Source organism: Triticum urartu, chromosome 1, assembly GCF_003073215.2.
Source record: "Triticum urartu cultivar G1812 chromosome 1, Tu2.1, whole genome shotgun sequence".
Classification (NCBI taxonomy): domain Eukaryota; kingdom Viridiplantae; phylum Streptophyta; class Magnoliopsida; order Poales; family Poaceae; genus Triticum; species Triticum urartu.
This window is the reverse complement of record NC_053022.1, coordinates 347,447,176-347,518,707: the sequence shown is the minus strand read 5'-3', so window position 1 is coordinate 347,518,707 and position 71,532 is coordinate 347,447,176. Positions and strand designations below refer to the sequence as shown.

The 71,532-nt window shown below is 45.2% G+C and overlaps 3 protein-coding genes across 5 annotated transcripts; 1 reads left to right on the top strand and 2 right to left on the bottom strand.

Moving 5' to 3' along the window:
• Window positions 1-19,678: 19,678 nt before the first annotated feature.
• Window positions 19,679-23,945, top strand: LOC125511246 (probable ADP-ribosylation factor GTPase-activating protein AGD8). Its single transcript, XM_048676576.1, has 7 exons — window positions 19,679-19,942; window positions 20,107-20,225; window positions 20,923-21,358; window positions 21,605-21,865; window positions 22,570-22,692; window positions 23,378-23,479; window positions 23,562-23,945. The coding sequence occupies exons 1-7, from the start codon at window positions 19,871-19,873 to the stop codon at window positions 23,664-23,666; spliced, it is 1,218 nt and encodes a 405-aa protein (XP_048532533.1). The 5' UTR covers window positions 19,679-19,870; the 3' UTR covers window positions 23,667-23,945.
• Window positions 23,946-24,081: 136 nt separating this feature from the next.
• On the bottom strand, window positions 24,082-29,350 carry LOC125511229 (ubiquitin carboxyl-terminal hydrolase 36-like). 2 transcript variants are annotated; one of them, XM_048676565.1, is made up of 12 exons: window positions 29,004-29,350; window positions 28,091-28,402; window positions 27,612-27,881; window positions 27,349-27,429; window positions 27,130-27,253; window positions 26,908-27,018; window positions 26,437-26,597; window positions 26,021-26,341; window positions 25,823-25,942; window positions 25,106-25,748; window positions 24,822-24,913; window positions 24,082-24,394 (listed from the first exon to the last, which is right to left on the bottom strand). In XM_048676565.1, the coding sequence occupies exons 1-12, from the start codon at window positions 29,298-29,300 to the stop codon at window positions 24,359-24,361; spliced, it is 2,568 nt and encodes an 855-aa protein (XP_048532522.1). In that variant the 5' UTR covers window positions 29,301-29,350; the 3' UTR covers window positions 24,082-24,358. The 2 variants fall into 2 exon arrangements, with proteins under 2 accessions (XP_048532522.1, XP_048532514.1); XM_048676557.1 differs by lacking the exon at window positions 24,082-24,394 and having other exon boundaries at window positions 24,430-24,913.
• Window positions 29,351-42,656: 13,306 nt separating this feature from the next.
• Window positions 42,657-49,418, bottom strand: LOC125533333 (ubiquitin carboxyl-terminal hydrolase 21-like). Of its 2 annotated transcripts, XM_048696972.1 has the most exons (13): window positions 49,240-49,418; window positions 47,880-47,942; window positions 47,093-47,185; window positions 46,825-46,890; window positions 46,590-46,713; window positions 46,375-46,485; window positions 46,030-46,193; window positions 45,619-45,939; window positions 45,422-45,541; window positions 45,121-45,313; window positions 44,777-44,947; window positions 44,345-44,602; window positions 42,657-42,988 (listed from the first exon to the last, which is right to left on the bottom strand). In XM_048696972.1, the coding sequence occupies exons 1-13, from the start codon at window positions 49,348-49,350 to the stop codon at window positions 42,846-42,848; spliced, it is 1,938 nt and encodes a 645-aa protein (XP_048552929.1). In that variant the 5' UTR covers window positions 49,351-49,418; the 3' UTR covers window positions 42,657-42,845. The 2 variants fall into 2 exon arrangements, with proteins under 2 accessions (XP_048552929.1, XP_048552930.1); XM_048696973.1 differs by lacking the exon at window positions 44,345-44,602.
• Between the last annotated feature and the right edge of the window lie 22,114 nt (window positions 49,419-71,532).

The following is a 71,532-nucleotide window of genomic DNA, read 5'->3' as shown; positions in this document are numbered from 1 at the left end:
GCTTTATTAATGAAGGTGGGGTTCTGTGACGTCTTGGTCTGGTCGTTGGACACAAACGAAGGACGCGAAGTTGCAGCTATGGCGAACTTTTAGTCTAAACAAAACCCAAAGTCTAAACGATGCCCTAAGGGCTGTATATATGGAGGAGAGGAGGGGAATTTCGTGGCCCTTGGTGGAGGGGTCCGAAACCAACCCTAACTCTTGTTTCCCCACACATACGGACTCTAAAAACAACCTATACTTAAGTACTTCAAAAATACATGGGCCTGGCCCAATAATAAGGTGACGCAGCACCTAGAATAGCCTCTGGGCGAAATTTATGAAGTGGCATCTTGTATATTTCGTCCCATGCTTCATGCACTCATTATGGTGGCTTTAGAGTCCTGGAATCATCACTTGTAACTACTTCTTGTTCCCCTTGCGCATGCCATCATCTCCATGCTTGAACTTGCTCCAAGGTTCATCTTTCTTGTCCAAGCTAGGCCCTTCATTTGTAAGCAAAACAAATGTATCCAATTTAGGCAGCATCATATTCTCATGAACATTAGAATCGTTACCAAGAAACGAAAGTACCTGATAATTCAATTGGCGTGCGCGAGCTCTAGTAATTGGTCCAGTATGTATAGCAGCAGGGGCTGTGGGTGTAACAATGGTATTGATGTCCTCATCATCCTCCCCTTCTTGAAATGAAGTCGTCCTCGACGAAAGTTCATCGTCCTCACCCAAATAAGGCTTCAAATCTGCAATGTTAAAAGTGGGACTAACCCCTAAATCTGCAGGCAGCTCAAGTTTATATGCATTATCATTTATTTTCTCTAACACCTTAAAAGGACCATCAACACGTGGCATTAGCTTTGATTTGCGCAAATTAGGAAACCTATCCTTACGCAAATGTAACCAAACAAGATCTCCAGGTGCAAACACAACATGTTTTCTACCCTTATCTCCAACAAGTTTATATTTAGCATTCATACGCTCAATGTTTTCCTTAGTTAACTCATGCATTTTTAAAATCAATTCAGCACGTTCTTTAGCATCAAAATTAACCTTCTCCGAAGATGGAAGAGGCAACAAATCAATAGGTGCACGAGGTAGGAAACCATACACAATTTCAAAAGGGCACATCTTAGTAGTAGAATGCAATGAACGATTATAAGCAAATTCAATATGAGGCAAGCATTCTTCCCACATTTTCTTGTTATTCTTCAAAACAGCCCTAAGCATAGTAGACAATGTTCTATTGACTACTTCAGTTTGTCCATTAGTTTGGGGGTGACAAGTAGTACTAAAAAGCAGTTTAGTCCCCAACTTAGCCCATAAACATCTCCAAAAGTGGCTAAGAAATTTAGTATCACGATCTGAAACAATAGTATTTGGCACACCATGCAAGCGAATAATTTCACGAAAAAACAAATCAGCAACATTAACAGCATCATCGCTTTTATGACATGGTATAAAGTGTGCCATTTTCAAGAACCTATCCACGACAACAAATATGCTATCCCTCCCCTTCTTTGTTCGAGGTAAACCTAAAAAAAAGTCCATAGATATATCCTCCCAAGGAACACTAGGTACAGGCAAAGGCATATATAAACCATGAGGATTGAGTCGTGACTTAGTTTTTTGACATGTAGTGCAGCGAGCAACAAAACGCTTAACATCCTGTCTCATCTTTGGCCAAAAGAAATGTGTAGCAAGTACGTCCTCCGTCTTCTTCATGCCAAAGTGTCCCATTAGTCCTCCTCCATGCGCCTCCTGCAACAACAAAAGACGAACGGAGCCAGCTGGAATGCATAGCTTGTTAGCACGAAACACAAATCCATCGTTAAGAACGAACTTGTTCCAAGTTCTCCCTTCCTTACAATTCTGCAATACATCTTTAAATTCAGCATCATGCACATATTGATCTTTGATGGTCTCCAAACCAAATATTTTAAAGTCAAGTTGTGAAAGCATAGTATAACGACGAGACAATGCATCAACAATAACATTTTCTTTACCCTTCTTGTGTTTAATGACATAAGGGAAAGTCTCAATGAATTCAACCCATTTAGCATGTCTACGGTTCAGTTTTGCTTGACTTTTAATGTGTTTCAAAGATTTATGATCAGAATGTATAACAAATTCCTTTGGCCATAAATAATGTTGCCATGTTTCTAAGGTCCGAACAAGAGCATATAATTCTTTATCACAAGTAGAATAGTTCAGACTAGGCCCACTCAATTTTTCAGAAAAGTATGCAACAGGTTTGCCATCTTGTAATAACACACCTCCTAATCCAATTCCACTAGCATCACATTCAAGCTCAAAAGTCTTATTGAAATCAGGAAGTTGGAGTAAAGGAGCATGTGTCAACTTATCTTTCAATACCGTGAAGGCTTCTTCTTGTGCGGTACCCCAAACAAAAGGCACACCCTTCTTTGTAAGCTCGTTGAGAGGTGCAGCAATGGTGCTGAAATCTCTCACAAAACGCCTATAGAAACCAACGAGGCCAAGGAAACTCCTCACTTGTGTGACCATTTTGGGCTGCGGCCAACTCTCAACAGCTTCAATCTTGGCTTTATCAACTTCAATTCCCTATGGAGTAACAACATAGCCAAGAAAAGATACTCAGTCGGTGCAAAAGGTGCACTTTCCAAGGTTACCAAACAAACGTGCATCACGTAGAGCAATAAAAACAGCACATAATGTTCCAAATGTTCCTCCAAAGATTTGCTATAAATTAGTATATCATCAAAATAGACTACCACAAATCGTCCAATGAAAGCACGTAAAACTTCGTTCATTAGTCTCATGAAAGTAATAGGTGCATTAGTTAACCCAAAAGGCATGACTAACCACTCATATAAACCAAACTTAGTTTTAAATGTTGTTTTCCATTCATCTCCCAATTTCATATGAATTTGATGGTATCCACTACGCAAATCAACTTTGGAGAATATTGTAGAGCCACTCAATTCATCAAGCATGTCGTCTAGCCTAGGAATAGGATGACGATAACGAATAGTAATATTATTAATGCCTCTACAATCAACACACATACGCGACGTACCATCCTTTTTCGGCACTAAAATGATAGGAACAGCACAAGGACTAAGGGATTCACGTATATAACCTTTGTCGAGCAGTTCTTGTACTTGACGCATAATGTCCTTCATCTCCTCTGGATTGGTACGGTATGGTGCACGGTCAGGTAATGATGCACCGGGAATTAAGTCAATTTGATGCTCAATCCCTCGAATAGGTGGTAATCCCGGTGGCATGTCTTGTGGAAAGACGTCAGCGAACTCCTGCAAAATGTTAGTGACAGCAGGAGGCAAAGAGGAAGGCACGTCCTCGAATGAAAATAATGCCTCTTTGCACACAAAAGCATAGCAAACATATTTGCTAAAATCTAAATCATCAATATTAGATTTGGTGGCAAGTAGACATGCACTTTTCAATTTAATTTCAGAAGCAACACTAGATGGTTTATTATTAGGCTGCATTTGTTGCTCAAATTCTTTTGCCACAATCTGATTTTCACTTTTATTTTTCTCCTGTTTTGCTTTATTAGCTCTATTAATATCATCTTTCAAAATGGAATCAGGAGTCATAGGAAGCAAAGTAATATTTTTATCCTTATGAACAAGAGTATACTGATTGTTTCTTCCATGGTGTACAGAATTTTTATCAAATTGCCATGGTCTACCAAGTAATAAGGAACATGCTTGCATAGGTACCACATCACAATCAACATAATCAGCATATGTAGAGATACTAAAATGCACACGAACAGTATGTGTTACCTTAACCTTGCCACTGTTGTTGAACCTTTGGATGTAGTAAGGATGTGGATGTGGTCTTGTGGTGAGAGATAGCTTCTCCACCATCTCCATGCTAGCCAAGTTATTGCAGCTCCCTCCATCGATGATGACGCGAACAGAATGTTCCTTCACGACTCCCTTTGTATGGAACAGATTATGCCTCTGATTTTGCTCATCTTGTGCAACCTGCACACTCAAAACACGTTGAGCAACTAAATATTCATACCTATCAGCATCTTCAGCAGCCATGTATTGCGTTTCATGATCAGAATCCTCTCCACAGTGTTCTTCATGTGTAATAAGTGCCAAAGTCTCCTCATCATAGTCACTAGCGGACTCATACCCACCATCCTCAGTAGCAATCATCACACACTGAGATTGGCATTCTCTCGCAAAATGTCCTCTTCCCTTACAACGACGACAAATAATATCACTTGTGTGCCATGTTGATGCCATGGAAGAAGAAGAGCTCTGTGCAGGTCCGGCAGGTGTGCTCTTGGCAGATAGTGGTGGTTGTGCCTGCTTTCTTGTATCACGGCTGGAGGTGGCACCTGATGGAGGTGCTAGTGGAGTGGAAGTAGAGGATGCACGTAGTGTCCATGATGACGATCGACCTACAGAAAAGTTAGTTCGCGCCAATGCCTGTCGATCCTGCACTTCACGTTCAGCTTTACAAGCAAGATGGAATAAACGAGTGATATTAGTGTACTCCTTATACTCTAGAATGGTCTGAATCTCTCTATTTAATCCACCCATAAAACGTGCAAGCATAGCTTCATTCTTCTCAACAATACCACATCTAATCATGCCAGTTTGTAATTCCTGATAATATTCTTCTACAGAATTTTTTCCTTGTCTTAAACGCTGCAATTTTTGAAGTAATTCACGTTGATAATATGGTGGAACCCAACGAGTACGCATGGCAGTTTTCAAAGCAGCCCAAGTAGCTGGAATAGGATATAATCTACAATGTTCAGACCACCAAACACATGCAAAGCTAGTGAAAGCACAAACAGCAGCAGGAACACGTCTCTCCTCAGGATATTGTAAACATGTAAATCGTTGTTCAGTTTCTAACTCCCAAGTAAGATATATATCAGGAACATATCTACCCTCAAATGGTGAAATATTCAATTTTAGTTCAGGAAGATGGTCATGTACCTCAGGTGGTGGTGCAACCCTACCGTTGCGATGATATGCATGAGGACGACCTGGTGGTGGTGGTGCTGGTGGTTGCACGTAGTTCTGATTTTGGTCAACCTCATCCTCGTAATGGTCCTCCACCTCTGCAGTAGCAGCAGGAGCGGCAGAAGCATCAACAGCGGCACCAGAATTTTGCCCAAGGTCAATGGGAATGCGCTGTGCTCGTCCCACTTGATTTGGAAAGCGACGTTGTTGTTCTTGTTGTTGTTGTTGTAGAGGTGCGTTAGGGGCAGCCGTTGGTGGTGGTGGAAGATGCGCGAGCAATTCATTAAACCTGTTATTGAGCTTTGTTTCGAATGTCTTCTCCATGCCATCTATCTTCTCCATGGCCTCCTCAAATCTGTTTAGCACATCTTGCACCTGTCCACTCATCATTTGCTGAAACTTATCATGCAACTCCTTATTCGTCAGGTTCTCCCAGTCAGTCTCGTCGGCTTGTGATCCTGCCATGGTTAGCAGCAATAGAAACACACAAGAATATGATCCTACAGACTGCTAACAAGAGGTGGTGGTGGATGTCACAAATCCGTCAAGCAAATCTCAAATTCTTACTAGTTCTTACCCAGCAGCAGGCGGTGATCGGCAACCGTCGTAGTCAAAACTCTCAAAGCTTGGATAGAGCGATTACCAAGGAGAGTCAAACGCACGAGTAGATGTATGTGGAGCTGGGAAAGCTTATAATATGGTAGAAAAAAGGGTCAGCAATAATCAATTCAGAGATGCAAAGTTGAACAAACGCTCAACGACGGTACTGTGCTGGTCCTAGGCTAGACCGTGCTAGAGACGCGAGCCTAGAAGACTAACAAAATCACGGCGCTGCACGTAAACAAGGGAAAAGCACACTCTGGAACTTTTTTTTGCTCTTTTTTTGCGCTCCTCTTTTTTTTGCGAAAAATCACTATAATGGCGAGTGTCTCAAAACTCTTCCCTCGTCAAACTGAGAGGATGGGCATGAAAAAAAATTCACTTTTTTCGAAAATCAGGGCAGCGGCGACGAAAAAGTGCGACAAAAAATCACTATGATGGCACGTGGCTCAAAAGACTCAGAAAACCCTAAAAATAGGATAGGGAAAAAATATTTTTGCCTGTGAAAATTTTGGCCTAAAAACTGCCCGGGGGTCTCCAGACTCTTTTTTTCGAGACCTACTCAGGCAAGGAAACACGAATCGGAAATTAGATGGACCTCGAAAACAAACCTAATATGAAAGGAACTCAAATTGGTAGTGGATATATGATGGTAGGATATGGCAGTGGTGGTGGTATATAGATACGGATTGGTGGTGGTATATGGATACGGATTGGTGATGGTATATGGAGACAGATTGGTGGTGGTATATGGATACGGATCGATGGCGGATAAGCGGTGGTGGTAGATGGCAGGAGCGATGATGATGGTGCGGCGGCGGCGTGACAACTTATGACCAGAACTTGAAACTCTAAAAGACTAGACTCTAAGACCAGCAACTAGACACGACGATGCAACCGCAAATTCAACAAAGCAAAATACTGAAAAGACTATGCAAAGGCTCAGATTGGTTCGGATATGATGAACTAACCCTAATTTGTTTTTTGGCTTTTTTTGTGGACTGTAGGTATGAAGAACAGACTCGATCTAAACTATGAAAAACTGGAAAATCTCACCGAGCAACCTGAAACTCTGATACCACTTGATAGAGGCAAAGGTGTCCTGATGTTTCGATGAGATAGGTATCGTTTTCGGTGGGAGTCGACTTTGACGATCCGACTACGAACGTGCGAAGACGTCGCGCCTTAGCAATAGCTAAACCAACTTCCGAGGGTTATTGACCACGCCGGAGCACGATCAACCTGACCACGAGGGTCTATTTCCTGCGAGCAAACGAAGAACAAGCAAGAAACTGAGATTGCAATATGGATATTGCGAATAAAAGAGGAAAGCTTTATTAATGAAGGTGGGGTTCTGTGACGTCTTGGTCTGGTCGTTGGACACAAACGAAGGACGCGAAGTTGCAGCTATGGTGAACTTTTAGTATAAACAAAACCCAAAGTCTAAACGATGCCCTAAGGGCTGTATATATGGAGGAGAGGGGGGATTTCGTGGCCCTTGGTGGAGGGGTCCGAAACCAACCCTAACTCTTGTTTCCCCACACATACGGACTCTAAAAACAGCCTATACTTAAGTACTTCGAAAATACATGGGCCTGGCCCAATAATAAGGTGACGCAGCACCTAGAATAGCCTTTGGACGAAATTTATGAATTGGCATCTTGTATATTTCGTCCCATGCTTCATGCACTCATTATGGTGGCTTCAGAGTCCTGGAATCATCACTTGTAACTCCGTTCTTGTTCCCCTTGCGCATGCCATCATCTCCATGCTTGAACTTGCTCCAAGGTTCATCTTTCTTGTCCAAGCTAGGCCCTTCATTTGTAAGCAAAACAAATGTATCCAATTTAGGCAGCATCATATTCTCATGAACATTAGAATCGTTACCAAGAAACGAAAGTACCTGATAATTCGATTGGCGTGCGCGAGCTCTAGTAATTGGTCTAGTATGTATAGCAGCAGGGGCTGTGGGTGTAACAATGGTATTGATGTCCTCATCAAGGATCCGGGCAAGGACATCGACATCAGAGGTGTGGTGCTGGTCGCAGGGGAAGGAGAGGCCGACGTGGGGTCTCCTGCGTGTGGGGTCATGCGAGAGGAGGAAGGAGATCAGGAAGAGGAGGTTGGCGGCGCTGGGAGATCGAAGAAAGAGGAGGGGGATCGAGCAAGTCCTCCTGGCTCGATGCGTGCGTTGAGTGTGGCGGCGCGCACAGGGAACCGAGGGAGAGGGGGTCGAGCGAGGCTAGGGTTGGTAGGAGGCTGTACTGGGCTAGGGATTAGGTGGGCCTGTGGGGGAGATGGACCTTGGGCCGGCCGGCCTGAGGCTGCAGCTGGGCTTAAATGGATTTCCCCCTCCATTCTCTACTAGCTCCCTTTAACAAATTTTCCAAGCAGAAAAAATAGCAAGTAAAGCCCAGGGAGATAGGAGAGGAGTATTTTGGATCATCCGATCAAAATTGGACGGTCGGAGATGAATGGGTTAGGGAGTCCAAACAAGGAAATAGTGATGTTTTGTAGATGTTTGGGGATGATCCGGATCCAACGGTGATGACTGCCCGATTCGGGTTCGGGTGAGTTTCGGACACGCGCGAGGGGTCGATGCACTGAGCAAAGAGGGGTTTCGGACCGTGCGATCGCATCGGACGGCTCCGGACGCAAAGAGGGGTAGGTGGATGGACTAGGTGGGCTGTGGCGAGGCTGAGAGGAGAGAAGAGAGAGAGAGGGCCCGGCAGCAGTTTTCGGACACCGAAAACGTCCGATGATAGACCGGCTACTATTGCCGCTATAGTTATCCGTTGGGGCGTCAAACGGACTCCGAATGCAATGAAACTTGGCAGGCGGCCTATCTACACTATAATAAGACCACACGCCAACTTTCAACCCATTCCGAGAACATTTTCCGGCCACTTATAAAATACTAATTCGGACATGCCACGGGCGCGTGCAAGTGTGACTGGGCTCAGAACGGACAACGGAAGGAACGAGGAGACCGGGACGGATGCAAGTTTTGAAAACATGATGATGCAATGCACCTGATGACATGCTAAGATGCGACATGCAAGCAAATGACAAGGCAACAACCACGAATAACTGGAAGACACCTGGCGCATCGGTCTCGGGGCGTCACACTAGTGATCGACTAGAGGGGGGTGAATAGGCGATTTTTATGAAAGTCTTCAAAACATGGAAGTTTCGAAGACAAACGACAGAAATAAACCTATTACCATGCAGCGGAAGGTAGACTACACTAGGCAAACCATAGTCAAGTATTCAATGAAATGAAAGCACAAAGACTAATAGCAGCTAGGCAGTATAGATCAGGATGGAAGATACTATGAAGCCAATCAGAACACGCAGTCACTCACTGAAGACAAAAGATAATGCAAACATGCAATGACTTCACAAGGACCAACTGTAAATAAAGAGATGGAAAGGATAGAACCAGTTGCTCGTTGAAGACAATGGTTTGTTGGACTAGTTCCAGTTGCTGTGACAACTGTACGTCTGGTTAGGAAGGCTGAGGTTTAACTCAGAAGACCGTGTCTTCACCTTATTCCCCTTGAGCTAAGGACACCCAGTCCTCGCCCCATCACTCTGGTAAGTCTTCAAGGTAGACTTCCAAACCTTCACAGACTTCGTTCACCGGCGATCCACAATGACTCTTGGATGCTCAGAACGCGACACCTAACCGGCTGGAGGATTCACAGTCCTCAAGTGTAATAAGTCTTCAGATCACACAGACAAGAAGACTTAAGTGATGCCTAACACTCTTTGGCTCTGGGTGTTTAGGGCTTTGTCCTCGCAAAGATTTCTCTCTCAAAGGATTCGAGGTGGGTTGCTCTCAAATGATAAAAGCCGTGCACTAACTCTGAGCAGCCAACCAATTTATGGTGTAAGGGGTGGGCTATTTATAGCCACTAGGCAACCCGACCTGATTTGTCCGAAATGACCCTGGGTCACTAAGGAACTGACACATGTTCCAACGGTCAGATTTCAAACACACACGACAACTTTACTTGAGCTACAAGCAAAGCTGACTTATCCAGCTCTGGATAAGATTTGCTCTATTTTCTTCGCTCGAAGACATAGGATTTTGGTTAAGCATCACTTTAGTCATTCTGACTGGTTCACTTGGACCCCACTTAACAGTACGGTGGTTCCTATGACTCAACAAAGAAGAAAACGAAACAACGAAACAACTAAGTCTTCGCGCTCCATAGTCTGCACACAATGTCTTCTCTTGTCATAGTCTTCAATGTGAATACCTTCACATACCACCTTTGTCTTCAATGTCTTCATACATTTTTAGGGGTCATCTCTGGTGGGTAAACCGAATTAGTGAGGGACTTCTACCTGTGTTATCCTGCAATTCTCACAAACACATTAGTCCCTCAACCAGGTTTGTCGTCAATACTCCAAAACCAACTAGGGGTGGCACTAGATGCACTTACAGATATGCATTCTGTTATCCCTTCACTGCATAGACCCATGTGCATATAGATGTCATGCAGTCTAACATGGAGTGTCTCCAGGAATCTTGGCACCCACACAATACACAACTGTTGGAACTTGGAAGTGGCCATATGCCGATGATGCAGCAGGTCGGATGAGGGTAGGGATTGACGTGCCAATCATCGTACGAAGATTTTTAGCTTGGAAGGGACAAAGAGTTTCCATAGTTTCGCCCAGGCCTTGCCACTAGTTGGTGATGTCTACTACACAACCTTCTTCTTGTAGACGTTGTTGGGCCTCCAAGTGCAGAGGTTTGTAGGATAGTAGCAAATTTCCCTCAAGTGGATGACCTAAGGTTTATCAATCCATAGGAGGCGTAGGATGAAGATGGTCTCTCTCGAGCAACCCTGCAACCAAATAACAAAGAGTCTCTTGTGTCCCCAACACACCCAATACAATGGTAAATTGTATAGGTGCACTAGTTCGGCGAAGAGATGGTGATACAAGTGCAATATGGATAGTAGATAATAGTTTTTGTAATATGAAAATATAAAAACATCAAGGTAACTAATGATAAAAGTGAGCGTAAACGGTATTGCAATGCTAGGAAACAAGGCCTAGGGTTCATACTTTCACTAGTGCAAGTTCCCTCAACAATAATAGCATAATTGGATCACATAACTATCCCTCAACATGCAACAAAGAGTCACTCCAAAGTCACTAATAGCGGAGAACAAACGAAGAGATTATGGTAGGGTACGAAACCACCTCAAAGTTATTCTTTCCAATCAATCCGTTGGGCTATTCCTATAAGTGTCACAAACAGCCCTGGAGTTCGTACTAGAATAACACCTTAAGACACAAATCAACCAAAACCCTAATGTCACCTAGATACTCCAATGTCACCTCAAGTATCCGTGGGTATGATTATACGATATGCATCACACAATCTCAGATTCATCTATTCAACCAACACATAGAACCTCAAAGAGTGCCCCAAAGTTCCTACCGGAGAATCACGACGAAAACGTGTGCCAACCCCTATGCATAGGTTCATGGGCGGAACCCTCAAGTTGATCACCAAAACATACATCAAGTGAATCATGTGGTATCCCATTGTCACCACAGATATGCACGGCAAGACATACATCAAGTGTTCTCAAATCTTTAAAGACTCAATCCGATACGATAACTTCAAAGGGGAAACTCAATTCATTACAAGAGAGTAGAGGGGGGAGAAAACATCATAGGATCCAACTATAATAGCAAACCTCGCGATACATCAAGATCATACCACCTCAAGAACATGAGAGAGAGAGAGAGATCAAACACATAGCTACTGGTACATATCCTCAGCCCTGAGGGAGAACTACTCCCTCCTCGTCATGGAGAGCACCGGCATGATGAAGATGGCCACCGGAGAGGGATTGCCCCTCCGGCAGGGTGCCGGAACGGGTCTAGATTGGCTTTCGGTTGCTACAGAGGCTTCTGGCGGCGGAACTCCCGATCTAATCTCTGTTCTAGAAGTTTTAGGGTACGTGAGTATATATGGGTGCAGGAACTACATCGGTGGAGCTTTACGGGCCCCACGAGGCAGGGGGCGCGCCCTAGGGGGGCGCCCCCCACCCTCATGAGCACCTCCCTTGGCTCCTGATGTGGGGTCCAAGTCCATCTGGTAGCTTTCCTTCCAAAAATAACTTCTCCGGTTGATTTTGTTCCGTTTCGACTCTGTTTGATATTCCTTTTCTTCGAAACACTGAAATAGGCAAAAAAAACAGCAATTATGGGATGGGCCTCCGGTTAATAGGTTATTCCCAAAAATAATATAAAAGTGGACAATAAAGCCCAGTATTGCCCAAAACAGTAGATAGCATAGCATGGAGCAATCAAAAATTATAGATACGTTGGAGACGTATCAGTTGGCTGTTTGGCGATTCGGGGATTCCATGAAGCTAGTTCTCCCTTCGAGTCTGTGTGTCAATGAGCATTCGATAGGATGGACTGACGATGAAGTAGCCCTTTTATTCGAAATACCAGGCCCAAAAATCACTAACTCCACCAGTGCAAAAGGGGAATACTCAGTATGGCCTCAACGTCCATGGGCAAGAACACTTGTCGAATAAGATTTGAATTCCAAGTCGCCTCTGAATGGTTTATTATTTCGCGTACCATTGTAGGAGGGTTTGCCACAAAGCGGAATAAGTGGTCTAAGGAGAGGTTCCCTAGGAATCCAGTTACAACCCCAAATTTCAGTTGAGTGTCCATCTCCAATCCTGCGAATCAGGCCCTGTTTTAGTACTTCTCTACCATCCAAGATTGCTCTCCAGATTTGTGAAGGATTAGATCCCAGCTCGGCTTCTAGTATGGACGTGGCCGGGTAGTAAACTGCCTTTAGAATGCAGACACTCAGAGACATGGACTCCTGCAGCAACCACCAAGATTGTTTCGCAAGAAGTGCCAAGTTAAAGAGTTCTAGGTCGCGGAAACCCAGTCTTCCCAGGAACTTGGGTGAAGTCATTACCTACCAGGATACCAAATGTGATTTTCTTTTTCCTTCTCTGCTACCCCACCAGAAGCCCCTGGTCAAGGAATTAATGTGTTCACACAAGCTTCGAGGTAGCCTAAAGCATGCCATGAAATATACCGGGAGTGCCTGTGCCACAGATTTGATTAGAACTTTTCCCCCTGCTGACAAAATGGAAAACCAGCTTCATTTGCCTCAATTACAAAACACGCCTCATAGTTATTACGTGCAAGCCTTTGACGCACTGGATAGCAGCGCGAACATGAGCTGCTTCTCCCCATTTTCTTTTCCTTTTTCATTCAAGTGCGAGAACATGGGCCGGCCAATTACTTAACGCCCTTCAGCGAGAGTTCGCGCGAAATCACTAGTTGAGGAGTACTTATTGCAAACATCACTCCAATTTCCCAGGTTGTGACAAGTGGCGCACATGCAATGCGCCACTTGTCGCAACCTGGGAGTTTTCCCTTTTTCGTAGATCTGTTTATTCAACATGTTTTATCTCTCAACCCGTGCGTCCAAATCTCAAACCGTTTTCACCATTGGATTCCTCGCGTCGAGATCTTCAAAATTAGATCCCATGTTGATAGGTTTTGGCGAACTTTTTTTTCACGAAAAAACCGAACTGGGAGCACGGGTTTTCTCCCTTTCCGAAACAGGCACACCCGTGCCTCTCATGAAATCACAACCGTGCTCTCGCGGAAGCAAAACCGTGACTCTCGTGGAAGGAAAAAAGAAAACACGTTTTTTCCGTTTTTGAGGAGGCACGGACGTGACTCTCGCGAAAGCACACCCATGCCTCTCGCGGAAGCAAAACCGTGACTCTCGCGAAAGGAAAAAAACAGCGCGTTTTTTTGTTTTCGAAAGGCACGGCCGTGACTCGCGAAAGCACAACCGTGCCTCTCGCGGAAGCAAAACCATGACTCTCGCGAAAGGAAAAAAAATAGAAAACGTGTTTTTTTCGTTTTCGAGAGGCACGGCCGTGACTCTCACGAAAGCACAACCGTGCCTCTCGCGGAAGCAAAACCATGACTCTCGCAAAAGAAAAAAAAACAGAAAACGCGTTTTTTTCGTTTCTGAGAGGCACGGCCGTGACTCTCGTGAAAGCAAAACGACTCTCGTGAAAGGGAAAAAACACATTTTTCGCATATTTTTTCGATTTTTTTGTCGAAAAGCTAAGGAAGACCGATGGAAAACCAAAACGTTGAAAATACAAAAAAAACTGTTTAAATAGCCGAAAACGCGTGCGGAAAAATAAAAAAATAAAATTCGAAGGGAGCGCCTAGAACACGACACGTGACAAATGACTGAGAGCGCGTCAAGTGACGTTGATTGTTGCGAGGCTCCCGAAAGAGCGGCCGTTAACTAGTGGCTTCCGAGTTCACGCACGGCTTGCTTTTTTGAGGGGTAAGGCACACTTTATTGATCATAAACCACAGTTTGTGGGATACAATTTGCATGGGGATGAACAAGCCAAATATGGCGCCCCTGCTGAAGAGAAAGAGAAGATCTAGCTATATTATGAGCATCGCTATTCGACGCTCGGCCTTCGAAAACGAGAGTACAATTAAAAGCAGAAGCTCGTAAGCTTATTTCTAATATGATCACTCCATACTTGCCCTTATAACCCTTGTTAATATCATTGATCACCTGCTTGGGTCTGATGCTATGACAAAATCTCGTATGTGCAAGTCTTTAGCCAAAGACAGCGCCTCCCGACACGCAATAGCTTCCAGTGTTGCTGCATCCACAGCCCCTGGGATCACCAATGATGTGCTGCCCAAGTAGTTTCCTTCACCATCTGTACATATAGCTGCTGCTGAACCACCCCTGTTGAAACGCGCCACACCGACATCAACATGAATCTTGGCAAAGCCCGCCGACGGCGCCTTCGGCCGGGCTCTAGGTGCAGCGTTGGGTTGCCTAGTTACCGCTGTGTTGCCTATCGGCTTGCGGGCTTCCAAACTCTGAAGCTCAATTATAAATCTCTGAACAAAATCATGGGTGGAGTAAGGGCTTTGGAATATTCCCTCATGGATAGCTTGTCGTCGAGCCCACCAAAAAGCCCATAGGGTTACTGACAGTTTGACAAAAGATACATGCGATAACAGCTCCATCATGGTAAACAGGCAAAGTTTGGCGTTAGGCTCAGTCAAAACACTTAGGTGTTCAGCTATCTCTTCCTCTGCTAAGGCCCAGACACATCTCGCTGAGGTGCACTCTAACAATGAGTGTCTCCAAGAATCCGGCGCACCACACAAGCCACATGTGGAAGTTGTAGACATATTTCAGTGAGATCAAATATCCTCAGTGGGCAAAGACTGCCTATCGAGTCGCCACAAGAACATCCGGACTTTGCCCGGTACCTTGACCTTCCACAAATACTTCTAGGATGTCCCCTCCGCGTGATCACTTGACGATCCGACGGTTTCCTCCAACCAAGCCTCTCTCCGCTGCCTAGTCGAGACGAGCATGGCGTAAGCAGAATGGACTGTAAAGACTCCTGTTTTCTCATAGTGCCAAGACCAGAAGTCCGCAACATTCCTTGTACAAAGAGGAATACCCAGCACTATTGGGACATCCATTGGCATAAACACTTGTCCAACTCTCTCTCCGTCCCATGCAGTAGCGGTAGAATCAATCAATTCTGAGACATGTGCAGGAGGGTTCGCTACCCTACTCCCATATGGCCGCATCATTTCAGTGCATGGTAGCCAATTATCGTTCCAGATGTTAGTGGTTTCTCCATTGCCGATCCATTTCACCAGCCCCTGCTTCAGCACTCCTTTACCTTCTATGACAGCCCGCCAGATTTGGCTAGGATGGTTTCCCAGAGAAGCCTCCAACAAGGACATTGTGGGGAAGTAAACACTTCTCAGGATACGGGCACTGAGGGACTCTGGGTTTTGCAAGATCCTCCATGCTTGCTTGGCTAGCATCGCCATGTTGAAAAGTTCAAAATCTTTAAAACCCAATCCCTCCATGTTTTTTGGTTGTGTCATTGCCTTCCATGATACCCAGCTCGGTTTTCGTTGTCCATTCTTTCTACCCCACCAAAATTTCTGGATCAACATATTCAAGTGCTCACACAATCCTCTTGGCAGTTTAAAACATGACATTGAATATACTGGGACAGCTTGTGCTACTGCCTTGACCAACACCTCCTTTCCTGCCATAGACAAGTTTTTCTCTATCCACCCTTGTACTTTGCTCCATAGTCTATCTTTCAAATATTTTAAAGCACCATTCTTTGAAGAACCAATCTCACTGGGCATACCAAGATATTTCTCATTCAATGTTTCATTGGGCACATGGAGTATACCTTTGATTTGCTGGCGTACATCATCAGAAACTCCCTTGCTGAAAAAGATTGAAGACTTGTCATAGTTTATGCGTTGTCCAGAATCTTGACAGTAAATATCCAAGACTTGGAGCACCTCCGTAGCACCCATACTATTTGCCTTAAAGAACAACAGGCTGTCATCTGCGAATAACAAATGGTTCACTGGTGGCGCCGTAGGTGCCATAGTTAAGCCATGAAGATTGGATGACTCACTTTTTGATTTCAGTAGGCACGAAAGGCCCTCTGCTGCAATCAAGAACAAGTATGGGGATATAGGGTCCCCTTGTCTTATACCTCGCGAAGGTGAAAACTGCTCCAGCTTCCTCCCATTCATCATGACAGAAAATTTAACCGAGCTTACCATGTCCATTATGATGTTTACCCACCTTTCAGTAAAGCCCAGTTTTAACATGATAGCCCTCAAATATGCCCATTCAACTCTATCGTAAGCCTTCATCATATCCAGCTTGAGAGCACATCGCTGATTTTTCTTTGCTTTGTTTCTCTTCATAAAATGCAAGCATTCATATGCGGCAATGATGTTATCCGTGATGACGCGACCTGGAACAAAAGCTGATTGTTCCTCTGAAATTATCTCTGGCAGTACTTGCTTTAACCGGTTAGCTATAACTTTCGATGCAATTTTGTACAGAACATTGCATAAACTAATCGGTCGGAATTGTGAGAGTAGTGTAGGATCTTTTACCTTTGGTATTAGTACCAACACCGTCTCGTTAATGCAGGCCGCTGACTCTGTCCCATTGATAATGCTCATTACTGCCCTCATAACCTCATCACCACAAATGTCCCAGTGACGCTGAAAAAAGTGGGCGGGAAATCCATCTGGCCCCGGGGCCTTTATCAGAAACATCTGAAACAAACCACGCTTGACCTCCTCCTTATCATATGGTGCATTCAACATTGTGTTCATGGTTTGTGTCACCTTCACCGGGACTGTCTGGAGGACCTCTTGCATGTTATGAACCCCCTCTGATGTATATAAGTTCTTGTAAAACTCAGTGGTCATTGCTTCCAATTCTGCCTTATCCTCCGTCATGCTCCCGTCGGGGCGCGCCAAAGCCTTTATTTGGTTCTTACGTCGCCTTTTGCTGGCCCGTAGGTGGAAAAAGTACATATTTTTGTCACCATGGGCGAGCCATTCCAGCCTTGCACGTTGCCTCCAGAGTATTTCCTCACGATGGTACAGTTCAACCAAACGGTCTGTAACTTTCACTTCCACATGTGATGGAGCCGACCTCGCCGGCTGGGAGCGCCACGTCTCCAGCTGTTGCTTTAGTAATTTTATTTCCTGGCGTACACTTCCAAACGTCTCCCGATCCCAGTTGGATAGGTCCACCGATAGAGCCCCTAGCTTTGTTTTTAGTGCATGGACAGAATCGACAGGTGTCGCTGTCCAGCCATCTTTCACGCACTCGAAAAGGCTTGGTTCCCTCTCCCACATGAGTTCGTATTTAAAGCTCCTAGGTCCCATCTTGCATGCATGCACGTCGATCTTGAGCAGGAGAGCCGAATGATCAGATGAGGCTGAATTTATGTGTTCAAGTGTCGCGTCTGGGTAAGAGAGCACACGGGTGAAAGTACCCCCGGTTACCTTTCTTTCAAACGTCCAGCTGTTCCCCGTGTATCCAATATCAGTTAAACTGCAGGTGTCCAAAGCATCACGAAAAGCATCCATTTGTGCTTGGCTTCTGTTTCCAACCCCGTCGTGCTCATGACCATGTAACACTTCATTAAAATCTCCAATCACCGCCCATGGAAGGGTACTTGTGCCTGCAATACCTCGTAGCATGTTCCATGTTTTATACCTCTCGTTCATCTGAGCTTCTCCATACACAAAAGTAACTCTAGATTTTACTCCAACCAAGTCATCAACAATCACGTCAATGTGATACTCCGAGTAACCAACAACTTCAACTTTTATTGAATCATTCCAGAAAATTCCCAAACCACCACTTCTACCTCTACTACTAACAACATAACTCTTATTGAAACCTAAATTACTGGATAAATTCTCAACACGTGAGCCTTCTATCTGAATTTCCAGGATACAAAGAATAGAAGGGGCATACTGCCTCGTCATGTCACGAAGCTCCTTCACTGTCGCGGGTTTGCCAGCCCCGCGACAGTTCCAGCATAGAAGACTCATTGCGCTAGGCGCGACCCGTCGTGGGGGCCCGCCAAGAGCGCGTTTGAAAGCTTGTCATTGGAGCTGTTCTTCCCATTAGCCTTGTCGTCTGATGGTGGAGATGGCCGGTTCCTCTTCGACTGTTTCTTGGAGGAAGGGCTCAGGGGGACCGACGCATTCTGTGGGTTTGTTCCACCCTCTAGCATTAACACAGCTTTTGCCACCCCCGATCCGGCCAGGGTCTCGGTCTGGGCTGCCCCCCTTTTCCTGTTTAAACCAGCCTCATCCATCTCCGCATCAACTTCCGCATCATTCTTGCCTTCATCTCCTCCGTCATACCCGAAAGGATCATCCCTGCTGCGGCCACCATTGCGGCCCCCTCTTCGTCCTCCTCTCCGGCCCCGTCCGCCACCCGGGCCTTGACCGGTCCGCATAACCCACGATGCTCGCAAGTTCTTGAAGATCAGCGCTTCTAGTGGGTGGATTCCGGTACCGTGCTCCTTGAAGAGATGCCCAAGCATGCCACACACATCACACCAGTCCAGTAGCTTTTCATATTTGATCCGGTATATCTGGCGCTTCCCCTCTCTGATCATAGACACTGCATTCTTCAGAGGGTTCGTGACGTTGATCCTGACCCACACGCGATGAAAATTCCCCGTGAAATCTTGTGACTGGGGTTCAGCATAAAGTACTTCCCCTACTTTCGCCGCGAGGGATGGCACCAGGTGGGCATACATGGGCGGTGCATCATGAACTTGCGCCCAGATCTCAATGGTGTCTAGGGGGACTGTTGATGGTTTAGCAAGTCCATCGTAAGGCTTGAGGATGACCGCGTCACCCCTGAAGTGCCATGGCCCCTCCTGGGTTACTCTTTCCCAATCACCTAAGCAGGAAAATTGGACGGTGTAGAGATTTTCTTCCAGCGGCTTGAACTTCACCTCTTGGGCTAGATCCCATGCCGCCCTCATATTCCGGAAGAACCAGTATTGACTGAAAGTTTTGGAGCAGTGAACCTTGGCAAGGGCAATCCAGCGGGCCGCCTCCGGTGGAGCCGCTTCCTCATCAAAAACCACATCGTCCAGGTCCTCCTCCCGGAGACCCAGCTCTTTCATCATTGTTTCCACATCATCGACCTCCCGTGAACCTGGCGCAGCAGCGTTCGAAGTCGAGGTTGAAGCCATCGCGAAACCCTAACCCGATGGGAGAGTATCGGGTCTTTTTTGGAGAAAACCCTAAATCGCTCTCCACCCTGCCGCAACCGCCTACCTCAGGACGACCCGCCGGCCGCCCTAGATCAAGAGCAGGCGTCAGACCAAGAGAGGAGAGGTAGGGGAGGCAGATCTCGACGGCGGCGACGGTGTCGCCCCGGGAGGAAGACAAACCCTAACTAGAGGGAAGCGGCCTTCATTGGTTCGCGCACGGCTTGCTTAATGGCAAAAATAGTCGGTGCGGCCTGAAGCTGCAACGGGGAAGCAGCACGGGCCGGGCGGCGGCCACTCCGGGCTCTTATTATCCCTTACTTGATCATTGCGGGCCAAAGTTTTCTTACTGGGCCAAGTTCCCGTAGAGCAACGCGGCCCAGATAGAGGGCGGGTGCTGAAGGCGGCACACGTGGAGGTGGAGGTGGAGTGCGAAGCAGAAAGGCACAGCACCATTTCCTCGCCTCGCCTGGGTCGGGGCGCGCGTGCGTGTGCGTGTGCGTGGCGTCTCCTCCTCTCTCTTACTTCCTCCTCCCATCCCCATCTCTCCTCCTCCTCCTCAATTCGGAGGAAGCGAGGGCTCGCGCCCGATCGGCTTGGTGGCTCGCCGCGATGGCGACCGATGCCGGCGCCGCCGACAGGAGCTCCGTCTTCCGCAAGCTCCGCGCCAAATCCGACAATAAGGTAACGCGCGCGCGCGCGTGATCGGTTCCCGCCTCCGTTTGCTCCGATGCGATGCGATTGCCAAGGAAGGGCTTTGTTGCCCTCCCTCCGCCGTCCGCCGATTCCGCCTCGTTTCATCCCCCTCTCCTGCGCCCCTCCCTCCTTATGTGTCTGTCTGTCTGCAGATGTGCTTCGACTGCAACGCCAAGAACCCCACCTGGGCCTCCGTCACCTACGGCGTCTTCCTCTGCATCGACTGCTCCGCCGTCCACCGCAGCCTCGGCGTCCACGTCTCCTTCGTCAGGTCCAATTTCCCGACCTCCTTTCCTCACTACGCTTGCCTTTGTGATGCGCTGCGCTTCCAGAATATACAATCAGCCATGCACGTGTAAATTCTGGATTTTTTAATACGATTTTGGGCCCGCCTGGTTAGGGTTTCAAAATTCGTCCATTGTGTATTCCTTCGTGCCTGTCATGCCATGTGAAGTAGCACTACCGAACTTTGTGAGAGAATGTGCAGGCTTGCTGATGAATGTGGATGAGGCCAGCTGTAATTTTGACGCTGGACTTTTTTTACATGGGGGAATTGCAGTTTATTCTGGCATAGATTGTGTGAGTGGAGATGCATAATGTTGAATGCCATTACCAATTGTTCAAAAGCTTCAGCATAACCTGTAAGAAGCATGGTGGTGTGTTTTTCTTTCTGCATACTGAACTTTGTAAATCACCTTTTGATGCAACATGACACTTCCGAAGTTGTTGTATGCTCTGTCCAAGTCGGCTTAGCCTGTCTGAATGGAATGTTTATCAGATAGGTCTTGCTTTACATGTTTAATACAAAAAAACAAGTTATTTCCTTCTTCGCCTAACACCTAGCATATTGTCACTATGGAAATCTATGCATTTCTTGAACTTCAGTACTTCCTGAAAGCACATTGACTGGATTTATTCGTGGTGACATTATATAAAATTTGTCACTAAATTTTGACAATAATCTGCAGGTCAACAAATTTGGATTCATGGACCCCAGAACAGTTGAAAATGATGGTTTATGGGGGAAACAACCGTGCACAAGCTTTCTTTAAGCAGCATGGTTGGACTGATGGTGGAAAGATCGAGGCAAAGTACACTTCAAGAGCTGCTGACTTATACAGACAGTTGCTCCTCAAAGAGGTTTCTAAAAGTTCCACAGAAGATGGCAATAATAGTGGGCCGCCCTCCCCAGTCGCAGCTTCTCAGACTTCAAGCCAAGCAGCTGCATTTCCTGATTTCAAACTGGCAGAGGTGCCGAAAGTAGTTGTGAATGAGAAGAATGAGCCTGAGTCTGAAACTATTCGTTCACCTAAAGCTCCTACCCATTCATTCAAGAAGCCAATCGGTGGAAAGAAGCCTGGAAGTAAGACTGGTGGACTTGGTGCGCGCAAGCTTACGACAAAGGTACGCAGTCTGCAGCTTACACTTGAGTAAACTGAGGAGACAGCAGACCTTTTACTTTTCATACAATGACGAGCCAGTAGATTTGCCCAGTTTGTGTTAGGAATAAGAAATAGAAGAGTAGCTCCATGCTGATATGACACTCATTTTTGTAGATTTCCACTGAACTTGCCAGTTACCAAATGTATTTATTTGGTTTCGTTTAGGTTTGTGAAATTCTGTACTAATAACTTTTGTCATTTGCTTCAGCCAAGTGAAAGCCTCTATGAGCAGAAACCTGAAGAGCCAGCTCCTGCCCTGCCATCAGTGGCTGAAAGCACTACAGCTAGGAGCAAATCTCATACTTCCCGATTTGAATATGTGGAAAATGTACCTTCTGCTGGGAGCAGCTCTGCGGAAAACCAGGCGTTTGGGCATGTTGCGCCCCCAAAGTCTTCAAACTTTTTTGGTGAATACGGGATGGACAGTGGATATCACAAGAAATCTACTTCTGGTGCATCCAAAATGCAGGTAATGTTTAATTATCCTGTAGTTGTATCATTTATATGATGATGAATCATGTACTCCCTCCATCCGAAAATACTTGTTATCAAAATGGATAAAAAGGGTTGTATCTAAAACTAAAATACGTCTAGATACATCTCCTTTTATCCATTTTGATGACAAGTATTTCCGGACGGAGGGAGTATATGATAAGTCAGTTATGTAATATTGGTCATAATGTTAGTTCAGTTCTAGTCTTAGGTAACCCAGTTCTATGTGGCGGTATGCTTTGAATTGGCTAGCATGCTTTCCAGAAGCATAATTGACTTGGTTCATCTTGATGTGTGATAATGGTTAACAGCATTACAAGGCATTTCCAGAAGCACAATTGTCTAAAAATGCATGTTGAGGTGGTAGAATATTCACTGTGTTTCATCATTTTGAGAAAAATTGCAGTTTTGAAGCTGAATGACTTGTCTAACTTATCCCTGGCTACAATTTTAGTTCTGCTGTAATTGTGCTTTAGTTCTGAGTGGCTTGTCTATAAATTCCCACTGATCGTGATGGTTTCTTTATTCCATCTGTGCATAATGAAGCATTTGAGTGTGTTCCCTCTGGAAATGAGAAAATTGTTTACATATAGTGAAATGTAGACTTGTTTTACATATTCTTGTCTTGGGGTCCAACTTTCAAGTGGCCTGTGAATAATCGATTGTAATAATGATCTCCAGGTCGAGGAAAGTAGCGAAGCAAGACAGAAGTTCTCAAATGCAAAGTCTATTTCATCTTCTCAGTTTTTCAGTGATCAAGCCAATTTAGAAAAAGAGGGCCAAATCTCCCTCCAAAAATTCTCTGTAAGTACAATCTGGGATGATAATAAACTTATTCCTGATCTTTGTTTAGAACAAACCCCAATGCCATGGATCTGGCCTATACGCCCTTGTTTTTTTTTAATCCCGGGACGTTCTTTTCGCCTTTTTATACTCCTACTTATCATTTTGATTTTTACAAGTATAGTACTCCCTCCGTCCCAAAATAAGTGCCTCAATTTTGTACTCCCTCCGTTTTTATTTAGTCTGCATATTAGGTTTGACCGAAGTCAAACTTCATAAAATTTGACCAACTTTATAGAAAAAATTATAAGCATTTACCATAACAAATCTATATGGTGTGTTAGTACATTCAATAATGAATCTAATAGTATTGATTTGTTATTGTATATATTAATATTTTTGTTTATAAACTTAGTCAAAGTTTACAAAGCTTGACTTTGACCAAAACTAATATGCGGACTAAATAAAAACGGAGGGAGTACTAACTTTAGTACAAAGTTGTACTAAGCTTGAGACACTTATTTTGGGACGGAGGGAATCATCACAGTTTTTTTCTTACGTTGATTTCCAACTCTCCATCACAGTTGATCAGCTTGACCCTAACTCCCCAAGTGAATAATCTGTTTTCAGTACTGCACGGCTTTGCTAGTTTACCTTGTTTGATAGCTCCGGATTGATCGGTACTATGTGTAATACGTTGCTGTAGGGATCCTCTGCCATTTCAAGTGCTGATCTGTTTGGCCAACAAGCGAACAATTCTAATGCCGATCTGAGTGCTTCGGATTTGATCAACAGAATCTCCTTCCAGGTAACACTGGCGAGGCATCAGCATACTTAGCATGGCTGGTTTCCTTGATGGACTTGTGTTAATGCTCTGTTGACTGGTGCAGGCCACTCAGGACTTGACCTCTCTCAAGAGCATGGCTGGGCAGACTGGGAAGAAGCTGACATCTATGGCGTCCAACATCATATCTGATCTTGACCGGATCCTCTGAGCTGAATTTACAGTCAAGACTCTATCACAGGCCTTCGGCGGTCCGCCTCTCCTGATTGTTAGAGCATGACAACAGATTGGTGGTGGCTCTGTATAAGAGTCCATAGGAATCTTAAAACTTAAAGTCGGTAGAGAAAGAATGAGGATTTTCTCGCAAATGCTTTCTGGCTAAAGTCGTAATAGCATTTGGAGTTTCGTGGGAACCAGATGGGTGTTGTGCTACCAAAGAAAATGCCTTTGCTTTGTAATGACCATTTCATACCATATATGGTTATCAGTACAGGCGTGTCCTTGCCCTATGGAAAGCTGGTAGTCACCAGCCAGTTGATGCATACATCAAACAAAACCATGCAACAGGGATGATAACTAGAGTATAGTTCAGCAAAGCTAAACCATGCAACAGGGATGATAACTACTAGAGTATAGTTCAGCAAAGCTCAGGTGGCCATCTGTTACAAGTGTCCAAAAATTGCCGTGTCACTGTTCTGCTTTCTCACTGCGAAACCCTTGTGCTAACGGTAATTAGCTACGCGCACTTATGAAGTTTATATATATGATGAGGCGATGTCCCCTTCTACCTCCGCTTTCTCCTGCCCCTCCCTCTTGTTACCCTCGTCTTCTGTAGATAGTTCTTTACACCGCCATTCGTCTTCTGCTTCTTCGCCGTCACTGCAGCTGCTGTAGCCTGGGCTCTCATCCGCTTCCCTGCTCTGGTCTTGACTCCGACATCTGCACGCGGGACACAGCTGATTGAGAGTAAACTAACATAGATTACAACTGTATAACAAAATAAAGACGCACACAAAATTGCAGTGTTACCCCTATTTTTTGCGCTCAAAGCTTTAAGGAACATTACACATTTCATCAGTCTTTTCCTTTCAAAACGCTAAAAAGCTTAAAACAAGAGAGGATTTCTAGTTAATATATATAAAAGGGGACTGAATGACTATGGTTTATATCTGATGTTTGCTTTGCTCACATGAGCTCACAAGTGCGTGACAAAAACAGAAGCCAATTAAACAGCCGCCCATCCCTAAAAGGTGTCTGAGAGAAAATCAAAAAGGGCTGGCATGAAACCATTCCAATTTTGTATCTGAATCTAAATGAACTTAGTATTGCACTCGCCATTAGTAGTGTGGTCGGAGTTGGAGCCTACTGTTCTGAGCCTTGAAGTGCCAGCACTCCCACGTGCGTGCAGCGATCCAGCAGGAGAATCACAAGAGCCTACCATCCCATATTCTTCTTCTTCTACAGAAAGAGATAAGCCTCATAAAACACCAGCCACCAGCACAACGTACAAACACATAGAGACTATTACTGTGCTGTTGCTTTTTCGCATTTCATTGATATAGAAGGAGCAGGCTCAGAGACACCATTGTGGGAAACTTATGTGAGTAAATTTCAGGTTGTTTTCTTTTAACAGAGAAAGAACACACTTACTGTGCAGTGTCAAGTTTTCAGGACAGCAGTCTTCATGTTTATGTGATGATGACTGGGGTAGGTTGCAGCTTCTCCCATTCTCTTGTGATGACCCTCCATGGGAGCCTGCATCAAGCACCTCTGATGATGGCCCATTATGGTTCGCTTCCCTGGTGCCATGGCTGGACTTCTCTTTGTTCTCCAATAGCAACGGCAACCCACTAGCATCTCCATTTTCCACACTTGATAGGGTAAGGGAGGTGGGTTTCTGTGTTCCTCCAGATGGTACTCCACCTAGGCTGCAACCCACTTCGTTTTTGTCAGGTACACTGCAAAGGGTACTGCCGTTTTCAATTCCTGGGACTCCTTGTGACAAGCCGGCCGAACTGGGGCCAGCTTCATTTTTCTCTGCTGGTCCAGAAAAATGCTCCGTGACATCTTGTTCAACACTGCCATTGTCACTGTCACTACCACTGCTACTGTAGCTGCCCGCTTTGGAAGCACCATCCTCATCTAATCCTTTGCCCGCCAATTCTTCAAAATAATCCGACAGCAACATCTCCTTCTCAAGTAATGTAGAGAACCATGGGGATGAACCTTTCTTGACATAGAACAGAACATATGCTTTTTTCTCCAAAACTCTGTCCTCAGTCATTTTCACAATCTGCACCATGGAATGTTAGAGCCAGGTAACTTGACAAAAGGTCAAAAAAAATATACAGGCAGTAGATAGATTACCTTATCATCGTCAAAGAGAAACCAATCAGTTTCTGATGAACGGATATAACAAACATAGTGACCCTTGGCTGTGTTACCCCAGTGTTCTACAACTCCATACAAATCATAGCATTGAGGTTTCTGCAACAACAATGTGCATCAGCCATATATACTTGGGTGGTTGGGAAATATGATCAAATTAGAAGAAAGTGGACTCACGTCAACAGGGGAGCTCATGAAGGGGTTTAAATCCAGCTCTAACTGATACTTCACCATGTCATGAATCTTAGATATATCACTCCCCAAATTTTGAAACCGTTTGAGCTGGATTACAAGAACTTCTGGAGCCTGCTCCACCTTGAGGTGCTTTTCCATGTTCACACGAGATTTGCATCCATCACAAATGAAATCTTCCACAACCTCAATTTTGGTATAAGATGATAGTGAATCCATGATAGTGTCCATTTGGTTAACCTCCAGGTTAAGGTCAAGGAAAGACTCCAATCTGTCCGAGCAATGATTGCACTTTGGACAATTCAACTGAGCAAATCAAAAACATTTGAGTGAATTATCAATCATAGACCAAGTCAGAACAATACTGATGTAACTGGTAGTGAGGATCAACAGACACACACCTGGCTTTTCAGTTGGCCCCCAAAAAGTTCTTTGACAATAGAAGAGGGCTCCTCGGATTCAGACCTGGGAGCGACAGTTACCTCATCTAATTTATCAAGCAAGCAGCGGAGGAATTCATGTGCATCTTGGTGTTGTCCCTGCTCGAAATCTCGAAATATCGCTGCAAACCATTTTATGGAAAACGAAGTTCAGTACATAATCACAGGGATGACTCAAGTATGTAATAATAATATGAATAGAATAACTGAAATGGGTTAAACGGACACAATATAGCTAAACAAGACTTGAATCTCTCTGATAATATATAAGCGGCCAATGAAGTATACACAGAAGAAAACTGAAAGTTCAGTTAAATAGACTAAAACTCCGCTACACACGACCAACACCACAGGCAAAGGAACCAACCACTGATTTAAACAGTTTATGAGTATACGGGAAGGAATTTTAAAAGCTCGGTTGAACAAACATACACTTGAGGCGTTTGACAAACTTTCTGGGGTAGAGAACATCTCCTGAGAGCCTGATAACTTCAGAAGCATGGTGTCGTAGGGAGCAGTAACAGCAGAATTCGTCAGAACCACCTACAGAAAAATCATCAAAAAACCCAATTGAAAACACAACGGTTGATATGAAGAGATGCTCGACAGTAGCTAAACTAGAAGAATGACAGTAGATTGAACTAGATGACTTACTAGGACATGGACCTAGGTGGCGATCTTGCAGAAGCTTCGACACTAAAGGAACTGTGTGAACAACACACTGGAGAATACAATTAAGGAAGCATATCCACTTCTCAGGATTACTTAGCGATGCAGCCTATGAAAGCAGCGCAAACAGTATAACAAACACATTTACTTGATCTGAGAGGAAACGAAGCATCGCAAGCATGATGTTGCACGTGTCTAGCTTACCACAGGGAAATCGTTCTTTCCACGAGTCAGTTTGTACCGAGAACAGCATTGAGTATCTACAAGCTTGTCATCCCAAGAATCCTAGGGCAGAAAACAAAAGTGGAAGATGTCCAAGTCAAACAGACTAAGATAACAAAATATCACAAAATGTCATGGATGTTTGCATGATAGCGTAAAATGAATTACTTCAATATCTTGTCATTATCAGGAATATTAGTACACAGTCAATAATATATACAAAAGAAGCAATAGGTTGTGCCTACCATCAGACTCGGATTGTACAGATCCATACAATCTTGATCAAATCGTCCAATTGGGTAGCCATAGCCACGATGTGGATGACCTGGGTAACCATACCTATCGGGATAACCATTTCCAAGATGTAGTGCACTATGATTCCAATTCGGACAACAGTTCTGACGAAATCTGACACAATGAAATTCATGATCATAATATCTAGGATCTCTTTGTTCATGACGGTACAAAAAGTGCGACCTCCTATAGTGGGAACAACCACAAGAATCCTCCGAATCCTGGAGAACAAACAGAACTGAAATGTTAGCTACTATGTAAATATTGGAGTGCATGAGCTTCCAGTTTGTGTGAGATAGAGGGAGAGTGCATGTAACACACTAGATAAAATTGGTACACCAAAGTGGCATTTAGTGATAACTCCACGGTGCCAGTAGCAAACAAAATGACAGCTTCAAACAAGAATTGACAGAAATTAGCAAATGCATACATCATCCTCAGGACGTCGGCCTTGCCCGATCCCCTTGTGGTATCTCTCATCTGCTCGACCCATAATCCGCAAGAGCTTCCGGTCTCGACAGGTCTCCTTGTCTGCCTCGTCGGCTGAAACTGGAACCTTGAAGGGATTCTTGTCCTTTGCTAATGTCTCCTCGTGTCCCTCATCAGCTGGATCTGGAACCTTGAAGGGATTTTTGTCCTTTGATAATGTCTCCTCGTGTCCCTCATCGGCTGGATCTGGAACCTTGAAGGGATTTTTATCTTTCAATGTATCCTCGTGTCCCTCCTCGGCTGAAGCCGGACCCTGCAATAACCGATCATCCAGAACCCAGGCACCAGATTAGTGATGTTAATGTCGGAAATACGCAGCATTGCAATTTGAGGTGCGGAGCTAGCAGCAAACCAAACTAACCACCAAATTCAAATCTGGACCAATCAACTACGCACCAAACCACAACGAAGATGGACACTTGAAATCAAGCTACCATATAATCTAGTGCCAAATCAAGGGGGTAGCCGTCGAAATTAATTTGGGGAAATTAAAACGTTGGAATCGCGAAGATAGCTACCTATCTAGGGGTAATCAAAGGGGCGCACAAGCACAGCTAACGAAGCAAACACGCGTGAGGAACTCGAAATCTATGTAGATTGCCTCGACGCCATCCCGATCAAGCGCGCGGAGGCCACGGGTAAAATATCTAGGGTGGAACTAAAGCGGCAAGCGCGGGGAAGCAAAATACAAGATATTCCAGCGGATTAATTAGCGCTCGATTAAGCACGCCGCAGGTAATTAAACACGATCGGAACTGCCCGATGATCGACGGATAGAACAGGACTAAACAGGACTAAGAAGATCGGGAGCGAGACAGGCATGGACTAGACTAAACACACAGCAAGGCGGCTACCGATTCGAGCGGCTGGGGCAGCGCCGCGGCGGGCACCGGCTGCTCCTCCTGCTTCTCCTCCGGCTGCGAAGGCAGCGGCGGGGGCGGCGGCATTGGAGCGACGACCGCGTCCGCGGCGGTGGTTGGCCGCTCCCCCGGCTGCTGCTGCTGCTCCTCCTCCTCCTCCAGCGGCGGCGGCGGCGGCGCCGTCATTGGGTCGACGGGGGCGTCCGCGGCATGGGGAGGCTGCTCGCGCTCCTCCTCCGGGCGCGGCATTGGCGCGACGGCGGTGGTGGCGTGGCCGTCGTCCGCAGCCATGGGAGCTGGCTATGGTTTTGCGGGGGTTTGGGGGGTGGTGCGCGCGGTGGGTGGGGGGTGGGCAGGGTGGCGCGTCGTCGCGGAGGAAATCGGAACGGGCGCGACGCTGCGTGGGTGGAGGCGGCGAGAGACTTTATATGCCGCGGTCGGAGTCCTCCCCTCCCGTGACCTGGCCGGGTCATTCGGGTCTCGTTCTCGTCGCGTCCTCTTCGTCCTTATCTCTTGCGTTTGCCTTTGGGTCGCTACAGCTACAGCTTCCTCCATCTTTTTTTTCCAGGGAATGCTACAGGTTCCTCTTTTGTTGCGAGATGCAAGAGCTTTTTTTTTTGACCCGGAGATGCAAGAGCTTTTAGTAACGTGCCAAGCCACGGTTGTCTAACAGAAGAGGCACGGAAAAATTGTTGTATCGAACATGATATTTTGCCAATATGACAATATCAAAACTTAACTTTGACAATTTCTGTAGAGGCCAGCAAGATATAACCTACCAATGGGTATTTGGCATGGGCAACCAACCAAGCATGCCTCTACCTAACAAATCCTGCCACCACTGGCCGTTTGTTGGCTTTGCCCGGCGGCATGAGGTGATGGTGGCAAAGGAAGCACAATAGTCGGGGTGCTGGCTGCGGCTACAAGAAAAGCTTGAGGCTCGTGAGCCGCTCGAGATTGACTCATATTTTGGCTCGATTCGAGAAGAAATGAGGTGAGTATGAAAACTTTATGTAGCTCGATCGAGAAACGAGCTGATCTTGAGCCAATACCGGCTCGCTTGATTTTAGCTCAATGGCCCGATATCATATAATTATATTAAATAATTTTGATCTATAAAAAGAAATGAGGCAATTTTTACCATATATGTACTTATATAGTGAAAAAATATGATGTATGTTGTGTATGATTTTTCTCTGTTTTACCTACTACCAAATATTGAAGCTTAATTAAGTGCGGAGAAAATTTATCCCCATTGTGATATGTGGTCAAACATGTGTTAAATATCATGTTATTTTAGCCCAAGTTCGAGAGCAAATGCACCTTTGCTTTTCTTTTGCTACATCCATGATCTCTTGCTATTAAGTATTCAGTTGAGAGATAACAATTTGAAATATGTAATGGTTTCTTATGTTATGTTGTGGTCTATCTTTTGAAATTTTGTGCTGCATTATGAAAGTATTATTTTATTTAGCTCGAAACTAGCTCGAGATCGAGTCGATATCATTACAAGCTGGGCACGAGCCACTTCTACAGCTCGACCTCGAGCTTCGCTTGGTTTGAGCTCGCTCAATTTTTAGTATACGTTGAGCTAAGCATAATCCAAGTCCCTCGAACTGGACTCGTTTGTAGCCCTAGCACCATCGACCACCCATAACCACACCACCCACTTAACCATGATTGCCCGCGCGCACCTGAGTCACATGCTCCTCCCACAAACGCCACGCCTCCCACCGTTCGGGCCGCCGCCCTACCATCCTACAACTCCACGACCAAGCAAGGCACCGACTTTGGTCTTACCGAACCCCAACCACCAACGAAGCCGCCAGTGACCATCCAGATCCCCATCCCTCCTGACCAGCCCCCCACCAGACATCTCATGTGTCTCCCCACCATGGTCGCCGTCTCGGACCACCGCCGGACCATGAACCGCAGTACCACCCGCCAAGTGGAGAGCCGGAGCTGCCACCACTAGCAACCGTGGAGCCTCAGAGACGCCTTCACGTGTCGCCCACCGCCGACCAGGTCGCAACGCGCACACACTGCGGCCACCAGCTGAAGGAAATATGCCCTAGAGGCAATAATAAAGTTATTATTTATTTCCTTATATCATGATAAATGTTTATTATTCATGCTAGAATTGTATTAACCGGAAACATAATACTTGTGTGAATACATAGACAAACAAAGTGTCACTAGTATGCCTCTACTTGACTAGCTCGTTAATCGAAGATGGTTATGTTTCCTAACCATAAACAAAAGAGTTGTTATTTGATTAACGGGATCACATCATTAGGAGAATGATGTGATTGACATGACCCATTCCATTAGCTTAGCACCCGATCGTTTAGTATGTTGCTATTGCTTTCTTCATGACTTATACATGTTCCTATGACTATGAGATTATGCAACTCCCGTCTGCCGGAGGAATACTTTGTGTGCTATCAAACGTCACAACGTAACTGGGTGATTATAAAGGAGCTCTACAGGTGTCTCCAAAGGTACATGTTGGGTTGGCATATTTCGAGATTAGGATTTGTCACTCCGATTGTCGGAGAGGTATCTCTGGGCCCTCTCGGTAATGCACATCACATAAGCCTTGCAAGCATTGCAACTAATGAGTTAGTTGTGAGATGATGTATTACGGAACGAGTAAAGAGACTTGCCGGTAACGAGATTGAACTAGGTATTAAGATACCGACGATCGAATCTCGGGCAAGTAACATACCGATGACAAAGGGAACAACGTATGCTGTTATGCGGTCTGACCGATAAAGATCTTCGTAGAATATGTAGGAGCCAATATGGGCATCCAGGTCCCGCTATTGGTTATTGACCGGAGACGTGTCTCGGTCATGTCTACATTGTTCTCGAACCGTAGGGTCCGCATGCTTAAAGTTACGATGACAGTTATTATGAGTTTATGCATTTTGATGTACCGAAGTTTGTTCGGAGTCCCGGATGTGATCACGGACATGACGAGGAGTCTCGAAATGGTCGAGACATAAAGATTGATATATTGGAAGCCTATGTTTGGATATCGAAAGTGTTCCGGGTGAAATCGGGATTTTACCGGAGTACCGGGAGGTTACCGGAACCCCCCGAGGAGCTAGATGGGCCTTATTGGGCCTTAGTGGAAAAGAGAAGAGGCAGCCCTACATGGGCCGCACGCCCCTCCCCTCCCTTGGTCCGAATTGGACAAGGAGAGGGGGCCGGCCCCTCTCTCTCTTTCCCCCCCTCCGCGAATCCTATTCCAACTAGGATTGGGGGGGGGGGGGAATCCTACTCCCAGAGGGAGTAGGACTCTCCTGGCGCGCCCTCCTTGGCCGGCCAGCCTCCCCCCTCTAGTCCTTTATATACGGAGGCAGGGGCACCCCAGAGACACACAAGTTGATCCTCGTGATCGTTCCTTAGCCATGTGCGGTGCCCCCTGCCACCATATTCCACCTCGGTCATATCGTTGTAGTGCTTAGGCGAAGCCCTGCGTCGATGGAACATCATCATCATCACCATGCCGTTGTGCTGACGGAACTCATCCTCGAAGCTTTGCTGGATCGGAGCCCGGGGAGCGTCATCGAGCTGTACGTGTGCTAAGAACTCGGAGGTGCCGGAGTAACGGTGCTTGGATCGGTCGGATCAGGAAGAAGACGTACGACTACTTCCTCTACGTTGTGTCAACGCTTCCGTTGCGATCTACAAGGGTACGTAGATCATACTCTCCCCTCTCGTTGCTATGCATCACCATGATCTTGCGTGTGCGTAGGAATTTTTTTGAAATTACTACGTTCCCCAACAGTGGCATCCGAGCCTAGGTTATTTATGTTGATGTTATATGCACGAGTAGAACACAGGTGAGTTGTGGGCGATATAAGTCATACTGCCTACCAGCATGTCATACTTTGGTTCGGCGGCATTGTTGGACGAGATGACCCGGACCAACATTACGCGTACGCTTACGCGAGACCGATTCTCCTGACGTGCTTTGCACATAGGTGGCTTGCGGGCGACTGTCTCTCCAACTTTAGTTGAACCAAGTGTGGCTACGCCCGGTCCTTGCGAAGGTTAAAACGGAGTCAAATTGACAAACTATCATTGTGGTTTTGATGCGTAGGTGAGATTGGTTCTTGCTTAAGCCCGTAGCAGCCACGTAAAATTTGCAACAACAAAGTAGAGGACGTCTAACTTGTTTTTGCAGGGCATGTTGTGATGTGATATGATCAAGACATGATGCTAAATTTTATTGTATGAGATGATCATGTTTTGTAACCGAGTTATCGGCAACTGGCAGGAGCCATATGGTTGTCGCTTTATTGTATGCAATGCAATCGCGATGTAATGCTTTACTTTATTACTAAGCGGTAGTGATAGTCGTGGAAGCATAAGATTGGCGAGACGACAACGATGCTACGATGGAGATCAAGGTGTCGCGCCGGTGACGATGGTGATCATGACAGTGCTTCGGAGATGAAGATCACAGGCACAAGATGATGATGGCCATATCATATCACTTATATTGATTGCATGTGATGTTTATCCTTTATGCATCTTATCTTGCTTTGATTGACGATAGCATTATAAGATGATCTCTCACTAAATTATCAAGAAGTGTTCTCCCTGAGTATGCACCGTTACCAAAGTTCGTCGTGCCCAGACACCACGTGATGATCGGGTGTGATAAGCTCTCCGTCCATCTACAACGGGTGCAAGCCAGTTTTGCACACGCAGAATACTCAGGTTAAACTTGACGAGCCTAGCATATGCAGATATGGCCTCGGAACACGGAGACCGAAAGGTCGAGCGTGAATCATATAGTAGATATGATCAACATAATGATGTTCACCAATGAAACTACTCCATCTCACGTGATGATCGGACATGGTTTAGTTGATTTGGATCACGTAATCACTTAGAGGATTAGAGGGATGTCTATCTAAGTGGGAGTTTTTAAGTAATATGATTAAAGTGAACTTAAATTTATCATGAACTTAGTCCTGGTAGTATTTTGCAAATTATGTTATAGATCAATAGCTCGCGTTGTTGCTTCCCTGTGTTTATTTTGATATGTTCCTAGAGAAAATTGTGTTTAAAGATGTTAGTAGCAATGATGCGGATTGGATCCGTGATCTGAGGTTTATCCTCATTGCTGCACAGAAGAATTATGTCCTTGATGCATCGCTAGGTGACGGACCTATTGCAGGAGCAGGTGCAGACGTTATAAACGTTTGGCTAGCTCAATATGATGATTACTTGATAGTTTAGTGCACCATGCTTAATGGCTTAGAATCGGGACTTCAAAGACGTTTTGAACGTCATGGAGCATATGAGATGTTCCAGGAGTTGAAGTTAATATTTCAAGCAAATACCCGAGTTGGGAGATATGAAGTCTCCAACAAGTTCTATAGCTAAAAGATGGAGGAGAATCGCTCAACTAGTGAGCATATGCTCAGATTGTCTGAGTACTACAATCGCTTGAATCAAGTGGGAGTTAATCTTCCAGATAAGATACTGATTGACAGAATTCTCTAGTCACCATCACCAAGTTAGTAGAACTTCGTGATGAACTATGATATGCAAGGGATAACGGAAACGATTCCCAAGCTCTTCGTAATGCGGAAATTGACGAAGGTAGAAATCGAGAAAAACATCAAGTGTTGATGGTAGACAAGACCACTAGTTTCAAGAAAAGGGAAGAAGGGGAACTTCAAGAAGAACAGCAAGCAAGTTGCTGCTCAAGTGAAGAAGCCCAAGTCTGGTCCTAAGCCTGAGACTAAGTGTTTCTACTGCAAAGGGACTGGTCACTGGAAGCGGAACTACCCCAAGTGATTGGCAGATAAGAAGGATGGAAAAGTGAACATAAGTATATTTGATATACATGTTATTGATGTGTACTTTACTAGTGTTTATAGCAACCCCTCAGTATTTGATACTAGTTCAGTTGCTAAGATTAGTAACTCGAAACGGGAGTTGCAGAATAAACAGAGACTAGTTAAGGGTGAAGTGACGATGTGTGTTGGAAGTGGTTCCAAGATTGATCATCATCGCACACTCCCTATACTTTCGGGATTAGTGTTGAACCTGAATAAGTGTTATTTGGTGTTTGCGTTAAGCATGAATATGATTTGATCATGTTTATTGTAATACGGTTATTCATTTAAGTAAGAGAATAAATTGTTGTTCTGTTTACATGAATAAAAGCTTATATGGTTACACACCCAATGAAAATAGTTCGTTGGATCTCGATCATAGTGATATACATAATCATAATATTGAAACCAAAAGATGCAAAGTTAATAATGATGGTGCAACTTATTTGTGGCACTACCGTTTAGGTCATATTGGTGTAAAGCGCATGAAGGAACTCCATGCTGATGGGCTTTTGAAATCACTTGATTATGAATCAGTTGATGCTTGCGAACCATGCCTCATGGGCAAGATGACTAAGACTCTGTTCTTCGGAACAATGGAGCGAGCAACAGATTTGTTGGAAATCATACATACTGATGTATGTGGTCCGATGAATATTGAGGCTCGCGACAAGTATCATTATTTTCTGATCTTCACAGATGATTTGAGCAGATATGAGTATATCTACTTGATGAAACAAAGGTCTGACACATTTGAAAAGTTCAAAGAATTTCAGAGTGAAGTGAAAAATCATCGTAACAAGAAAATAAAGTTTCTACGATCTGATCATAGATAAGAATATTTGAGTTACGAGTTTGGCCTTCAGTTAAAAACAATGTGAAATAGTTTCACTACTCACGCCATCTGGAACACCACAATGTAATGGTGTGTCTGAACGTCATAACCGTACTTTATTAGATATGGTGCGTTCTATGATGTCTCTTACCGATCTACCACTATCGTTTTGGGGTTATGCATTAGAGACAGCTGCATTCACGTTAAATAGGGCACCATCTAAGTCCGTTGAGACGACACAATCTGAAGTGTGGTTTGGCAAGAAACCAAAGTTGTCGTTTCTTAAAGTTTGGGGTTGTGATGCTTATATGAAAAAGTTTCATCTTAATAAGCTCAAACCCAAATCGGAGAAATATGTCTTCATAGGATACCCAAAGGAGACTGTTGGGTACACCTTCTATCACAAATCCGAAGGCAAGACTTTTGTTGCTAAATTCGGAGTTTTTCTAGAGGAGGAGTTTCTTTCGAAAGAAGTGAGTGGGAGGAAAGTAGAACTTGATGAGGTAACTGTACCTGCTCCCTTATTGGAAAGTAGTTCATCACAGAAATCTGTTCCTGTGACTACTACACCAATTAGTGAGGAAGCTAATGATGATGATCATGTAACTTCAGATCAAGTTACTACCAAATCTCGTAGGTAAACCAGAGTGAGATCCGCACCAGAGTGGTACGGTAATCCTGTTCTGGAAGTCATGTTACTAGACCATGACGAACTTGCGAACTATGAGGAAGCGATGATGAGCCCAGATTCCGCGAAATGGTTTGAGGCCATGAAATCTGAGATATGATCCATGTATGAGAACAAAGTATGGACTTTGATGGATTTGCCCGATGATCGGCAAGCCATAGAAAATAAATGGATCTTCAAGAGGAAGACGGACGCTGATAGTAGTGTTACTATCTACAAAGCTAGAATTGTCACAAAAGGTTTTCGACAAGTTCAAGGTGTTGACTACGATGAGATTTTCTCACTCGTATATATGCTTAAGTCTGTCCGAATCATGTTAGCAATTGCCGCATTTTATGAAATCTGGCAAATGGATAAACAAAACTGCATTCCTTAATGGATTTCTTAAAGAAGAGTTGTATATGATGCAACCAGAAGGTTTTGTCAATCCTAAAGGTGTTAACAAAATATGCAAGCTCCAACGATCCATCTATGGACTGGTGCAAGCATCTCGGAGTTGGAATATACGCTTTGATAAGTTGATCAAAGCATATAGTTTTATACAGACTTACGGTGAAGCTTGTATTTACAAAAAAGTGAGTGGGAGCACTACAACATTTCTGATAAGTATATGTGAACAACATATTGTTGATCGGAAATAATGTATAATTTTCTGGAAAGCATAAAGGAATATTTGAAAGGAGTTTTTCAAAGAAATACCTCGGTAAAGCTGCTTACATATTGAGCATCAAGATCTATAGAGATAGATCAAGACGCTTGATAAGTTTTTCAATGAGTACATACCTTGACAAGATTTTGAAGTAGTTCAAAATGGAACAGTCAAAGAAAGAGTTCTTGCCTGTGTTGCAAGGTGTGAAATTGAGTAAGACTCAAAGCCCGACCACGGCAGAAGATAGAAATAGAATGAAAGTCATTCCCTATGCCTCAGCCATAGGTTCTATAAAGTATGCCATGCTGTGTACCAGATCTATTGTATACCCTACACTGTGTTAAGCAAGGGAGTACAATAGTGATCTAAGAGTAGATCACTGGACAGCGGTCAAAATTATCCTTAGTGGAATAAGGAAATATTTCTCAATTATGGAGGTGACAAAAAGGTTCGTCGTAAAAAGTTACGTCGATGCAAGTTTTAACACAGATCTGGATGACTCTAAGTCTCGATCTAGATACATATTGAAAGTGGGAGCAATAAGCTAGAGTAGCTCTGTGCAGAGCATTGTTGACATAGAAATTCGCAAAATACTTACGGATCTGAATGTGGCAGACCCGTTGACTAAAATTATCTCACAAGCAAAACATGATCACACCTTAGTACTCTTTGGGTGCTAATCACATAGCGATGTGAACTAGATTACTGACTCTAGTAAACCCTTTTGGGTGTTGATCACATATCGATGTGAACTATGGATGTTAATCACATGGTGATGTGAACTATTGCTGTTAAATCACATGGCGATGTGAACTAGATTATTGACTCTAGTGCAAGTGGGAGACTGAAGGAAATATGCCCTAGAGGCAATAATAAAGTTATTATTTATTTCCTTATATCATGATAAATGTTTATTATTCATGCTAGAATTGTATTAACCGGAAACATAATACTTGTGTGAATACATAGACAAACAAAGTGTCACTAGTATGCCTCTACTTGACTAGCTCGTTAATCGAAGATGGTTATGTTTCCTAACCATAAACAAAAGAGTTGTTATTTGATTAACGGGATCACATCATTAGGAGAATGATGTGATTGACATGACCCATTCTATTAGCTTAGCACCCGATCGTTTAGTATGTTGCTATTGCTTTCTTCATGACTTATACATGTTCCTATGACTATGAGATTATGCAACTCCCGTCTGCCGGAGGAACACTTTGTGTGCTACCAAACGTCACAACGTAACTAAGTGATCATAAAGGAGCTCTACAGGTGTCTCCAAAGGTACATGTTGGGTTGGCGTATTTCGAGATTAGGATTTGTCACTCCGATTGTCGGAGAGGTATCTCCGGGCCCTCTCGGTAATGCACATCACATAAGCCTTGCAAGCATTGCAACTAATGAGTTAGTTGTGAGATGATGTATTACGGAACGAGTAAAGAGACTTGCCGGTAACGAGATTGAACTAGGTATTAAGATACCGACGATCGAATCTCGGGCAAGTAACATACCGATGACAAAGGAAGCAACGTATGTTGTTATGCGGTCTGACCGATAAAGATCTTCGTAGAATATGTAGGAGCCAATATGGGCATCCAGGTCCCGCTATTGGTTATTGACCGGAGACGTGTCTCGGTCATGTCTACATCGTTCTCGAACCGTAGGGTCCGCACGCTTAAAGTTACGATGACAGTTATTATGAGTTTATGCATTTTGATGTACCGAAGTTTGTTCGGAGTCCCGGATGTGATCACGGACATGACGAGGAGTCTCGAAATGGTCGAGGCATAAAGATTGATATATTGGAAGCCTATGTTTGGATATCGGAAGTGTTCCGGGTGAAATCGGGATTTTACCGGAGTACCGGGAGGTTACCGGAACCCCCCGGGGAGCTAGATGGGCCTTATTGGGCCTTAGTGGAAAAGAGAAGAGGCAGCCCTACATGGGCCGCGCGCCCCTCCCCTCCCTTGGTCCGAATTGGACAAGGAGAGGGGGCCGACCCCTCTCTCTCTTTTCCCCCCTCCGCGAATCCTATTCCAACTAGGATTGGGGGGGGGGGGAATCCTACTCCCAGAGGGAGTAGGACTCTCCTGGCGCGCCCTCCTTGGCCGGCCAGCCTCCCCCCTCTAGTCCTTTATATACAGAGGCAGGGGCACCTCAGAGACACACAAGTTGATCCTCGTGATCGTTCCTTAGCCGTGTGCGGTGCCCCCTGCCACCATATTCCACCTCGATCATATCGTTGTAGTGCTTAGGCGAAGCCCTGCGTCGGTGGAAAATCATCATCGTCACCACGCCGTTGTGCTGACGGAACTCATCCCCGAAGCTTTGCTGGATCGGAGCCCGGGGAGCGTCATCGAGCTGTACGTGTGCTAAGAACTCGGAGGTGCCGGAGTAACGGTGCTTGGATCGGTCGGATCGGGAAGAAGACGTACGACTACTTCCTCTACATTGTGTCAACGCTTCCGTTGCGATCTACAAGGGTACGTAGATCATACTCTCCCCTCTCGTTGCTATGCATCACCATGATCTTGCGTGTGCGTAGGAATTTTTTTGAAATTACTACGTTCCCCAACACCAGCCCCCATGGCAGATCTGGCCACCTCACATCCATCGGAGCAGAGCACCCGCAAACACCGCGCCACCTCTAGGCGGCAAGGGGGCATTGAGCCGCCACCTTTTTTATTTTTTTAGAAAAGGAGGATGGCCCCCGTCCTCTGCATCTGGGAGATGCATACGGCCACTTTATTGATTATTCTCGAGGACCTTACAAAGTATTACAAACAACATACCTGAATCCATCATCTTGGCAACATATGACGCTACTCCTATCCATATGATGAAGGGATGCTAGCTGAGCCACTACCCAAACCACTCACCTAAGCCTAACATCAAAAGCCGGAAGCCCCAGCCGAGCCACATACCGGGTCTGGGGCACAATCCGGTCAGACGCACTCGTGTGTCGTCGCCGCCATCTTCCACAGGCCCGTCTTCAGATTATATTGAGGCTTCTACCCTGTCTGGCCACTCTGCCATCGACGTCACCATGATGCCAGACAGCTACCTCCTCCTGCGCGAGTCCAACTCCGCGCATCGGACGCCGAGCCTCCACATCGCCATGCCGCCGATCTCCGCCGCCATCAATGTGTGAGATGAAGTACCGCTCCACCACCCCCCTAGCCATCACTTGCTCCAAAACGATGCCCCCAGGAGGGAAAGCGATAAAACACCATCATCGTCCGATCCGGAAGACCCAGATCTAGGGTTTCCCCCGGAGCATCCCGAGCCTGATGACGCAGACTGCAACGACGATGCCTCGAACAAGGGAACGACATCTAAGACGCCGTCATCGTCCGCCATGACCGTAGTCGGCGCGATTTTCATCGGCAGTTGCTCCACCAGACGTGTGCCACCGACGTCGCTGGTCCCTTCAACCGGAGTAAACTTCAAAACGATGGCCTAAAGAGGGACTACGAGCAAAATCGCCGTCATCGCTCGATCCCAAGGAGATCTAGGGTTTCCCCCGGAGATGCCCACGCTGTCAAGGATCAGACAAGGGTAGAATCCCGACGGATCTGCCCAGCTGCCGACGAGTCGCACCCGCCACTGTGCCGACGGCAGACCAGCGGTCAAGGCCCATGCTTGGGCATAGATCCGGCGGCGCCGCCGCGAACCGGTCCGGTCACGCCGCCGCCGTCCCTGGTGACCGCGACGCACCAGATCGCGAGGTCTCCTGCCGCGGGGGAGCGAAGTCGCCGAGGCACCGCCACCACCCGCCGTGGCGTCCGGCCTGCCGCCACGCTCTGGCTCGGGGGCGCCGGCCCGCGCCAGCCCCACGCGAGCGAGAGGGCCCGAGTCCCCGCCGTCGCCGGCGACGACCAGGCTTCGCCTGGCCGCACCCTTGGGCGGCGGCGAGGGAAGAGGAGGAGGAGTGGGGGAGGGCCGGCCGACGGGATCTAGGGGCCTCCCGGCCGCCCACGCGGGGGGTGACTCAGGAGGGGAGAGGGGCGACTCGGGAGGGCGAAATTTATGTGCAGGGACTCAAGGTTACAAAGTTTCCCCTGTTGAGCCGCCACCTAACGACGCAGTCACCACCGAGCGCACCTGAAGCTGCATCGTCGAGCCCCGCCATAGCCCGGCGCCTTTGATTCCTGGCCGGCCCGCACCAACGGGGGATCCATGCGGAGGGGAAGAAGTGGTCCCGCCGTCGCCTACACCGGGCAGGCTTTTCCCGGCAGCGCCTCTAGGCGGCAGCGAGGGAGGGGGCGGAGGGGACGGGGAGGATCCGGCGGGCTAGGGTTCCCACGTCTGCTCGCGGGAGCGGCATCGGGGGCCGGGGGGGCCGAGGTGATGCGTGTGATGATTAGAGTTCATGTTTTCTTATGCAATACTTAATTAGTTAGGAGTGGATATTATGTTATCCTTGATGTCAACACGTATTCAATTGATTATGATGCACAGTATATTAGGATGGTATCCTCCTCTGAAGAATTTAAGTTGGTTGACTTGATACATGTTCACGCATGTAATTGATTCAAATCCAATTTTGCTTGTATGATATTTATGTTCAGCATGTTTATATCCCCACCATGCTACCATTCAATGTTGGTTATCCAAAATGCATGATTATGATTGTTGTGTCTTTCTAGTTAGTCGCTTCCGAGTCTATTGTTAGCTTTTGCATGTACTAAGCAGAAATACTGTTTGTGCATCCAAATGCTAAAACAAAGTTATGGTATAAATACCTGTTTTGCATGTGTCATCTCTAAATCTTCAAACGAATACTCATGGAGCGGCGGGAGAGAGCGTCATCTTCTATGATAAATGGTGTGTTCCTCTCTGACAAGTATGCCATCTATTTTGTTTTAATATTGAAAAAAGCTAGTAAATGAGATGCCTAGTCCTGAATTAATTAAACAAATAAAAGTACTACTCTCCGAGGAATATTGACAGGCACCCATGAATTAGATTAGTCATGGTTTTTGAAAGACAATGGTGGAGAGGAAGTGTTAATCAGGGAAACCACTCTCGCTTGTTTATCATATAAGACGACGAGATTCTCTGCTGTCAAACAGTCGACTAAAAGTACACCTCCAAAAATAAAATCTTCTTTGTTTTAAACAATGAGCTCTCGTACATAAGCAAATCCATGCTTTCCTATATGAAGGGCCCTTCTTTCTTTTATTGTTGAGTCATCACCTTCTCATTCAAGCACCAACATAAAGAGTGCTATTGACATTCTTAGTTTAACATGTATTTGGTCTAATTAATGTTGGATGGAGCATGACTGGATGTTTTCTACGCCGAATTTTAATGTAGTCGCTGCTTAAACTTCGAAGGTGCTCTGCATTCATGGTCTTCAAAAGAGTTAGCGAGATACCATTCTATCACATTGTATCATGATAGTTTTGACGAAGTATTGATTTTTGAGGTATTTTCGACAGAAGTGGATTTTATTTGCTCAAAATGAAGCATCAAGAAGACACACAACACGATAAGCACACACTCGGCCTCTGCATAGCTAGGTTGCACACAGTCAACACCAACTCACATATACGAAAACACACCGACAATTAGCAAAGTTATATAAGACCAAAGATATGTGTAGGCGAGGAAAAGGTGATATGCGATTGGCAAATTACAACAATGACCATATCCGCACCAACCATGTCATGACACCACATGAACGACGAGATTGTTCAACAGAAGCGCCTTTAGAAAAGGAGCGACACTCAAGCGCCGCCGTCACCGGATCCAAGCACATGGCCAGAATCTAGGTTTTCACCCAAGATAATTAGTCCGAGTAGACATAGTAGTACGGTTCTTCTTCAACATCATCATCTTCTTCTTCTTCTTCTTCTTCTTCTTCCACCACTTTGAGGTTATTGTCCCACTCCCACTTGCGCTTCCTCACTGATCGGGTTTTGTCGTCATCATCTGCAAACGGAACAAAAACATCTCATGGCTGACTGACTGACGGTACAAGCAAAGAAGTCCTAAGGGCATCTCCAGCCGTTGGCCCCCCAGGGGGCGTCAAAAAGCGCCGCCTGGGGGTGAGCCGGCGCAAAAAATGGCCCTGGGGGCAAGTCGGTCCCCAGCCGTCGGCCCCCAGGGCCGCCCCCAGGCATGTATTAAAAAAAAAGAAGGACCGTTCGACGAAGTTATGATAAAAACTAGTTAAATTTCGGCCAAACATGGCAAATTTCGGCGAAATTCGCGCATTTTCATTACATTAACCTAATCTAAAAAAAAGAAAGGGGCTGAAGTCCTGTTCGCCAGGACTCCTGTTCGCGGAGCGAACGGCGGCCGAAGCCGTTGGCCGCCGCCTCGTCTCCGGGGAAGCGTTCTGCCATGGCGACGGCGGGGCTGGGCGGGCTCGGGAGAGGTAGAGGGAGGGGCTGGGCGGCGGCGCTCGGGAGAGGTAGGGAGAGGGAGGGGCTGGACGGCGGCGAGGGGCGGGGCTGGTGTGGGCATAGGCGAGTGGAGGCCACCGGCTTTTATAGCGGCGCCGTGCCCGTGTGTACGCGTGCGAGGGAGGGGAGGCGTCGGCGCGCCGTCCCGTGACGCGCCGCCCGTGAGGAATCAATGGCAAGGCTGACCGGCGGCAGCCTTGCCATTGATTCCCCGCGGGAACCGAGGCCGTTGGGGGAAGACGAGGCGCCGAGTCGCTGACGCGGCTGGCCCGCGGCTTTTTCGCGCCAAAACAGCTCGCCCCGGGCGCCCCCCAGCGCGCCGGGTTCGGTCTGGGTCCACCGGCGCTGTTTTCGGCCCAAGCCGGCGAAAATCGGGCTCCTGGGGGTGCGACTGGGCCGTTTTTTCGGCGTCGGCGCGAAAAAATCGCCTGGGAGGCCTTCCTGGGGGCGTGGCTGGAGATGCCCTAATAGTGGTTGCGCTATACTGGGATGAATCATGCCAATTGTCCTTGAATGAACAAACAGCTCCCAGTGTCAATACATCCTACCTTTGTCGATCTGACGTGATTACTAACTACACCACTGATCCTACTCTAGTCCATCTTGATGATATTCTCTAGCACGATGTTTACAACCAACTCTACAACAAAAGTGAAGTTCTACACAACTCTTCTACAGGTGAACATGCAGCTAGCACCACCTACCTGCATGCACTTATGTGTATTAATATAACAATGCATACTTACCACTTAACTCGCATACTATGGCCGTATGCATCGTTCTGATGCAGAGACTGGGGTAAACCCCCTTTTCGAAAAAAAACTTAACTCGCATGCTAAGTTTCAAGTAAATTCTGCAACGATCCATAAAGTTAACTTACCATTATGCATTTCCACAACATGCTCTCTCTTCAAAGCCTCTGAAAGTGCAAGAGACGTATGCATGCCTTCCAAAGCTTTGGCAAATATGCTAGGCACCATCTCTTTCAAATGCTGCAAAAGCTCGTCTGGCGTCGTTTCCTCTTGAACAATAGCCTTATAAGTGCGCTTGCCCTTAGCAATGTTGTCAGAGTGAGAGCCTGCTGGTCCGAGCAATGGTCCAGCTGGAGAATCATCAGAGCCCTTGACATCAGCTTCCTCTATAAAAACAAGAAGATACGCCATGTAAAACACCAGCCACCAACACAACCTAGGAGAGGAGACCCATACGATGCACATAGAACCTTACAGACACTAGCAATGTGATGTACGCTACTCGTGCAAGGAAATTTTCAGTTTGATTTTTCATTAAAACTTAAAAGGATAACACTCACTACGCCAAGACAAGCTTTCAGGACAAGTAGTTTGGATGCTGCTGTCTCCTTCTGCCTTCGCTTTTTCTTCAATCTCTCTCTCGCCGCACTTCTCTTTTTGCATAGATATTATTTGTCTAAGCTGCAGATCTGTTTCTTCTTTCGTCGCCGATCTGGTTTTGTCGCCATCATCTGCAAACGGGACAAAAACATCTCACGGCTGACTGACTGACAGTACAGGTAAAAATATAAACCGAGTACAAATAATAACAAAAGTGTCTGTCAATAGATATCATGTTACCACTACCAGCTGTCATAGATAGTAAATTCATTTTTTTTATTTAAAAAAAAAATATCACACTTACTATGCCAAGACAGGCCTTCAGGATAATAGTCATCTTCACTGCTATTGCTACTGTAACCACCCTCCTCAGTGTCACCGGAAACGTTGTTTTTTCTCTTAAGTAAGGTAGAGAACCACGGGGATGAACCTTGCTTTGCATAGAATAGAAGGTATGCTTCACTCTCCAAAGCCATGACATCATTGATTTTCATAACCTGCACTGTAGAAGTTTAGAACCATGCAACTGAACGAGAGATACAATTTGAACTAAAACCACGGCACTTATTTTGGATCGGAGGGAGTAATAACTGTAAACATATTACCTTAGAATCATTGAAGTGAAACCAATTAGTTCGTGACGAACGGATATAACAAACATAGTGACCATTTGATGGAGCACCCTCGTGTTCTACAACTCCATACAAATCATATTTCTGAGGTTTCTGCAGCCACATAGTGTGCATCAGCCATATGCTTGGGTGCATGCGGAATTTGATTAAAAAAAAGAAAATGAACTCACATTATCCGCGGAGCTCATGAATGGGTTTAAGTCCAGCTCTTCCTGATACATCATGCAGTCTTCAATCTTAGTTATATGACTTCCAAAATTTTGAAACCGCTTGAGCTGGATTACAAGAACTTCTGGAGCCTGCTCCACCTTTAATTGTTTTTCCATGTTCACACGAGATCTGCACCCATCACAACCGTAATTCTCAAACACCTCAATCTTGGTAAAAGATTTTAGTGCATCCATGACAGTGGCCATCGGGATGACCTCCAAGTTAAGGTCAAGGAAAGGCTCCAATCTGTCTGAGCAATAGTTGCACTCTGGGCAATGCAACTGCACAAGCAAAAATAAATAAAAATACTAAGTATCACGAGTAAGTCTGAATGATATTGATCAAGTTGTAGTGAGGATCAACAGGCACACCTGGCTTTTTAGCTGTCCTCCAAAAACCTGTGTGACAATTGAAGAGGGTCTCTCAGATGATGGGGACCTGGGAGGGACAGAGGCCTCATCTAATTTATCAAGCAAGCAGCGGAGGAATTCATGGGCGTCTTGGTGCCTTCCCCACCGGAAATTTTCTGAAAATACTGCAACAGTTTTTTGAACAACAGAGTTCAGCGCATAATTGCAATGATGTACTTCCAAATGTCGCAGTTCTCTAATAACGAGAATATGACAGCTAAAACACTGAAGGTGTAAATGCATAGAACATAGTTAAACAAGACGAGCACTACAACAAAAGAAATTTCTGATAATATAAGCACCTACATTTCAGGTGTTCGACAAACTTCTTTGGGTAAAGAACAGCCCCAGAGAGACTGATAACTTCATCAGCATGGAATTTTAGGGAGCAGTAACAGCAGAATTTGCCAGAGGCACCTAGCAAAATATTAAAATCTTAGTTGAAACACGGCAGTCGATAGAATAGATACTCAACAGGAAGACAGTTGAAGAACAGAAGTGAACTAGACTAAATTCCTTACCGGGACATGCATCTGTGTGATCATCTTTCTGAAGCTTCAACACCAGAGGAACAGTGTGAACCACACACTGGAGAATGCAATTAACGAAACATGTCCACCCCTCAGGATTACTTAACGCGGCACCCTAGGAGAGCCAGGCAAACCAGTAATACAAAAACATCCATCATACTTGATTTATTACGTAAGAGGGAAAAAATATAGCAATGTGTGAAAAGGTGGCACAAGTCTAGCTTACCACACGGTAATAGCTCTCTCCACAGATAAGATTACGAGAACAGCACGAAGTATCAACATAATCAAGCTTGTTATCCGGCAGAAGATAGAAGTGGAAGATGTCAAAATCAAACACACTAGATATCAATATCACAATTATAGTCATAGACAATCAAATTTCACAAAGGTTTGGATTCTAGCGTAATATGAATAGTTGTGTTGCCCTGCGATTGTAAGGAACTCCAGTACGGAATTATACTGTATATGCAAAAATAACATATATGGCTTACCATGGGATTCAACTGCCTTGCACATTTAAGAAGAATTTTTATATCTTCGTCTGCAAAACTACCTCTTTGAGCATGGTTCAGAAAGTTCGTATCCTGGAGAACAAACATAGGTGAAATGATAGCTGTATAGATGTAGTGCTGGGGTGAGAGATAGAGGGAGCGTGTGCCACGTTGGATAAAATTGGTACACGAAAAGAGTTTAGAATAGAACTAACTTTTTTCCTTTTTGGGGAAAAAATAGAACTATTAGACAATCCCCTCAGACAAGCAACAGCAATAAAGGAAAGGCAAAAGATGCAAGTTTACGGATTTTTAGAAGGTACCCCTTCAATAAAAAAACATAATACTTCCTCGGTTTTAAAATATAAGGTGTATTAGTTTTTTCAAAAGTCAATCATGTGCAACTTTGACCAAGTTTTTAGAAAAAACATCAATATCTACAATACCAAATGTATCATTAAATCCAGCACGATTTTTTTTCATATTTTACTTATTTTGTCATGTAGACTTATTTTATAACCTTGGTCAAACATACATAAATTTGACTTGCACAAAAATGATGCACCTTATATTCTAACAGAGAGAGTATAGTCTTTTGTATCCAAATCAATCTATTCAATACGTTTGATCCACGGGCTGATATGACGATGGCTTTTTAAGTAACTTTAACATTCATGCAAACTTCTAAGGGGGTGTACCGAAGCAAAACTTGCAAAACTATGGTATGTTGACTTTGGTCTTTGGACGCCTTTTTAACTACAATTATGATATTATAATACACTACTACCTGAGATGAAATTTGACCTTGTGAAGTCTTCTCCCTGTTTTCCTTGACCGCCTGACCCAGATCCTGCAAATAATCAATGAACACCAAAATCTACCCATGAGATTTTGTATAATAACCACATTGCATGTGTAGTATGAGTTAAGAGGAGGGAGTTATGGTGAGATAGACATGAGATGTGACATTTTAGTCTCAGTCCTCTGTTTGACATCGAATGGGTATTATTTTTGAGAATTTAATATACCATTATATTACCTTGTTTGGTTAGCGGAAATTCATGATAGATTAGTGAAGGGGAATGACTCGGGACAGTCGACTAAATTTAGAATCTGAGTCAATCGATTTGTTCCCAGCCGTTGGATGGAAAAGCAACCACCGGATCTTCTTCTTCTATCTCTAAAAACACTGTCCATCGTCTTCCTCCTCATGACCTAGATCTGAACCTCACCCACCACCGTCGGCCGAACCGCTTGCTTCCACTGCCCACGGCCGACAGCGCTCCTGCAACCGCCTCGCCTCCCGCACTCCTCTCAAATCGCCACCCACTGCCGTACTGCCGCCGCCCCCGATCAGCAGCGCTCCCGCAACCGCCTCACCGCCCGCAGTCCCCTCAACCGCCACCCACCGCCGTGCTGCCGCCGCCCCTGACCGGCAGCGCTCCCGCAACCGCCTCACCGCCCGCAGTCCCCTCAACCGCCACCCACCGCCGTGCTGCCGCCGCCCTGATGACCAAATTTTTTTCACAAACTTGCCCCCCCCCCCCACCCGCACCCCTAAGAATAGATAATGGGGTAGCCTTCTCCGGCGAACTACTTCCCTCCGTTGTTCCTTTCTTGACATTAAAATTGACTGGCCCAAATTCCAAATTCAGGCGACTTACGTATAGCTATTGTGTTAGTGAAGAGATGGCAATTTAAGTTATGATGAAGGGTTAAGATGTTTTCTGTGTATCAATTCCCTCAAAATTTCACCTCTCCCCTTTCAATCAAAAATACAAAGGGCGATGATCAGCGCCGGTGGATCCCCTACCAACGCACCTCCCCTCCCCCCTCCCGACAGTGAGCTCGGAGGACGATGGTGAGCTCGCAGCACCGCCCCCTGGGCATTTGCAGCAGATGCCAGCAAGCTCGAAAGAACCCCGCCGCCGGTCGGGGTCGCGGCGCGGTCATGAGGGCTCGCAGCGTGCGTCTCCCCCTCGTTGTAGGGCCGGCGCTCGATTCCCTTCACCCGGCGGGCCTGGTTGGGCACAACCCCGGACAGGCGCGAGGCGCGAGGGAGATACAAAGAAGCAAACAGACCCTAACTAAGCAAGCAAGAAAGCACTAGCTATACATGCCAAAAGGAGGAGCCTAAGAAAACTCACCGATTCGAGAGGCTGGAGCTGGATCGCATCGGCCGCCGGCTGCTGCTGCTGCTGCTGCTCCTTCTCCTCCGGCGGTGGCGGCAGGGCGACCGGCATTGAGTCCCCGTCCATGAGATAAAGCTAGGGTTCCTGGGTGGGGAGGGAAGAAATGAGGGATTTGGGGTTTCGTCTGGGGTGCAGGAATCAATCAACTCGAGGCTCGAGCGATGGGCGCCGCGGGGAGGCTTTTATATGCCGGGGTGTGGTCTCCTCGCTTCCTCACGCGGTCAAGCGGGGTAGGGTCCAGTCAGCGCTCCATGCTCGTCGTTTGGGCTCGGGGTCGAGCCGGAGCATATCACCAGAGTGATTAATGCTACACGAGCTGGCCTTCCGTTCCTTCGGTCTTTCATTTATTACTACCTACAAAAAACAAGAGTGGAGTATACTAGTGGTAGTAGTACAGTGCAGTTGTTGTACAGGTCTACTTTGCTGGAGGACAATGCAGGTTGATGCTTAATCTGCGCCGACAGGCAGCTAGCAATATCTATTGGGATCCATGGTGTCAGTCGGGTCTAGATGCTTGCATGCTCCATTGCTCCTCATGTTTAAAATGTTATAATGACTTTTCTCTTGTGTCAATATGTACGAAAAATAAATCAAGCAAACGTCCTTACCTGATTTTGGATAAAGATAGAAGGAAGAATGTTGCGAAGGTGGCTGGATTCTTTTTATGTTCTTGGTTTGTGTTCGAGCCCCTTCCTATATTTTGCATGGGATTGCAAAATAACAAAAAGGTAAAAAGTGACCGAGATGTGAGGGAAAAAATATTTGTTTCACGTTTCCGGAAAGACCATCTATTTGTCCGTTTGTCAGGTTCAGCACGAAATCATAAAGCTCGACTAAGGATAATCGTTAAACAAATATCCTCAAATGTATGTTGCCTAAATATATTTGTTTGCTGGCGGATTAGATTGTCTTGACGTGTTGAAACATTTTTCTTGTGCTTCATGAAATATCCTCCGCCGTCTAGCAGAATTTTACGAGGACCACTGTTTTAGCGGAGTGAAAGCTTCGACTTGTATATATCACGAGAACTACAATAGCCAAGAGTTTCAGGCCTCAAGGTAACAGGGTGCTTTGTGTGTCCGCCCGTTACAATCTAGGAAAGAGATAAAAAGTAAGAAAGAGATATACATGGAGCCAATTAAGAATGATGTGATAACAATGCGTGAAAATGAATGCGCGGTATTGAAGGGGTAACGCCATTTGACGAGAGAGATATTATTGAAAATAATTATTAGATCTGGTCCTCATGCCTTCATAAACTTTCATGAGAAATTCCTCGTCTTTGTTTAATAAAACCCAGAAGGTATATGTTTTTCAAACAATATGTTCCCACATGTTAGGTTTCAAAAAAGATATTCCCGTATGCATGCACGTGAGAAGATGGTGAGTAGTAGTGAAGAAAGGGTAAAATGTAGTTTTTTTTTACTCTCTTCGTTCTTTTTTATTACTCGGTGCACAGCGACCTAGACATTTATTTGATGATAATTTAGGATTGAGATGCGCCTTGCTATAACATTGATGAGACAAGTAATTACTGATGAATCGATGACGATCCTTCCAAATCAGGAGAGAAAGAATACACCTGACAGATCAGGAGTAGTATTATTTTATGTGAGTAGGTTTCGTCGATCATAGCGGTTGATTGACAGCACAAAACCTTGCAGCACCAGAAGTCAACATAAGGGTGCGCAGCAGCCTTTGCATGCAGCTAGCTTGCCTAGCCCTTGGTGAGCGCAGCACGCCGAGTTGATGGCGACCTCCAAGTAGTCATGTCGATGTAAATACACGTCTATCCAGCAGACTGGAGTATCAGGCGATATACGGGGGCTAACGTGTTCTCGTGATCCAGAGCTTCTCGACCATTGGATCCTTGATACAATGGTCAGTGTAGGTTACATGCTTTTACAGAAAACCACCAAGGAATTACACTTTGGTCCACATCTGCCATGCTGATGCTGGCCATTCGATCACAGATCCAATGGCCCTGATAGCCCTGGAGCATGGGAGCACGTGACTTCCCGTATCACCACATCCTCATGGATTTTCACACACAGGTACTACTAGCTCGTACTTATTATTTTTCCTTTTTTGGAAAAAGGAGAGGCGCTCAAGGCGTAACTACGGGGCTGTTTGAATTGTGACTATATTTGCCTTATGTTGCTACATTATTTTTGCCACACTTGCCTAACTTAAATTGCTTAAATTGTTAGCCACACTTTGGCTTGCCTAAAGAAATCTTACCACACTTTATGTGTCTATGACATGTGGGGTTCACTGCTTATAAAAAAATTCTTGCCTTATGTGTGGCTAGAACCAAACACCCATCTAATTTGGTCAAACTTGCCTAAAATGAGATGTGGTAAAATGTGGCAATATGTGGCTGAAAACCAAACAGTTCCTACATCTCAAATGTAGCTCAAGTACATGCATGTTACAGCATGAATTACAATCGTACGTATACAACACCAAAATGGTTATATGGGCATCTCCAACTATGACTTTTAAATCGGACACCATATCCGTTCATGGACCGGTGGGAACTAGTCCATGAACTTTGATGAGGGAGAGAACCAAGGTTTAATCATAAAAAAATCTTCATTTGTCCAGTTGAGAGAAGAGGGAAGAGAGAGATGGCATGCATGTGGTTGTTTTTGATGGATATGTGTGTTGTGCAGTTGGAAAGAGAGAGAAGGGAGGAGGACCACATGCTTGCTTTTGTTTTGAAAGATGCAGCATTGTTGGCATTCATTGATAATAGCAGGAAGCAACGGAAAACAACAAGGTGGTGAAGGTCCTAGGACCAAAGGATCTGAAGATCAAAAAACAAAAACAAAAACAAAAACAAAAACAAAAACAGCAACCCTAGTAGCTACAGCACAACACTCCTTACAAACCACACTAGGCAGCGTAGCTCCGACTCCGATGGTGAAACTACTAAGGAAACTGGGCAAGGGTGGCGTCACGGAGGATCACCGAAGGAACCACCTGTCACGTGTCATCATATACCACCGGTCCCCCACCGCGGCTTCGACTTCACATCAGACAGATGGTCGAGGCATGTGATGGCCTGGCTTATTAGGGATGATAGACTACTCATATCAATAAGGAATTTCTTCTTTTCCGGGAGCCCATTCGGACAGAACTCCAAAGTTAAGCGTGCTCAGCTTGGAGTAGTGTCAGGATGGGTGACCGGCCGGGAAGTTGCTTGTAACACCCCGAGACCGATGTGCCAGGTGTCGTCCAGTTATTCGTTGTTGTTGCCTTGTCATTTTCTTGCGTGTTGCATTTCATCATGTCATCATGTGCATAGCATCATCATGTTTTCAAAACTTGCATCTGTCCCGGTCTCCTCGTCCTCTCCGTTGTCCGTTCTGAGCCCAACCACACCTGCACACGCCCGCGGCATGTCCGAAATATTATTTTATAAGTGGCCAGAAAATGTTCTCGGAATGGGTTGAAAGTTGGCATGTGGTGTTGTAATGTTGTAGGTAGGTCGCCTGCCAAGTTTCATTGCATTCGGAGTTCGTTTGATAACCCAACGGATAACTATAGTGACATTATAGTCCGTCTAACGTCGGACGTTTTCGGTCTCCGGAAACAGATGCCAGGCTCTCTCTCTCTCCTCTCCCCCTCGCAGTCTCACCAAAACCCACCTAGTCCATCCTCCTTCCCCTCTTCACTTCCGGAGTTGTCCGATGCGACCGCACGGTCCGAAACCCTCTCTGCACAGTGCATCGAACCCCTCACGTGCGCGTCCGAAATTGTCCCGGACCCGACCCAGACAGTCGTCACCCTTGGATCTGGATCATCCCCAAACGTCTACAAAACGTCATCGTTTTCCTATTTGGACTTCCTAGTGTTTTATTCTCGACCGCTCAATTTTAATTGGAGGGACGGATTAGCCCCTAAACTTTCCTCTTTACCATATATATAGTCCACTCCTAGACTATTTTGGACAAATCCCTAATTTCTAGGGATCCTCTAGCCGCCGCCCCGTCTCATCACCCAGCTCTGGATCCCCATCCCACCAACCACCGAGCCCGAGCTCCACCTTGTTTTTCCCCACCGGACCAATCCATCGATCCACCTCCCTCCATCGATCCCCGAGCGCCCCTGCAGCCTCCCGCATCTGATCCAGGGAGAGCAGCACCCTCCCGTGCTCCTCCCGCGAGCCTGCTCCCTCCTCTGCTCCTTTCCTTCCCCTCGTTTCCTGCTCCCTCCTCTCACTTTTGTCTCTCTCTGAACCAGGCCGCCGCCACCATGGCCTCAAGCTCCGTCGCTGCAGGGAACCAGGAGCCCGCCGCCCCGATGCAAGGACCCCGCGGCCGGATCCCGCCATTCCCGGCGAACTCCGCCTCCCGTTCCCATCGCGCCGCCGTCGCCAGGAGCTCCTGCCGCCTCCGTTGACCTGCGCCACTGCCTCTCCCGCTGCTGCCTGCGTCGCGTGGTCGAGCGTGCGAGCGACCCCGTGGGCTGCTGGTGCCGCCAAGGCCCATCGGCGCCTTCCCTTTGCCAGATCCAGCCAGCGCCAGGCCTCCTCTGCTTCCAGTCGGGCCTTGGCCCATGGTGAGGAACCCCCACCGCCTGTTCCTGTTAGGCCCGCAGCCAGATTCAGCCCGTTGATGTTTTTTTCAGGATCCGTGAATTTGTCTATTTATCCTAAGACTGCAGTTTTACAGAAAAGACCCTCATGTTCATGCATATAATAACTCACAATTCGTGCATCGGTTTAAAATGATTTATATATGAAACTTGCTCAGAATTTTGTCTAGTTTAATAATATGTCACTTTCATCCATGTTTAAAATGTCTAAAATGATGTTTGTTTAAATTTGCTCCTATGCCATGCTAAAATGCTTTATTTTATAACTAAATAACCGTAACTCGGTTTTTAACAATCTTTATATGTAAATGGGGTAGAAAAATGCCTAGTTTAACATGGTGACCTTTATTTGCATGTTAAACAACTCTAAAATTATGTTTAGGGCAGAACAGTACCAAACCTAATATATGCATATGAGGCGTTTCCAGAATTGTTGTTCGTTGTTTCCGGCCTCATTTAAACTTGACTAGATAGGTAGTTTTATTTGCTTCACCCTCTTGCCATGTTTATCAACATTTAATATTGTTGAGTACATAACCGGGAGAGAACTAAATAATTGATGTGGCGTTTCGTCGATATGCAACGGAGTTGCATATTGACCTCCACTTAATTTGTAGGATTGTTTGTGCACTTTGCCATGTCATGCTTCATTAAACCGGACATGCATCATTCTTGTTTGCGCATCATGCCATGTCTATGTGGTGGTTGTTTACTATGTCGTTTGCTTCTTTCCGGTGTTGCTTCTTCGGGTTGGTTCCGATAATGTCGCGTTTGTGAGGACCCGTTCGTCTACGTCCGTTTATCTTCTTCATGGACTCGTTCTTCTTCCTTGCGGGATTTCAGGCAAGATGATCATACCCTCGAAATCACCACTATCTTTGCTTTGTTAGATGCTCGCTCTTTTGCTATGCCAATGCTACGATGCCTACCATTTGCTTTCAAGCCTCCCAAATTGTCATGCCAAACCTCTAACCCACCATGTCCTAGCAAACCGTTGATTGACTATGTTACCGCTTTGCTCAGCCCCTCTTATAGCGTTGTTAGTTGCAGGTGAAGATTGAAGTTTGTTCCTTGTTGGAACATGGAGATGTCGTTCCTTGTTGGGACATGTTTACTTGTTGGGATATCACTATATATCTTATTTAATTAATGCATCTATATACTTGGTAAAGGGTGGAAGGCTCGGCCTTATGCCTGGTGTTTTATTCCACTCTTGCCGCCCTAGTTTCCGTCATATCGGTGTTATGTTCCCGGATTTTGCGTCCCTTACGCGGTTGGGCTATAATGGGAACCCCTTGACAGTTCGCCTTAAGTAAAGCTTTCCAGCAATGCCCAACATTGGTTTTACCATTTGCCACCTAGCCTTTTCTTTCCCTTGGGTTCTGCAGACTCAAGGGTCATCTTTATTTTAACCCCCCCGGGCCAGTGCTCCTCTGAGTGTTGGTCCGACCGAGTAGACTGCGGGGCCACCTCGGGGCAACTTGAGGGTTGGTTTTACTCGTAGGATGTCTCATCTGAGTGTGCCCTGAGAAAGAGATATGTGCAGCTCCTATCGGGATTTGTCGGCACATTCGGGCGGTGTTGCTGGTTTAGTTTTACCCTGTCGAAATGTCTTGTTGTACCGGGATACCGAGTCTGATCGGAACGTCTCGGGTGGAGGTCTATTCCTTCGTTGACCGTGAGAGCTTGTGATGGGCTAAGTTGGGACTCCCCTGCATGGATTTGAACTTTCGAAAGCCGTGCCCGCGGTTATGGGCAGATGGGATTTTGTTAACGTCCGGTTGTAGAAAACCTGAAGTCGACCTTAATTAAAATGAATCAACTGCGTGTGTAACCGTGATGGTCTCTTTCCGGCGGAGTCCGGGAAGTGAACACGGTTGTTTGAGTTATGCTTGGCGTAGGTTGCTATAGGATCACTTCTTGATCATACTTTTATCGACCGTGCTTTGCCTTCTCTTCTCGCTCTTATTTGCGTATGTTAGCCACCATATATGCTAGTCGCTTGCTGCAGCTCCACCTCATGCCTTTACCTTACCCATAAGCTTAAATAGTCTTGATCGCGAGGGTGCGAGATTGCTGAGTCCCCGTGGCTCACAGATACTTCCAAAACCAGCTTGCAGGTGCCGATGAGTCTGTGCAGATGACGCAACCAAGCTCAGGAGGAGCTCGTTGAAGATCTTGTCCTTTGTGTTGTTTCCGTTCTAGTTGATCAGTAGTGGAGCCCAGTTGGGGTCGATCGGGGACCTTTGTTGCATTTGGGGTTCTTCTTTTATTTTGGTTCTGTAGTCGGACCTTGATTGTATCTGGATGATGTAATGCTTTATTCATGTAATTGTGTGAAGTGGCGATTGTAAGCCAACTATGTATCTTTTTCCCTTATTATATTACATGGGTGGTGTGAAGATTACCTCACTTGCGACATATGCCTTCAATGCGATTATGCCTCTAAGTCGTGCCTCGACACGTGGGAGATATAGTCGCATCGAGGGTGTTACATTGCTCCCGGGTGCGCACGAGTGAGGATAAAGTGCGTAGAAAAGACTAGTATTGATCTGTGGGGCCAGTCTAGATCCCGCCAGGAGTAACGACTACCGGCGGGTGTGTCCGAGACGTTACAAGTTGGTATCAGAGCCGACCCTCGCGGTTACACGGATGTTTGCAGACAGGTGCGCGGTCATGTTGTTCATGACGTTTGTGACCCGTCGTGGCACACGGCATGGTACATGTCCGGACTGGATGCACAGACGTATGTGCCAAGAGAGAACGTTCCTGTTGCCCGACGAGGACGTCGGTTCCTCTGAGTGGAGTTGTATGTGATGGCCTGGCTTATTAGAGATGATAGACTACTCATATCAATAAGGAATTCCTTCTTTTCCGGGAGCCCATTCGAACAGAACTCCAAAGTTAAGTGTGCTCATCTTGGAGTAGTGTCAGGATAGATGACCGACCGGGAAGTTGCTTCCGGGTGCGCACGAGTGAGGACAAAGTGCGTAGAAAAGACTAGTATTGATCTGTGGGGCCAGTCTAAATCCCGCCAGGAGTAACGACCACCGGCGGGTGTGTCCGGAGCGTTACAAGGCACTCCCACAGACACACCGGAGAAGAAGAGCCAACTACCATGACCAGGGCCACGCCTCCGGCATTGTTCACCGCCGTCATCGTTGCCACAAAAGCCACCATGCACGTCCAGTCGTAGGAAGGCACCACATGGATCAAAGTCTTCAATACAACGCCCTAAAGAGGGGAACGGCGTTCAAGACGACGCCACCGCCCGACCCTGCAACAGGATCTAGGTTTTCACCCGAAGTACTTGACCCGGGAGCTCCGGCTGTGAGATTCCCAACGACTGGCGACGCCCACAGGCACCATCGCTGCCGCCCGGCCAGCACCGGCCAGGCTTTTATCCGGGCAGCCACTCCCACGCAGCAGGCCAAAGTCGACCCTTGCCTCCACTTGACCGCGCATCCCACACACAGCAAGTGCGCCATCGCTGTGCAGGGCCACCATCAAGCCTCCCCAACGACGGGCCTGCAGAGACCAGAACTGGTCCTGCACCCCGCATCCAAACTGCGACCAGAGCCCCTCTGCTCCAGCACCGCATGCGGTCACCACGAGCCACCACGCCCAGATCCGCGCTGACCGTAGTCTTCCCGCCCAGCTCCCCTCCTACGCGCCAGATCCGGGCGTCCCGGAGCCCCACGCGCGCCACCCGCGACCAGCAAGCCATAGATCCGTGCGGGGGCGACCTCCACACGTTGCGCCCCGGATCTGGCCGCCGCGCCATGTCGCATCCACCGCCCGCCATGCTCCCCTGCAGATGAGCGCCCCCGCGGGCCGCGTCCAGCCATGCGTCTCCGCGACCCGCCCACGCCCGATGCCTCCATCGGCGCCAGCTTGCCGCGCCCTCCGCGCCTCCGCGAGCCACGTGCGCCTGACGACGCGCCCAGATCCGTGCCTCCACGAGCCACGCGCGCACCCATCGCTGCACGCCTCCGTGAGCTCGCACGCTCCCGCTCGCCTCCGTCAGCTCGCTACGCCGTCTCCAACACCCCCTGCAGAACGAGCGTCCCGCACCGCTCGAGCTGCGCAAGAGGGCGAAAACCGGGAGACCCGCCGCCGCCGGTGCCGCGCGGGCTTTCCCGACGGCGCTTGCCGGCGGCGGTGGGGGAGGAAGGCGACGGGGGAAGAGGAGTTCGGGGCGGCTAGGGTTAGCGTCCGTGTCGCCCGCGGGAGGGCGACGCAGGGCAAATTCAGCTCCTTTGTCGATTTGTGATGCATATCTCGCCCAGGGTAGTGGCACTGGCACCACATGCTTGCTTTTTGTTAGTCAAATGGACTCTTGCATAGTTTCCCCAAGTTGCTTCTGGTTTGTGAAAAGATTAACGTCCAAACCTCTCCACAGACCCATAAGAATCCTCGTTGAATAACAAAAGTTCGCAAATATGGTCTTGGACACCATAATCCAAACATATATACTACCCCGGCCTATTTTATTAGCCCTCTTCATATTTTGTGCTAAATTTGAACTTAGATTTAACTGACAAAATATTAATGCATGTAACAAAAAATAATATTATTGAAAACTATGTTCAAATACGAATTCAACGATATAATTTTTGATGGCATGCATTATTATTTTCTTAGTTAAATCGATGGTCACAAAATACTAAAGGGCCAATAAATCAGAACGGACGTAGTAAGTAGCTTTAAGGGTCTCATTTAAAGAGATGCCCTGCAGTTCATACGACTAGCATGCAACCGAGTGCAACGTGGGTCGCTGGTTGACCATATTGCATGCACTAGCTCTCACATCAAACGTCATCAAATTTATTATTTTCTAGATCACCGTGATTCAAATATCGTGTGCCTCTAAATATACTAGCTACTAGATGATACCCCGCTCGTTGCAGCGGGAACTCAAGCCAATAAAACCATAAGATAGACAATACAAATTTATATATACTCATAATTTTGCTTGTTACATGAGAGACGCAAACATACGCAAGGCCTCTTGCCAACTGATTACTTGAACTTGTGTTAGTAGTTTGCTCCTTTGATGTTGCCTAGACCGGCATTGTTTCTTGTTTTGTGCAATCTTGAGACATTTTACAGTCTTAACAATGACATAAATACATGGTGTCTAACCCTTGAACTGACCTCTCAATGTTATAAGGCAAAACCAACAACAGGGATGAAAAAATTTAGTTACTATTATGGTAATTAGTTAACGATTGAACATTGTATTCAATAAGGATGATAACAGATGAAATGAGTAAGTTGACATTGATGATAAAGGGTGCTTAAAATGCAAGTATAATCCAAAACATAGGACATAATATGAATAAATTCTAGTTTTTTGTAACCGAAACTTAAAAACCTTAGGAGTGTAAACACTAGAATAAAAATTGACATGGGTATGAGGTCTTGTTTCTAACAACTATATATTTATGCTCGGGGTCATCATGATATTAATTTGTGCTCTGAAAAACACCCGTTAAGATGTGCTTGCAATGCAATGAAGTGTGGGGTGTGTCCAAATTACATCTTGACTAGTGCGTGACCTGCATGCCAACCACAGACAATTACTGTCTCGTGGGGTTATCTTGGTTATTAAGAATAAAATTCAGATAAAGAAACATTGGGCATTTAATGACTACACCTCATGAACCTTTATGTCCTAGTGTTTAGAATAACGTTCTGTGTCCTCCATGCTCCTAACCTCCTCCTTGATCAAAGTTCGAGATCCTGGGTACCTGCAGGGTCGTAGAATGAGAAAGAGACAAGAGACAACTCCATAGTAATCAGACACATACATGATGTTAATTATTCAAAGCCATTCCATCGATCCCTCATAAAAATACATTGGGTTGCAAGGCTATGCCTCAAACCATTGCCTTCTTGAATTACTCACACATGATGACCAGATATCAAGAGGAAATCATCAAAGAAGACATACAGATGAATGCTTTATTGATAATATGTCTTACAATGGTTGCGGGATGCGATACACGATTACAAGTATGGCTAACTTGGAGGAGAGATGCTGCTGTGATGGAGATGGCGGCGAATATGGTGATGAGATGGGAAATGGTGGCGACTAGGGTTGGAAGATGGCTGCTGTGGTGTTCTCGATGCTCTCCTCATCATTTGTTTTACCTTTTTGTGATTCTGGTATGGGACCTCATAGAGTTGTCATCACCTGGTACGAGCATGTGCACTCGTACTAGACGTCGTCTTGTGCTCTGGATAGAGGGCGCACCTTTAGTTTTCTTCATCCCTTCTCCATTTTCACAATTTCTTGACGATTTACCTTCATACTTGGCCTATTTTCCCGAGGAAACTAATCAAAAGAAGATTTCGCGATCTCTCACATTCATTGGTCATTAGAAGCAATATCAGAGTGATTTTCTATGGATTTCCAAGATCCGATCTGACATGGTCTTGGGCTCTTCACCGGCCAAGCTCAACACCTCATCTCTGATGGTGGTGCTTGGTTCCATACTCAAAGCCAGTGTGGATTAATTCCGAGGTCTGGATGGGTGCGTCAGTGTGGTATTCGATCTGGTCTGACACCCAGCTCGAAAACGTGAGTTCGTGAGAATTTGCAGTGTATTCTAGGTTCCCGAACCTGACGATTCATCCAGGAGCAAAACTATTGCTCTAGCCAAGGTGGTCAGTCGAATCCGCATGGAGGGTGATGCTACCAAAGACAAAAAGTCATCCTGGAAAAAAGGTCAAGCCACAACTGACGTGATCATAGATCTAGATGTGTGCCCTCGAATTTCTTCGATTACGCATAGGGACCTATATGGGCTACAATTGTCGGAGCTAAATCCGGTGATCTCGGGTAGTGAGACCCGATCAGGTAGCTTGGTATGATGTTAACATGAGACATGGTGTTTACCTAGGTTCAGGCTCTCCCGAAGAGATAATACCATACTCCTGCTTTGATTATATTGTTGTCAATGGGTACGAAGTATAGGTGATCTACCACGACACCGAATGTGAATGAGTTCGGGCGTCTACGACCTTCACTCTTGGTTTATATAGATACCGGGGGTGCCTAGGGTTCACATATGTCGGTTGTATCTAGGGACAAACGTGTCGGGGACTACCTCTATATCTGGAGTATGCTCCAAGTCTTCGAGAGATTCCTTCTTGGCACTCTCGGGCTTAGACGAACGAGGCCCATCAGTTGATAATCTTAGGGGGTCATCGGCCCAGTCCATGCGACTGGTGACCGACATGGTGAGTACCCCCTAATCTAGGACTCCATCAAACGGTGTGATGGGCATAAAAATATCACTCATCGTGTTGTCTGAAGAAATAAGGTGAGTTGGTGGCATTGTGGCTAGTGGCGTTACAGACTCTGGCTTGTTTATATTGATGCCAACACTCTTGGACTTCTTGGCTGGCTTCTAGACCTTTTGTTAAACCATATCGAAAGTGAAACTAATCCCTGAGTGGTTTTGGTAATTAATAATAACATATACATCATTGATCTAGCATTCATTGCAAATATATTTCAGAAAAGATCAATGATTGGCACGGCAAGGACTAATGGATGTGGACCCCTCAAAATGTCAAGGACAAGAATTAGCTACTCCAAGACTCTACATTTTTGGTTTAGTGATCCAAAATCACATTGAGTCCCTTAGGAAAGTCAATACTATTAAAAGAGGATGAGGTATTGCTGATGAGGTTGTTGCTCAAGTGCTTTGTGGTATTGCTCCAAAAACCCTCAATCACTTTCTCACAACACATCTATCCAAAGCCTAATTTCCTATCTCGGTCCCACCAAAATTATCCTATCCGGACCCACCGAGATGATCACTACCATTGCCACTGCTAAACCCTAGCAATTCGGCTTGACCGAAAAGGATCTCGGTCCCACCAAGATCAATTGACCAAGTTTCTGTGATGACATTATTTCACTTCGGAATCACCGAGTTGAAACAATCAAAATTTTTGAGACAGAGTTCTACCCTAGCCATTACACTTCGGTCCCTCCGAGTTGTTCCACTTCGGTCCCAGCGAAAATCCCAACGTTCATATCTTTTACAGTAATCGGTCTCACCGAGTTTTACATTTGGTCTCATCGATTTGGGTCAAAAGTGTGTAACAGTTGGATTTTGGGTGAATGCTATTTATACCCCTCCACCTCCACCTACTCTCTAAGAGAGCCATTAGAACGAAACACAACTTCCACCATTCATTTTTTGAGAGAGAACAACCTACTCATGTGTTGAGATCAAGAGATTCCATTCCTACCATTTTAACCTTAATTTCTAGCTTCTTCAAGTTGCTTTCCACTCCAATCCTTCTCCTACCCAAGCCAAATCTGTGTGAGAGAGATTGAGTGTTGAGGAGACTATCATTTGAATCACAAGAGCAAGGAGTTCATCACCAACACAATATCTATTACCCTTTGGAGAGTGGTGTCTCCTATATTGGTTAGGTGTCACTTGGGAGCCTCCAAGATGTGGAGTTGAATCAAGGAGTTTGTAAAGGCAAGGAGATCGCCTACTTCCTGAAGAACTACCCGAGTGAGGCTAGTCCTTCGTGGACAGAGGCCATGGTGGAATAGACAATGTTGCTTTTTCATGAACCCTTCATGGGTGGAGCCCTTCGTGGACTCGCGCAACCGTTAACCTCTGTGGGTTGAAGTCTCCATCAATGTGGATGTAGATAGCACCACCCATCGGAACCACGCAAAAAATATTTGTGTCTCCATTGCATTTGAAATCTCCAAACCCCTCGTTTTCTTACATGTGCAATGTTTTACTTTGTGCTGCTATACTCTTAGAATTGCAAGTGTAGGCGACCCTCAACGTGGGCCCACCTAGTACTTGCTGTGGGCAGGATGTACCACGGGCGAATCCTATACAGCGCCCTCAGCGGGGAACCCCTATTTCTCGGGACTCCTCGCGTCTGGGAGGAGCCCACATTGGCCGGCCTAGCGACGCGGATACAAAGCCTGTTTTTTTGCTTTTTTCTTCCGTTTTCTGTTCTCGCTTTTGCTTTACATTTGTAATTTTATTTATGTTCCGAAATAGTCCACACACACACACACACACACACACACACATATATATATATAGACACACACACACACAAAAACACTCTTCAAAAACACATTTAGAAAAATATTGAACAAGTAATTAAAATGTTGAATAAGTTTAAAAAATGTTGAAAAATATTTGAAAAATATTAAACAAGTATTTGAAAATCTTGAAAAAGTATTCGAAATTGTTGAAAAAATATTTGAAAAATGTTTAACAAGCATTTGAAAATTTGAAGAATTATTTGAAATTTTGAACGAGTATTCGGAAAATGTTGAAAAAGTATAAAATGTTGAAGAAGTATTTGAAAAATGTTGAACAAGTATTTGAAAGATGTTGAACAAGTATTATAAAATTTTGAATAAGTATTAAAAATATTGAATAAGTATTTGACAAATGTTGAATAAGTATTAAAAATTGTGGAATGAGTATTCAAAAAATGTTGAACAAGTATTTGAAAATGTTCAATGAGTATTTAAAAATGTTTAATAAGTATTAAAAAATGTTGAACGGGTATATTTGAAAAATATTGAACACGTATTTTAAAAAATGTTTAATAAGTATTAAAATGTTAAACAATTATTTTTAAAATGTTGAATAAGTTTTCAAAAAATGTTAAACGTGTAGAAAAAAAATACTGATCACTTATTAAAAATATGTAACATATATAAAAATTTAGAGTGAAAACAAAAATAAACATAAGAAATTCAAAAAAACTAAAAATGGAGAAGAAAAGATAAAACTAAACAAAAAATGAAGAGAGAAAAAGAAAACAAAACAAATATGGAGAAGAAAAAAGAAAACAAAAAAAAAGATGAAGAGAGAAAAATAAAACCAAACAAATGTGGAGAATAAAAAGGAAAACCAAACGAAAAACGAAGAAAACCCTGTAAAAATCAAAAAGAAAAAACAAAACAAAAAACTGAAGAAACCAGTTGCAGTAGCCTCAAGTAGAATGTGCCCCTTGTTCTTATCATGATGGGAACTTAGTGTAGTGGTTAGGGTGGCGTGCGTTACCCGTGGACACCCGGGTTCGATCCCTCGTTCTCGTGCACTGCGTGCGCGTGGATGGGCCGGCCCAATTCGACGCGAGGGAGGAAAATGCTTCAGCGATTGAAGATACTTGTATCGTTTAAGGCGATAAGGCGATAAATGCACAGGGAATCTGAACGAGCGCTCGGGGTGGGCCGGCCCATTAAATGCTTGAGCGTTTCCGGTTTTGGGAACGTTCTAGCTGGTTTTCTCCGGTTTTGGGACCTTCTAGGAGGTTCCTGAAACGTTTGTTTTTTCTTTTTTTTTTCGTTTTTATGTTTCATTTTTTTCCTGTTTTCTGTTTTCTGGTTCTTTTTCTTTCTTTTTCATTTTTTCCTTTTTCCTTTTTCTGTTTCCAAAGTTATTTTCTTCGTTTCCAAAAAATATTTTTGTTGTTCACAATTGTTCAAAACTTCACAAAATGTTTTCGTTTTTCAAATTTTGTTCATGCTTTCAAAAAACTGTTCAAAACTTCACAAAATGTTCTCATTTTTCAATTTTTGTTCATGCGTTCAAAAAATTGTTCAAAACTTCACAAAATGTTATCATTTTCAAATTTTGTACTTGACTTTAAAAAATGTTCATGCTTTCAAAAAATTGTTCAAAGTTCAAAAAATGTTCTCATTTTCAAATTTTGTTCCCAACTTTCAAAAAAATGTTCCTGGCTTTCTATTGTTTTTTTATTTCTCTTTGTTTTCCTTTTCTGATTCTTTTCTTTTTTAGTTTCTGTTTCTTTTTTAATGTTTTTTTCACAATTTCACAACTTTGCAAAATTAGTTTGCAAATTAAGAAAAATGTTCGTTTTTTAATTTTTTTTCGTGAGTTTCAATAAATATTCCTATTTCAAAATTTGTTTGCATTTTCCAAAAAATGTTCATGTTTGAAATTTTGTTCATGAGTTTCGTAAAATGTTCCCGTTTCAAAAATTTGTTCACATATTTCAAGTTTTAATGGGCGCTCGGTTTTGTTCTTTAATAAGTTGTGCTGCGTTAGAAGTCAGGTAGCTCTCTAGCTCAGCTGGTTAGCTGCACTTATCTCACGCGTCTGGTGTCAGGTTCGAACCCTTCTTAGATCTCTCTTCTTATTAGAGGCTGCATTTTTTCGTTCAGTTCTGGTCGCTAGCGATATGGGCCGGCTCAGTCGGGGGAATTCAGCTTGCCTGCTCTTTCCCCATACTTTCATCAGTGCTTCCACTTCATCTTATGACTGTCTTTTTTTTTTCTTTCTAATCTAATCATCTCTCCCTCTGATTTTAAGAGATGAGACCGGGTCTTATTTTGTTTCAATCAAATCAGGCCAAGTAAGTGGAAGCATGGATGGGCGCACGCCCGGGGAGCAGACAAGTCTCGTCCAGCACATGGGAGCTCTTCGCCGGATCCGGCTTGCCTGCTCCCTCCCCATACTCCCAACCGTGCTCCCACTTCATCATATGGCTGTCTTTTTTCCTTTTTCATTCTAATCTAATCATCTCTCCCCCTAATTTTAAGGGGGTGGGGCCGGAACTTATTTTACTCCAATCAAATCAAGCCATGTATGCGGGAGCACGGATGGGCACACGCGCGGGGAGCAGGCAAGTCTCGTCCCTCTCCGCCGCGCCCTCAGCGCCCGTTTCTTCAGTTCCCGCGGGCGCATACCCTCTCTCGGCGATGGGCCGGCCCATTATCATTTTTTTCCATTTTCGTAATGGCTGCAAAAAAGGACATGAGGGGGAATCGAACCCAAACCGCGGGGTTCTTTCATTTCTTTTCTTTATTTCTTTCTTTTTCAAACTCGCTAGTTTTTGTTTCCAAAATCAACAAGTTTTTTTTTCAATTTTATGAACTCTCTTTCAAATTTGATGAAGTTTTCTTTAAAATCGATGAACTTTTTTTAAAATTTAGTGCACTTTTTTCAAAATGATGAACATTTATTCGAAATTCCATGAACTTTTTTCAAATTAAATAAACATTTTACAAAATCGATGAACTTTTTTCAAATCCAATGGACTTTTTTTTGAAAATCAATGAACTTTTTTCGTATTGGATCATATTTTTTCAATCTAGTAAACTTATTTTCAAATTTGATGAACTGTTTTTACAAATTCATGAATTTTTTCTTAAGTTTGCGAATATTTTTTCAAAGTCCATGAACATTTTTGAATTCATGATTTTCTTTAATTTTTTGTGTTCTTTTTCGCTTTTTTATTATTTTAACTTTTTTTTAAAGTTAACTGGTCAACCACGATTGGTCAAACAGTGCTCGAGCAACTCGGGGTGGGAACGGGTGAATCGATCGAACGCTTGCCTTACCTGGGCTAGCCCAGGAGCAAGGGTGCATGGGCGCCCATTCATCTAGTGGCGCTTAAGGTGCCTGGGCCGGTACCCTAACCGTGGGCTTCAACTAGTCCAACAAATGCAAGTGAACCACTTAGCTTGGCTTAGATTTTTATTGTCAGGGTTTCTCGTGGCGCCGCTGCCGTCATCTGAGAAATTTAGATCCCCTTGCCTCTGGCTGCCATCTTGGCGCTGAGAGATGGGAGGACCTCGGATCTTCAAGACCTCTATGTTCTTCACCATCGTTTATTGATCATCATAGTTTTGTGAGAACAAATTTCCTCTTGTTCTTTAGGCGGTGCCATGAAATTAGAGAGTTTTCTGTCCTCGCAGATCCGATTAGTCATATTTGATGAGTTCTTGTTGCTATGCCAATCCTTTTTTGTTGGTCTGATTTTTTGTGGAGGTAAAATTTTTCATCGACACCATGATGAAGATATATTGATTCGATGACCTACACTTCTAGGGATCATCTCTTGCCCAAGTACGTTCATCGATCAAGACTTCCCATCTTTTTGAATGTTGCAGCCTCTTTACCGAAGTCTTTGAAATATTTCTTCGAGCAGAGATTGACACCGTGAAGAAGGTGTTTTCAAGAGATTTCATTGTAATTCTTGAGTTACTTTGTATTTTCTTGGATCTTAGTCCAAATCAGTGTATCTGTCATTGTTATAAATATGAATAAAGTTACAGGTGTTTCTTAAAGAAAAATATTAGCTTGAGTTCATCCTTTCTAAGAAAAAGGCAGAAACAACTTGCTTCCGCTCAATCATGCGTTGTAACGACAGAAGGAGCGAGGGTGCAGCTGGCTCACACGGTCACACCTCGCAGGTCCTGAACACTAGATTCCCTCAGGACATCTTCTTTCCTTTGAATCCTTGAAGCATACGTGCTCTCAACTTGAACAGTACTGTACAAGAAAGAAAAATTGAATTCCATGTTGCTTGTATTGGTCGTGTAAAAAAAGACGCGAGACAGTAGAAATTTCTGCCTACTCCGTATCTTTTGTGTTTATATATATATATATATATATATATATATATATGAATACGATGTCAGCAAAGGGCAGTAGGAATTTCTCTTTCTCCCTACTGCCTGTTTTGATCATATCCATTTCACCGTTGCTGCACTGCACAAAAGGATAATCGTGCAATTGAAAGGCGCAACCCTCGATGCCGATGCCGAGCGATGCCGATGCCAAAGTACACTCGCCATCCAGCCTAGCTAGCTAGCTCACGCAAAAGCAGCATGCACGGTTGTTGACGGAAACGGAGGCGTAGGGTAGAGAGATTCCCGCTCCCCTTCCGTTCCGTTTGAGGCAGGCAGGCGTCCGAATTCTGATTCCCAAACAGCATTCGCTCTCCTCCCGCGTGCACGCCCGGTTTGGTCTGATTTGTCATCCACAAAAGCAGCTCCACCCGATTAATCTAACTTATCATCATCACCATCATTTATTCGTACGCTACTTCGGTTACTAGTTTATCTGGACTTGTTAGTTCCAGCAGAGGAAGCTGAGCTGATGAAGCCACTCCGATTGATAATTATCATCATCATCCATGAAACCGAAAGAATGGAATAGCATCTGGTATCAGTTATCGCATCGGCACTATAGACAGCCCAACCAACGGCCACGAAAGATTCCCTGCCTTTCCCTTCACCTTCCGCCATCCATCATCGACCCGTGATAGGAATGTGCTTCGGCTAGGGCTAGTCACAACTCACAACCCTCTCGAGTTTCCCATCGATCACACCACTGCTGCTGCCACTGACTCACAAATCAATCTACTAGTGCTACCTGATGAACGAGCTTGCAAAAGATGCAAAAGGAATTCCGCAAGGAGAGGCCGGCAACCACTGCACTGCATTGCATGCTTTGTTTGCAAAAGTCAAAAGACAGAGACTCCAAGTAAACCATATCATATACCCTACTACATCCCTGACCTCACGGCAAGGTCAGTATGCGTCTAGTATGATAATACTGCGACAGTACATACTGATGTGTACAGATCACCTATATGTATGTACGTATGTATAATTAAGCAGCAGCTCAGCTGCCTGTAATATACTACTCCTGTATGACCATTAGTGTAAGGATTTTAAGACCTAGCTTGTTCCAAACTTGCACTCCTAATTCTCTTCGCAAGTTCTCGCAGCAGTTTTAAAAGATAAACCCCTGCTTTCGGCCTATCTGTACTCCTTATTGGGGTCCTTGGTTGTCTATAAGAGCTCACTACTACAGCTGTTTCATTATCAGAAAAGATTAAACAAGTTCAACCGAAAAGAAAATTGCATAGATCAAACCAGAAGCGTCACCACCCCAGCTGCACACGAACAAATGATCATCGACGTTTCAGGGTAGCAGGCTGGCGGCGAAGAGTGATCTAAGTAGTGGAACACCCACTCGCACCAAAAGACATTAGCAAGAGTGAGGCCACAACAGAAGAGGAGCAAATGGTTATACAGATTAGAGACAGAGCCGGAGGGTATGTGGTCTTAAATCTTGCGCAATAAGTATATGCACTCAAAAACACTAGCCCAGATTACCATAAGACTGACTGACTCGCCGTTCTGGAAGGGATTTATGCGGACGAAGGACCTGTTCTTTCGTAGGGTCAAATTCTTAGTTGCCAATGGGATGCCAACAAGATTTTGAGAGGATACGTGATTAGGTGAGACACCTCTGGCCGTCCAATATCCTACTCTCTATGTGCAACGTAAGGAGGATTACGTTGGCACCGTTCTTCAAACAATTTCCTTGCACATCCAATTCAGACATGTATTAGTTGACGAGAGATGGACCGCCTGGATGCACCTGGTTCGGAGATTGATAGAAGTTCAACTCTCCGACAAGCCGGATTCAACACAATGAAAGTTAACTAAGAATGAGATGTTTACGGTGAAATCTTTCTATATGGATCTGATTAACTCTGCCCCCCTCTCAAGGTCGATGCACATTTGGAAGGTTAAGATTCCTTTGCGTATTAAAATCTTCATGTGGTTTGTCCACAAGGAAATGATACTTACAAAGGACAACTTAATTAAGAGGCGATGGGTAGGCAGTCCGCGGTGTTGTTTTTGTGATCATGATGAAACAAATACAACACTTATTTCTTGAATGCCCACTTGCCAAGTTACTTTGGAGAACGATTCATATAGCTTTCAATATTAATCCTCCAGTAGATATTGCGTCTTTGTTTGGGACGTGGTTAGCTGGGGTTGAACAGACCACTGCGGCTCGTATTCGGATTGGAATATGTGCGCTATTATGGGCTATATGGAACTGCAGGAATGATATGATTTTTAACAGACAACATACTTTAACTTTTTTGTAGGTCATTTTTAGAGCTACAGCTTGAATCCGTACGTGGCCCTTACTCACTCCTATGGACTCCAAGGAGCCTTTGGTTACTGGGTGCAACCAATGGGAGATGGTAGCTCGGGTTATATTCAATCGGTTCAGATGGCGCTCGCATAACAGGATAGGAGTCTAGGGAGCTTATCCTTCTTATTACCGTACCGGTTATCATTGTCCACATGTATTTTTCCTTATTTCTTTTTGCTCCGTTTGCGAGCTGTAAGACTTTTATGACGATACTTTCTGGATGATTAATAAGATGGGCGCATGCATCACCATGATGCAGAGGCCGGGGGCATGCCTCCATTTCAAAAAAAAAACAGAAGAGGAGGGTCTTCAGCTAGCCATAATGTCTTTTGCACTCTCTGAGCACCACGACCAAGTGCCCTTTTGCACCCTCTGAGCACAACACCATCCACTGAGATAGACTTACAGCAATTATTCGCCAAATCACTTACATCCTCATCCATTGAGCACGATTGAAAACAATGTCATTACAAATTATTTCCACAATGCCCACATAGTAGCAACATGTGCAACACTCGCTACACGATGCTTATTGTTACTAACCCACTAGCTAGAAATACTGAGCAAGTTAACTTCATGCACAAAACTAGTGAGTTTAACAAGACCAACCTCCAAAGCTACAGAACATTCAAAAAAAAAGACCACATGCCACTATGTCAGAAATCCGCACAACCTTGCCTTCAAGAAGTGGGCACGGGGAAGATGCTATCGATGCCTTGCGAGAGACCATTTCGTGCGGGATTATTGTGAGCCCTTCGGGTGTCTTGGCTACCTGCATCCAGGCCACAGGGAGCGGGACTATCGGCATCGTTCGGTCATGCCGGATGCCCCCTCACACGATCTTCACAATTCGCCTCCTGGGTCACCTCATGCTTGCTCATGGGCCAAGATTGCAGCACAGCCATCTGTGGGAGATGATCGTCCTGCATCGTTGCGGCATCCGAAGGTCCATGGCGTCTTTTGCCATGTTCAAGAGTCCTACGATACTTGCGATGCCCATCATGCCGATGTTGTTGTGTGTGATGTCACCGATAAGGTCGTGTTAGGTTAGTGGTTGCAAGCTACTTTTACAGCTCAATTGGCGTTTTTTCGTTTGCAGATCTAGGACATGGTGGCTGATGTGATCCAACCTGTGCATGAGGAGGTTTCATCCTTCAGGATCTGGTCGAAGTGTGTTTCTGGCTTGGACCATCCTTAGGTCACCTCTGTCGACATGGTGCTAGATGGCACATTTGGTCATTGCTCCCTGATGCGGATTGAAACTGTGTCGGTATTTCCCCAAAGAGGAAGGGATGATGCAATACAACTACGGTAGGTATTCCCCTCAGTTATGAAACTAAGGTATCAACCTACTAGGAGAACCAACCAACACTATGTAAACGGTACCTGCACACAAAGAACAAATCCTCGCAACCCAACACGTAAGAGGGTTGTCAATCCCTCCTCGGAAAAAGATAGATCGGTTTGTACTCCTAATTCTCTCCGCAAGTTCTCACAACAGTTTTAAAAGAGTAACCCGTGCTTTCGCCCTATCTGTACTCCTTGCTGGGGTCCTTGGTTGTCTGTAAGAGCTCACTACTACATCTGTTTCATTATCAGAAAAGATAAAACAAGAATGAATACACCTCTCAAGGACCAATTATTAGTGCGCTCATCGATAAACAAGACGAGGTTATCTCTTGACCCAAGTAAAGTAGCGGAATACTAGTCCTTACAATATTATTTGTTAGAGGACTTTGTAGTGACCCTGGCTCCATTTCATTAATGAAATCAAATACTTCCTCCGTTACATTATGGGACGGAGGAAGTAGTTCACAACTTATTCGCCCACAGAAGACAACATACACACTGCTTCAGA

Coding starts and splice junctions, on each gene's coding strand:
- LOC125511246 (XM_048676576.1), top strand. CDS start 19,871: ATGGCGACCGATGCCGGCGCCGCCGACAGGAGCTCCGTCTTCCGCAAG. Junction 19,943..20,106: donor GCGCCAAATCCGACAATAAG/GTAACGCGCGCG, acceptor GTCTGTCTGCAG/ATGTGCTTCGACTGCAACGC. Junction 20,226..20,922: donor GTCCACGTCTCCTTCGTCAG/GTCCAATTTCCC, acceptor AATAATCTGCAG/GTCAACAAATTTGGATTCAT.
- LOC125511229 (XM_048676557.1), bottom strand. CDS start 29,300: ATGGCTGCGGACGACGGCCACGCCACCACCGCCGTCGCGCCAATGCCG. Junction 28,403..29,003: donor TGCCCCAGCCGCTCGAATCG/GTAGCCGCCTTG, acceptor CGGTTATTGCAG/GGTCCGGCTTCAGCCGAGGA. Junction 25,943..26,020: donor TCATGAGCTCCCCTGTTGAC/GTGAGTCCACTT, acceptor TTGTTGTTGCAG/AAACCTCAATGCTATGATTT.
- LOC125533333 (XM_048696972.1), bottom strand. CDS start 49,350: ATGGACGGGGACTCAATGCCGGTCGCCCTGCCGCCACCGCCGGAGGAG. Junction 44,948..45,120: donor TGAAGGCCTGTCTTGGCATA/GTAAGTGTGATA, acceptor TCCCGTTTGCAG/ATGATGGCGACAAAACCAGA. Junction 44,603..44,776: donor TGAAAGCTTGTCTTGGCGTA/GTGAGTGTTATC, acceptor TTGTTTTTATAG/AGGAAGCTGATGTCAAGGGC.